Raw genomic sequence first — 63947 nt, 5'->3', positions numbered from 1 at the left:
CCCATCACTTCATGGCAAATAGATGGATAAACAATGGAAACAGTGACAGACTTTATTTTCTTGGGCTCCAAAATCACTGCAGATGGAGACTGAAGCCATGAAATTAAAAGACGCTTGCTTCTTGGAAGAAAAGCTATGACCAACCTAGAGAGCATATTAAAAAGGAGAGACCACTTTGCCAACAAACATCTGTATTGTCAAAGCTATGGTTTTTCCAGTAGTCATGTACAGACCATTATGAAGGCTGAGTGCCAAAGAATTGATGCTTTTGAACTGTGGTGTTGTAGAAGACTCTTCAGAGACCCTTGGACAGCAAGGAGATCAAACCAGTTAGTCCTAAAGGAAATAAGTCCTAAATATTCATTGGAAGTCTGATGCTAAAGCTGAAGCTCCAATACTTTGGCCACCTGATGTGAAAAGCTGACTCTTTGTAAAATACCCTGATGCTGGGAAAGATTGAAGGCAGGAGAAGGGGCCAACAGTGGACAAGATGGCTGGATGGCATCACCAACTCAATGGATATGAGTTTGAGCAATCTCTGAAAGATAGTGAAGGACGGGGAAGCCTGGTGTGCTACAGTCCATGGGGTGGAAAAGAGTCAGACACCACTGAGAGACTGAACAACAACAAATATACCATATCCTCTGGTGAACAGAGCTGTGTCAAGGGGATTATCTAGAGGTGGCTGTGTCCTCAAGAAGACTTTAGGCAGCCTGTCTGCTAATGGGTGGCACTGTGGTCCCACCTTGTTGGTTGTTTGGCCTTAGGTGTCCCAGCATGAGAACTTACTGGCTATTGAGTAGCTGTTGGGTGAGGCCAAGCCTTGGTAATGATTACCCAAGCAATATGTCTGCCTCCAGCAAGAGTTCAAGAAGATGAGCACTCCCTGATATTTCTTCCACAAACTTTTATGACCCCAGAGAGACACACAGCCATTCCCTGTCTGCCCAGAAGACCCTCCAAGACCAGCTGGTAGGGCTGCCCCAGGCTCCTATGGAGTCACTGCTTTAGTCCTGGGTCCTAGTGTGCATGAGACCTTGTATGCACCCTCTGAGAGTGGAGTCTCTGTTTCCCCTAGTCCTGTGGTGCTCCTGTAGTCAGGCACTTCTGGCCTGCAAAGCCAAACGCTCTGGGAGTTCCTCCTCCTGAGGCCGGACCACGAGACTGGGAAGCCTGACATGGGGCTGAGAACTCTCACTCCTGCAAGATGGAGCAGATATTTATATAATATAATATACATAACATACATAATATAATATATAATAATAATTATATCTGTGATCTAATTACTCCCCAGTTTCGGTGTCACTCTTCTGGGGGGGTGGTGTGGGATTTGATTGTATCATGAGTGCATCCCTCCTACTGTCTCATTTGGTTTCATCTTTATGTCTTTGGATTTCCCTGGTGGCTCAGACTATAAAGCATCTGCCTACAATGCAGGAGACCCAGGTTCGATCCCTGCATTGAGAAGATCCCCTGGAGAAGGAAATTGCAACCCACTCCAGTACTCTTGCCTGGAGAATCCCATGGATGGAGAAGCCTGATGGGCTACAGTCCATGGGGTCGCAAAGAGTCGGACACAACTGAGCAATTTCATTTTCATTTTTTATGTCTTCAGATGTAGAATATCTTTTTTGTAGATTCCATTCTTTTTTATTGACAGTGGTCCAGTAATTAATTGTGGTTCTTGTGAGAGGAGGTGAGCTCAAGGTCATTCTACTCCACCATCTTGTCTACACGCATACTGATATCTTCATGTTCTTTCTGTGAGCAAGTTATCATAGGTGCAAACTGAGGCATCCTCAGTTCAGTTCAGCCACTCAGTCATGTCTGACTCTTTGTGACCCCATGGACTGCAGCACACCAGGCTACTGTGTCCATCACCAACTCCCGGAGCCTGCTCAAAGTCATGCCTCTTCTTTATCTTGATATTTCTATTAGCCTTATTATTTTCCTGCATTGCTTACCTTTGTTGAATTCCTAAGTTCTCCCAATTCTCTGAGATAATATCAAATCTCTTAAATACCTACTTGGAGTTTTTTGTTTTCTTACTCTACTTGGACTTTTATAAGTTTACTGCATGATTCAGTAGTTCAGTTCAGTCGCTCAGTCTTGTCTGACTCTCTGTGACCCCATGGACTGCAGCACGCCAGGCTTCCCTGTCCATCACCAACTCTAGGAGCTTTCTCACACTCATGTCCATTGAGCCATCCAACCATCTCATCCTCTGTTGTCCCCTTTTCCTCCTGCCTTCAATATTCCCAGCCTTAGGGTCTTTTCCAAAGAGTCAGTTCTTCGCATAGGTGGCCAAAGTATTGGAGCTTCAGATGCTAATGTTGAAATATGGGCTGAGCTTTGTGGCCAATGGGAAACTGTTTATGATCAAAGATACTTAGGCAAGGCTATGGCAAATGTTGTGAGCTTTGTTGCCCTCTCTGACCTGACAACCATTTGCCAATCTGAAAACTCTGTCAATCATTGCTATACAACCATCTGTCTTTTTCATGGTTAGCTATTACTCTGTCACTGAACCAGGCTCATCTTGCCCCAACACACAGCAAACCAAAATGCCCAGCTGATCTCTCAGGGCTACACATATTCAGATGTCATGATGATTCTCCCATGGATGACTTCAGCCCTGACCACATTGCCAGAGTTCCAGCGTCAAAGGTTATTGTCCAATTTGCTGCTAAATACTTCCAGGCTCTTCTCCAGGGAGAAGGCTTGTGAAATGACTCATTGGTGGTGAGTCATTGATCTATGTTTCTCTAATGAGTGAATCTGATCTATTAAATGGCTTAAGAATGGAGGGCTTAGTCTCTTTCTCCTCTCCACCTGGACTGGAGGGAGACAATGACCTATGTCTCCCGAAAATTCAACTTTGCTTCAGGTGGGCAAGTCCAGAAATGCAGGGTAGGTCTCAGCAAACTAACTTTAGCTCAAACTAAGACAAATCTTCCAACTTAACCACTGTTGAAAATCAGAAAATAGCTGGGTTTCCATTCTCTTGACTCCTTTGTCTTATTTCCTATTGAGTGAGAAATCAGTCCAGGAAATAACATGCTACTTTGTAATCTATTGCTGTATAACAAATCATCTAGAATTTGATAGCTTGGAATAAAAACAATCATATTTTTGGCTTGTAAATTTACAATTTGGGAAGAGTTTGGCAGAATAGGCTCATCATGATCCCATGAAGCATCAGCAGCCCAACTGGTCTGGAGGATATGATTCCAACATGGCTATCAAGTTGCTGCGAGTGTCAGCTGGGAGTTCATCTGGGGCTGTTGGCCGAGGGCCACTCCCTGGGGCTGGTTGGGCTTCCTCACAGCATGATCAGTTTCAAAAGCAAGTATTCAAAGAGGCCCAGATGGAAGCTGCATGAATTCTTATCAACCAGCCTGAGAAGGCTCAGAATTTTACTCTACAGCATTTTATGATCAACCAAATCTGTAAGGCAAGCCCAGATTCAAGAGGAGAAATGCCATCTTTCAACAGAAGGCAAAGTAAAATAAGGTGCACCCACTGTTAATCTATCACAGATGCTATTGATTGAACTTCCTTTAGAAGTCTGATGCCCTGAAAGGTACAACTATACAAAAACAAACATATAAGAAAACAGAAATCATAGTCCAGCTTGCTAGTTTTTCTGAAAAGTTTAAGAAGAGACCAAAAAATATAAAAAGTCTGTTTCTAAATCCCAATAGTCTTCAGCTTTATGGATACTGACTAATTCATGAATAAATTCTGGAACCAAGAAGAATTAAATGTTCCAGGGTCTCATCAGACATCAATATAAAACTGATTTCTGTCCTAAACTCTTTATCACCTGATTTCCCACGTCTAAATTGTTCCTAAGCAGAACTGTAACCAGAATGATTTAAAAGTTGTGTCTCAAGTGCCTAGTACTTTTCCATTCATTTACTGTCCTTTCCAAAATCTATTAGGGGAAAGAAAAAATGACACCTTAAACTTGAGGATGCCAGTTCAATTACCTAAATTGAAGAGGCTGAACCAGGTCATCAAAAGATTCTCTGAACTCCTACTTTCTTATAAATTCAGCTAACTCCAGCATTATTATAAAAAAAATATCATCAGACATTAAACAGAATTAGAAAGAGTAGGTCATTCCCTCCCAATGTGGGATAGAGGGATGCTCTGAGTTAAAACTACTACTATTTGTCTATTTTGTTATTAAAAATATTCACTACCATTGGCCATAAAATTAGAGATGCATGTGTGAGGTTTATAAACGTTATAAGTAGTTGAAGATCCACTGGGTCTTCTTTTAATAGATTTGTGAGATTCAAGGTGAGTCATTATCTCAAATATATCTTTTGTTGTGGGAAAGAGGAAAGATGTGCATGCTTATTCTTTAAGTTCATTAAGTGCAGGAATACAAAACTTGGCCATGTGAAGTTTATATAGTCACTAGAGGAAGATTCTGTTCAATGTCAGCTTTTTAACTGTAGAAAGAAATATTTTTCCAAGGGGAAATCACAAGATCTGTTTGGGAGCTCTAAAGCCATCTGGGAGACATTGCACAAGTTCTTTACTACCTAAAAATGTTAGGATTCAAAGGTCTCAGTCTTTTTCCCACTTTTATTAGGGATGTACTTTTGACATAAAAGAAGTTTAACATTCATCAACCGCCAACAATACCAACTAAGAACCAAGAAAAATAAAAACGTTGTGACCCTTCACTGTTTATTTCATTTAAAAGCAGAATTAGCAATATATAGAGTAATGAAGGGGCTTCGCTGGTGGCTCAGACAATAAAGAATCTGCCTGCAATGCAGGAGATATGGGTTCAATCCCTGCCTCAGGAAGATCGCCTGGAGAAGGGAATGGCTACCCTCTGTAGTATTCTTACCTGGAAAATCCCATGAGCAGAGGAGCCTGGTGGTCTACAGTCCAGGGAGTAGCAAAGAGTTGCACAGGCCTGAGCAACTAAGCACACACACTATCGCTGTAAATAAGTTAAAAAAAAATTTACTTGGTCACACTTTTATCCTATATTCAGGAAATACAGGGAATAGAGCAACATGAATGTGCAACTGGCACACTGCAACAGGAGGATGGATTAGCAAAACCTCGACGGTGATAAATGAGTCTTGTTCCAAATCAGATAAAATGGGAGGAAAAGAAAAGGAAGAAGAGGAAGATTTACATTAAGAGAATTAACATGTATATTAAATAAAAATAATGGGCAAGATTAGGGCATAGAAATGAAATTTTGACTGGTTAAATGAAAGGAAATAGCTACTTTAAGTTTTAGGATAATAAATTCTCAGAATATTTTGGAAGGATAAAAGGCTTATGCTTGGGGCAGGACACATGAGGGGCCTTCTGGGGTGACTGACAAGGCATCCTGAATTGAACTGGATTGTGATTTCAAGAGTGTTTGCCCTATAGTACTGGACTAAGCTAGATATACGTTTGTGTGATCTTTGAATCTTTATCTCCTTTTACCGAAAAAAAAAAAAAAAAATCTAAAACAACAACAAAAAAGAATAGTTGAAGAATTATATGCTTGTATTTTTTTTTAATTACATCTACAAGTAGCTCATAGATTTTTCCAAAATTAGTAAGGAAACAATATATAGAATTGAATGATAACAAAAATACCTTACAAATTTTAAAAAGCAAATAATGTGGCAAGTTTAAAGGGAAATCTATAACTTTGGACAGTCATTCTAGAAAAGAGGAAAAGCAAACCATTCATAAGTTAAATTATAATATCAAAAGAAAAAAAAGGAAAAGCCTGCAGAATGGAGAAACAGTAATAAAATGAGAAATTTAACAAGAAAAATATACAGTATAGAAGAAAGTGAACTGGCAAGGCAGTCCAGATTAAAAAAGAATATAAAACTGAGCAATCATGCAGATTAACAGAGGCCCTAATTACACACCAGCAGATATTAAGAGATGATAAAATATTATAAACATCTTTATGTAAAAATCTCAAAAGCATATACAAAATGACAAATTCCTAGAAAACAATAATGTACTAAAATTGAGTCAAGAATAAATAAAATATTTGAATAGTCCTATACAGTTGAAGGAAACATAGTTAATAACTTTTAAAAAATTCTTTCCACAAAGGTAACACCAGGGCTAGAGATCTTTATAAGGGAGTTGTACAAAATATTCAGAGTTTTACATGACTTCTAGAAAAGAAAAAGAGTAACAATGCTTGAATTATTCCATAAAGTATATATAATCTTACATTAAAGCCAATAATACATTAGGAGAAATTAAAAATTTAGGTCAATCTCACTCATAAATGTCGATGTGAAAATACTAAAATATTAGCAAGCTAAATATATTGATGTAAGAAAAACATAAAACATTACAACAACATGATTTATCCCCAAAATGTAAGGTTCATACAATACTGGGAATGCTTTCAGGTGCTTTACCAGAGGAAACAATTGATGGGGAAACTCACGTAGCCTGCTAAATACACTTATTAAAAAATTACTAGATAAAAATTAAAAATCTATTCATTCTTAAAGAAAAAACTTCTTAAGGAGCCAGAAATTATTTCTACAAAATCAATATACATAGCGGTAAAATGTAATAAAGCATTGTCTGTTATTGTAAGACAAGGATATCCCGTATTACATCCTCTATTAATAGGTACTCTTGTAATAAAGATATTCAGTTCAGTTCAGTTCAGTCGCTCAGTCATGTCCAACTCTTAGCGACTCCATGAATCGCAGCACGCCAGGCCTCCCTGTCCATCACCAACTCCCGGAGTTCACTCAGACTCATGTCCATCGAGCCAGTGATGCCATCCAGCCACCTCATCCTCTGTCATCCCCTCCTCCTCCTGCCCACAATCCCTCCCAGCATCAGGGTCTTTTCCAATGAGTCAACTCTTTGCATGAGGTGGCCAAAGTACTGGAGTTTCAGCTTCAGCATCATTCCTTCCAAGGAAATCCCAGGGCTGATCTCCTTCAGAATGGACTGGTTGGATCTCCTTGCAGTCCAAGGGACTCTCAAGAGTCTTCTCCAACACCACAGTTCAAAAGCATCAATTCTTCAGTGCTCAGCTTTCTTCACAGTCCAACTCTCACATCCATACATGACCACAGGAAAAACCATAGCCTTGACTAGACAAACCTTTGTTGGCAAAGTAATGTCTCTGCTTTTGAATATGCTATCTAGGCTGGTCATAACTTTCCTTCCAAGGAGTAAGCGTCTTTTAATTTCATGGCTGCAGTCACCATCTGCAGTGATTTTGGAGCCCAAAAAAATAAAGTCTGACACTGTTTCCACTGCCCCATCTATTTCTCATGAAGTGATGGGACCGGATGCCATGACTTTGTTTTCTGAATGTTGAGCTTTAAGCCAACTTTTTCACTCTCCACTTTCACTTTCTCAAGAGGCTCTTTAGTTCTTCACTTTCTGCCATAAGGCTGGTGTCATCTGCATATCTGAGGTTATTGGTATTTCTCCCAGCAATCTTGATTCCAGCTTGTGCTTCTTCCAGCCCAGCATTTCTCATGATGTACTCTGCATAGAAATTAAATAAGCAGGGTGACAATATACAGCCTTGACGTACTCCTTTTCCTATTTGGAACCAGTCTGTTGTTCCATGTCCAGTTCTAACTGTTGCTTCCTGACCTGCATACAGATTTCTCAAGAGGAAGGTGAGGTGGTCTGGTATTCCCATGTCTTTCAGAATTGTCCACAGTTTATTGTGATCCACACAGTCAAAGGCTTTGGCATAGTCAATAAAGCAGAAATAGATGTTTTGCTGGAACTCTCTTGCTTTTTTGATGATCCAGCAGATGTTGGCATTTTGATCACTGGTTCCTCTGCCTTTTCTAAATCCAGCTTGAACATCAGGAATTTCACAGTTCATATCTTGTTGAAGCCTGGCTTGGAGAATTTTGAGCATTACTTTACTAGCATCTGTGATGAGTGCAACTGTGCAGTAGTCTGAGCATTCTTTGGCATTGCCTTTCTTTGGGATTGGAACGAAAACCAACCTTTTCCAGTCCTGTGGCCACTGCTGAGTTTTCCAAATTTGCTGGCATATGGAGTGCAGCACTTTCACAGCATCATCTTTCAGGATTTGAAATAGCTCAACTGGAATTCCATCACCTCCACTAGCTTTGTTCGTAGTGATGCTTTCTAAGGCCCACTTGACTTCACATTCCAGGATGCCTGGCTCTAGGTCAGTGATCACACCATCGTGATTATCTGGGTCGTGAAATCTTTTTTGTACAGTTCTTCTGTATATTCTTGCCATCTCTTCTTAATATCTTCTGCTTCTGTTAGGTCCATACCATTTCTGTCCTTTATTGAGCCCGTCTTTGCATGAAATGTTCCCTTGGTATCTCTAATTTTATTGAAGAGATCTCTTGTCTTTCCCATTCTGTTGTTTTCCTCTATTTATTTGTATTGATCGCTGAGGAAGGCTTTCTTATCTCTTCTTGCTATTCTTTGGAACTCTGCATTCAGATGCTTATATCTTTCCTTTTCTCCTTTGCTTTTTGTTTCTCTTCTTTTCACAGCTATTTGTAAGGCCTCCCCAGACAGCCATTTTGCTTTTTTGCATTTCTTTTCCATGGGGATGGTCTTGATCCCTGTCTCCTGTACAATGTCACAAACCTCCACCCATAGTTCATCAGGCACCCTATCTATCAGATCTAGGCCCTTAAATCTATTTCTCACTTCCACTGTATAATCATAAGGGATTTGATTTAGGTCATACCTGAATGGTCTAGTGGTTTTCCCTACTTTCTTCAATTTAAGTCTGAATTTGGTAATAAGGAGTTCATGATCTGAGCCACAGTCAGCTCCTGGTCTTGTTTTTGTTGACTGTATAGAGCTTCTCCATCTTTGGCTGCAAAGAATATAATCAGTCTGATTTCGGTGTTGACCATCTGGTGATGTCCATGTGTAGTCTTCTCTTGTGTTGTTGGAAGAGGGTGTTTGCTATGACCAGTGCATTTTCTTGGAAAAACTCTATTAGTCTTTGCCCTGCTTCATTCCCTATTCCTAGGTCAAATTTTCCTGTTACTCCAGGTGTTTCTTGACTTCCTACTTTTGCATTCCAGTCCCCTATAATGAAAAGGACATCTTTTTTGGGTGTTAGTTCTAAAAGGTCTTACAGGTCTTCATAGAACCGTTCAACTTCAGCTTCTTCAGCATTGCTGGTTGGGGCATAGACTTGGATTACTGTGATATTGAATGGTTTGCCTTGGAAACGAACAGAGATCATTCTGTCGTTTTTGAGATTGCATCCAAGTACTGCATTACAGACTCTTTTGTTGACCATGATGGCTACTCCATTTCTTCTGAGGGATTCCTGTCCACAGTAGTAGATATAATGGTCATCTGAGTTAAATTCACCCATTCCAGTCCATTTCAGTTCGCTGATTCCTAGAATGTCGACATTCACTCTTGCAATCTCTTGTTTGACCACTTCCATTTTGCCTTGATTCATGGACCTAACGTTCCAGGTTCCTATGCAATATTGCTCTTTACAGCATTGGACCTTGCTTCTATCACCAGTCACATCCACAGCTGGGTATTCTTTTTGCTTTGGCTCCATCCCTTCATTCTTTCTGGAGTTATTTCTCCACTGATCTCCAGTAGCATATTGGGCCCCTACTGATCTGGGGAGTTCCTCTTTCAGTATCCTATCATTTTGCCTTTTCATACTGTTCATGGGGTTCTCGAGGCAAGAAGACTGAAGTGGTTTGCCATTCCCTTCTCCAGTGGACCACATTCTGTCAGATCTCTCCACCATGACCCACTCGTCTTGGGTTGCCCCTCGGGCATGGCTTAGTTTCATTGAGTTAGACAAGGCTGTGGTCCTAATGTGATTAGATTGACTAGTTTTCTGTGAGTATGGTTTCAGTGTGTCTGCCCTCTGATGCCATCTTGCAACACCTACTGTCTTACTTGGGTTTCTCTTACCTTCAGCGTGGGGTATCTCTTCACGGCTGCTCCAGCAAAGTGCAGCCAATGCTCCTTACCTTGGACGAGGGGTATCTCCTCACCGCTCCCCTTCCTGACCTTCAATGTGGGAGAGCTCCTCTAGGCCCTCCTGTGCCCTCGCAGCCACAGCTCCTTGGACGTGGGGTTGGTCCTCCCGGCCACCGCCCCTGGCCTCGGGCGTGGGAAAATACAAATTAAAACCACAATAAAATGCAATTTTATACTCTCTAGATGGGCAAAAATTAAGCAGTCTAACCATACCAATGCTGTGAAGAATGTGAGTCCAGTTGGGGTGTTCTCACATACCTGGTGGGACTACAAACTGATACAACCATCATGAAAATCATTTGTCATTATGTAATATACTATACTATGGGGTCGCGCAGAGTTGGACATGACTGAAGTGACGCAGCAGCAGCAGCAACATACTTAAATATGCTAATTTTTGACTTCATGCTTCATTTTTTCTAATCTGAAAAATGGGTTTAATAACATCTACCTCATAAGATGATTTTAAAGATTTAAATGAGACAATGTAAATTGCAACAACTCTAACACATACAAGTGCTCAGCAAGTGTTAACTAAAGGTGCTGTTGTTAATATGACTGAACTGACATTCATCTGTTTAGTTGGTATAGTATAATCCAGATATCATGAGCGCTAGAGTGAAAAACACACCTTTTTGAAATATACGATTATACCTGGAAAAAAGGAGAAAAGTCACTGTACTGGACTGTAGATAAGTAGACACTACGCCAAAGCCTTTGTGCAAATCACATCAAATTGTGGAAAATTCTTAAAGAGACAGCCCACCAGGCTCCTCCAACCATGGGGTTCTCCAGGCAAGAATACTGGGGTGGGTTGCCATTTCCTTCTCCAGGGGATCTTCCCGACCCAGGGATGGAACTCAGGTCTCCCACATTGCAGGCAGACACTTTTTAACCTCTGAGCCACTAGGGAAGCCACTAACTTAAAAAGACAGGAATACCAGACCACCTGACCTGCCTCCTAAGAAATCTGTATGCAGGTCAAGAAGCAACAGTTAGAACTGGACATGGAACAACAGACTGGTTCCAAATGGGGAAAGGAGTACGTCAAGGCTGTATATTGTCACCCTGCTTATTTAACTTATATGCAGAGTACATCATGAGAAATACTGGGCTGGATTGAACACAAGCTGGAATCAAGACTGCAGGAAAATATCAATAACCTCAGATATGCAGATGACATCATGCTTTTGGCGGAGAGCAAAGAAAAACTAAAGAGCCTCTTGATGAAAGTGAGAGAGGAGAGTGAAACAGTTGGCTTAAAACTCAACATCCAAAAATTTAAGATCATGGCATCTGGTCCCATCACTTCATGGGAAACAGATGGGGAAACAGTGGCCGACTTTATTTTGGGGGGCTATAAAATCACTGCAAATGGTGACTACAGCCATGAAATTAAAAGATGCTTGCTCCTTGTAAGAAAAGTTATGACCAACCTAGGCAGCATATTAAAAGGCAGAGACATTACTTTGCCAACGAAGGTCCATCTAGTCAAAGCTATGATTTTTCCAGTGGTCATGTATGGATGTGAGAGTTGGACCACAAAGAAAGCTGAGAGCCAAAGAATTGATGCTTTTGAACTGTGGTGTTAGAGAAGACTCTTGAGAACCCCGTGGGCTGCAAGGAGATCCAACCAGTCTAGCCTAAAGGAAATCAGTAATGAACATTCATTGGAAGGACTGATGCTGAAGCTAAAACTCCAATACTTTGGCTACCTGATGTGAAGAACTGATTCATTTAAAAAGACCCTGATACTGGGAAAGATTTAAGGCAGGAGGAGAAGGGAATGGCAGAGGGTTAGATGGTTGGATGGCATCACTGACTCGATGGATATGAGTTTGAGTAAGCTCTTAGAATTGGTGATGGAGAGGGAGACCTGGGGTGCAGTGGTCCATGGGGTCGCAAAGAGTCAGGCAGGACTGGGCGACTGAATTGAACTGAAGTAGAACTTGCTCATAGGGAAATAGTGAAGCAGGAAGATGAGATAAGAATTTGTAGAATGGAGGAGAATCCAGTTAATGAAAAGTGAGTATAGTTAGGAAAGAGATATGTGTGAACAGGTGGGAGGAGTTCAATTTTTGAAAACTTCTTCTGAAAGGATTATATAAAATACAAGTAGCAAAGTAAGGCAACTTAATGAATTTGGTCTCAAGCAAAGAGGAAAAGAAAATAAGCAATAGAGAAGAAGGAAGGAAGGACAGGAAGGGAGAGGCAAGGAAGAAGGGAAAGAGGGTAGGGAAAGACAAAGGATTGGGGTGGGGGGAGGGGTGGAAGAAGGAAGAGAAACCCATCAAAGACCAAACTCAGTGAAAGCTGTGGCAAATTCAGTTCAGTTCAGTTGCTCAATCATGTCCAGCTCTTTGCAACCTTATGGACTAAAGCCCTCCAGGCTCCTCTGTCCATGGAAACTCTCCAGGCAAGAATGGAGTAGGTTGTCATGCCCTCCTCCAGGGGATCTTCCTGACCCAGGGATTTAATCTGCAACTCTTATGTCTCCTGCATTAGCAGGCAGCTTCTTTACCACTAGCACTACCTGCGAAGCCCTGGACTGCAGGACTATGCTTTGAAAGATCTGGCAGCCTCCCCTGTTTCCCTCTGAGGCACCATGAAGGAAGTCCAGGCTAGTCTTCTGAAAACACATGGTTGTAGAGGGGCCCTGAGGAGCCTGAAATGTGAGTGAAGAAGCTATCTTGGTTGTTCAGCCTTATCAGTCTGCACTTGATTCCTGCCCTAGCTGTCCTCTGACCGTGATCCCACGAGAGGCGATGAGCAAGAACTGTCCAGCTTAGTCTATTCAACCCACAGAACCATGAGAGATAATGTTATTGTCAAAACTACTAAATTTTAGGGTAGTTTGGTACACATCAATAGATAAACAGAACAAGGCATCTTGTAGGGAGAGAAAGAACATGGTATCAAGAGAAAATAAAGACTGAAGATGCAGACTAGCCTTGCCAAAATACAGCATCAAGGTCATCTGGAATTCTTAACTCTTGGATCTTCTTTCTACCCTTTGTAGGATTCTAAGCTGAGATGGTTTGCATAGATCTTCTTTAATTCCAGAATGCAGAGAGAGGACCCAACCTCCAACCAACTGTCCATAAGAGACTGCAACCACCAATAGTGAATCACATTTTCCTGGTCTCATCTGGAAGTGTTTCCCCCCTGCTCTTATATTTCCCTGTAAAAGTCTAGTGTGCTCCTGCAAATATATTCATTAAAGTCTCAGGATTCAATTTACATAATTGAGGCAGTCCAGCTAATTTTAGGAAAATTACAACTTTGCGAAAAATAACTGTTATACAGTAATTATGGCAAAGATGTTCAGCTTTGTGTCAGACACAATGAAAGTGAGTTTAAAAATTAAGAACAAGGGCCTCTAAGCTCTCAATGTCATTTTAAAAATGAGAGAGAGCTGTTAAGAAACAGCCTTGCATGTTAATCACAGAGCTCAGGAACATTCTGTGTTAAGATATATGATTTTTCAACCTTGTTAAAAGAAATATTGAAAGAGGGAAATTGATTTTTTTTTCCCCACAAAATTTGCCTGCCACACTCCCAGATAAGTTACTGTTATATGTGTCCATTAAATAAGTTTATTATATGAAAAGTCACACTCTAGGGAAAAAAGTTCAGTCAGCATTGACTTCAGCTAGGATTTATACAATCTCTTAATTCAAGGATTCAAGGTGAACAGAGTTGATTCTCATTAATGTGCAGTTGAACTAGTTATGGAATGAAGAGCATATGGAATAGTAACAAGCTATAACTACATTTGGGGAATGGGGCTGGTTGCCTCAGAGAGGGATTCTTGGAAATACTGTATTCAATAAGAGAGTAAATAAATGTATTGCTACTATATGTACGGAATGGTGAATTAACACACAATGTTTGGCAGAAGAAATCAGGGAGACAACAATGTAATTTTTAAAAGCAAAAGAAAACACTTATCCTAAAGGTTTTCCAACTTTCCCAAGAAGCCCTGGGTTCTGCTAAGACAGTCAGGACTGGAGGAAGAGGGAAAGGAAGTCTGAGTGGATGCAGCTAAGCAACTCTACATCTATCCATCTACGGAAACACAGCTCCGCCTTGATGTTTTTTTCTGTACTGAGGTGATTATAAAATTGCATTTGAGAAAATAGATCAGAGCCTAAATAGGGTTCTAGATGACTTCCCTCAGAAGATGACCCTTAAGTGATTCCTAAAAAGCACCAGCAAAGCAGTGGCAAAGTAAAAGGTTGGAGGTGAAAATTGCTATCTCAGGAAGGTACATTTGCAAGAATTCAACCTGATCTGATAAGCTTCCAAATGTAAAATCCTGAGTGAAGAGGAAATCCCTGATTCAAGTTTTCTGACCATTTTCTCCTTGAATATAACAAATATTCTGATTTGGGGGGGCGGGTAGGGTTGACACTCCCATGAAGTTTCTGGGGTTTATTCTGGCTCACTAGGCTCATACAGTATCTATTTGGTTAATTCACTCCAAGTTGAGTTTACTGCTAGCTAAAGCCAAATGTAATCTCAAATGACATACAATATCTTTTCACTTGACAACAACAAATTTTAGGTCAATGATGTGCTTCTTTAGAGCCGTAATTAGTTACAAAAGCCAAACTGCAATAGAAACTCTTTGAAAAATACATCTATACATGTCCAACTTTTTGAGTCTCTATTCTCATCTTTAAAACAGTACAATAGTATTTACAGAATCCTTGCAAAGATGAGATAAGGTATGCAAAATGTTCAACACAATGCTTAGATATACATGTTCAGTGGGATAGCATTTATCATCATCATTAATAATAATCACTATTATTACAAAAGAACAGAGGAACTGGAGAAAATTTAGCATTAAATGATGGTATTATTTACCCCTTTATAAGTACATCAAGGCTGTATATTGTCACCCTGCTTACTTAACTTCTATGCAGAGTACATCATGAGAAACGCTGGATTGGAAGAAGCACAAGCTGGAATCAAGATTGTGGGGAGAAATATCAACTGAACTGAACTGAACTGAACTGATAAGCATCTCTTGATGGGTAAAAATTAATACTATTCTTGATAAAAATTGTAAAATACTATTTTACAGAAATGTACATATATTAGTTTTTGTTTAATTATATTAGATTCATATTTTCCTTACTCTGACATTTTACTTAACCCATGACTGCCACTACCTCTCATTCCTAAGAGGGATACCTAAGAAGATGAAAAGTCTAAATCAGCAGTCTCATCAAAAAACAATAGAAAGACTATCTAGTCTAGAGATGGATCAGTTCAATTCAGTCACTCAGTCGTGTACAACTCTACGACCCCACAAACTGCGGCACGCCAGGCCTCCCTGTCCATCACCAACTCCCAGAGTCCACCCAAACCCATGTCCATTGAGTCAGTGATGCCATCCAGTGATCTTATCCTCTGTCATCCCCTTCTCCCCCTGCCTTCAATCTTTCCCAGCATCAGGGTCTTTTCAAATGAGTCAGCTCTTTGCATCAGGTAGCCAGAGTATTGGAGTTTCAGCTTCAACATCAGTCCTTCCATTAAACACTCAGGACTGATCTCCTTTAGAATGGACTGGTTGGATCTCCTTGCAGTCCTAGGGACTCTCAAGAGTCTTCTCCAACACCACAGTTCAAAAGCATCAGTTCTTCGGTGCTCAGCTTTCTTTCTAGTCCAAGTCTCACATCCATTCATGACCACTGGAAAAACCATTCCCTTGACTAGATGGACCTTTGTTGACAAAGTAATGTCTCTGCTTTTTAATATGCTAACTAGGTTGGTCATAACTTTCCTTCCAAGGAGTAAGCGTCTTTTAATTTCATGGCTGCAGTCACCATCTGCAGTGATTTTGGAGCCCAAAAAAATAAAGTCAGCCACTTTATCCACTGTTTCCCCATCTATTTGCTGGATTCCATGATCTTTGTTTTCTGAATATTGAGCCTTAAGTCAACTTTTTCACTCTCCTCTTTCACTTTCATCAAGAGGCTCTTTAGTTCTTCTTCACTTTCTGCCATAAGGGTAGTGTCATCTGCATATCTGAGGTTATTGATATTTCTCCCGGCAATCTTGATTCCAGCTTGTGCTTCCTCCAGCCCAGCGTTTCTCATGATGTACTCTGCACAGAAGTTAAATAAGCAGGGTGACAATATACAGCCTTGATGTTCTCCTTTCCCTATTTGGAACAAGTCTGTTGTTCCATGTCCAGTTCTAACTGTTGCTTCCTGACCTGCATACATATTTCTCAAGAGGAAGGTCAGGTGGTCTGGTATTCCCATCTCTTTTCTAGTTCTCCGCAGTTTGTTGTGATCCACACAGTCAAAGGCTTTGGCATAGTCAATAAAGCAGAAATAGATGTGTTTCTGGAACTCTCTTGCTTTTTCGATGATCCAGCAGATGTTGGCAATTTGATCTCTGGTTCCTCTGCCTTTTCTAAAACTAGCTTGAACATCTGGAAGTTCACAGTACATGTATTGCTGAAGCTTGGCTTGGAGAATTTTGAGCATCACTTTACTAGTGTGTGAGATGAGTGCAATTGTGCGGTAGTTTGAGCATTCTTTGGCATTGCCTTTCTTTGGGATCAGAATGAAACTGACACTTTCCAGTCCTGTGGCCACTGCTGAGTTTTCCAAATTTGCTGGCATATTGAGTGCAGCACTTTCACAGCATCATCTTTCAGGATTTGAAATAGCTCAACTGGAATTCCATCACCTCCACTAGCTTTGTTTGTAGTGATGCTTCCTAAGGCCCACTTGACTTCACATTCCAGGATGTCTGGCTCTAGGTGAGTGATCACACCATCCTGATTATCTGGGTCATGAAGATCTTTTTTGTACAGTTCTTCTGTGTATTCTTGCCGCCTCTTCTTAATATCTTCTGCTTCTGTTAGGTCCATACCATTTCTGTCCTTTATTGAGCCCATCTTTGCATGAAATGTTCCCTTGGTATCTCTAATTTTCTTGAAGAGATCTCTAGTCTTTCCCATTCTATTGTTTTCCTCTATTTCTTTGCATTGATGGCTGAGGAAGGCTTTCTTATCTCTCCTTGCTATTCTTTGGAACTCTGCATTCAGATGCTTATATCTTTCCTTTTCTCCTTTGCTTTTCACTTCCCTTCTTTCACAGCTACTTGTAAGGCCTCCTCAGACAGCCATTGTGCTTTTTTGCATTTCTTTTTCTTGGGGATGGCCTTGATTCCTGTCTCCTGTACAACGTCACGAACCTCCATCCATAGTTCATCAGGCACTCTATCAGATCTAGTCCCTTAAATCTATTTCTCACTTCCACTGTATAATCATAAGGGATTTGATTTAGCTCATACCTGAATAGTCTAGTGGTTTTCTGCACTTTCTTCAATTTCAGTCTGAATTTGGCAATAAGGAGTTCATGATCTGAGCCACAGTCAGCATCTAGTCTTGTTTTTGCTGACTGTATAGAGCTTCTTCATCTTTGGCTGCAAAGAATATAATCAAGCTGATTTCAGTGTTCACCATCTGGTGATGTCCATGTGTAGAGTCTTTTCTTGTGTTGTTGGAAGAAGGTGTTTGCTATGATCAAGGACACACACAAGATTGAATTGTGAGTAAAACTAAAGAAGTTATTCCTGGTCCTTGATGACCTGGGCAGAGCTTCCGATTTTGTTGTTTTTTTTTTTTTTCTTTTTGGCTACACCACGTGGCCTGTCGGATCTTAGTTTCCCAACTGAGCCCTCAGTAGTGAGTGCAGAGTCCTAACTGCTGGACCACCAGGGGATTCCTGAGATTTTGATGTCACTATATGGAGGCTGGTCAAGGAAAACATGGCAGATCCCAATAGAGATGGACCTTGTTGAACTTTCTGGGCAACATACTGGCTCATTGCCCACGTACAGGAGTGTCGATCCCAGAACAGATTTCAATCGCATCACTTTGTTGACTGAATTTGGGCATGTTATTTGATTTATACGAGCCTATATTTTGTCATGTATAATACAGCTATATAAATCAGGATTTGACTGTGGTGCTGGAGAAGACTCTTGAGAGTCCCTTGGACTGCAAGGAGATCCAACCAGTCCATTCTAAAGGAGATCAGCCCTCGGTGTCCTTTGGAAGGAATGATGCTAAAGCTGAAACTCCAGTACTTTGGCCACCTCATGTGAAGAGCTGACTCATTGGAAAAGACTCTGATGCTGGGAGGGATTGGGGGCAGGAGGAGAAGGGGATGACAGAGGATGAGATGCCTGGATGGCATCACCGACTCCATGGATGTGAGTTTGGGTGAAATTCGGGTGTTGGTGATCAACAGGGAGGCCTGGTGTGCTACAATTCATTGGGTCGCAAAGAGTCAGACACAACTGAGCAACTGAACTGAACTGAACTGAAAAAAAATAACATGTAAAAAGCAACCAGAACAAGGCTTGGGAAATAATAAATAGAAGTTATTATTGTGGTTATTTTACCTTGTCTTCCTTTTCTATAAAATTTCCTTTGCCCAGCCAACTCAGTTTCTCCAATTTTTTCTAGTATTTCTTCCTGTGCTGTGCTGTGCTCTACTTAGTCATTCAGTTGTGTCTAACACTTTGTAACTGTAGCCCGCCAGGCATCTTTGTCCATGGGGATTCTCCAGGCAAGAATACTGGAGTAGGCTGCCATGCCCTCCTCCAGGGGATCTTCCCAACCCAGATATTGATCCCAAGTCTCCCGAATTACAGGCAGATTCTTTACTGTCTGAGCCACCAGCTGCTGCTGCTGCTAAGTCACTTCAGTCATGTCCAACTCTGTGTGACCCCATAGTCGGCAACATCTAATTTGGGGATATAACTCAATGAACGCTGTCACAATGATGTTTAAAAGACTGATACCCTCTCTTGAAGATTTCCTTTTAATTCATGAACAATGTCCCAAGCCAAGGCATAAAGTCAGGGATGAAACTGCAGTTTCCACAATCTGATGGCAAATTTATTACTTTATTTTCCAATGGATGAGGGGAATTCCTCGGCTTCCCTCCCAGAAATCACATTTATCCGTGGATACCTTCTCCCACTAATTGATATGACCAAGTGCCCAGTGACAAGGTAAAAAAAAAAAAAAGTATCTCTGGCCAAATGCCTTTTTCTGAAATACTCTCAAAAAGCAGGAAGCCTGTAAGCCAGGCTAATACAGTTCATCCCACAGCAGATGGGACTCATACCTGAACCCTCTCCAGCCTCAATAATTCATTACTGCCCTAAAACAGCAATTCCCTCAGTCAGTGCTAAGCACCATAGCTATTTGCTCATTGCGAAACATCACCACTTCAAAGAAACGGCAGGCAATTTGCTTGGTGGCTCCATATGCTTGGTGGCTCAGATTATAAAGAATCTGCATGCAACGCAAGACACCCAGCTTTGATCTCTGGGTTGGGAAGACCCGCTGGAGAAGGGAATAGCTACCCACTCCATTATTCTTTCCTGGAGAAAGAATCTCATGGACAGAGGAGCCGAGTGGGCTACAGTGGGCTAGGGTTGCAAACGGCTGGGCATGACTGAGCGACTTTCACCTTTTCATGCTCATTGCTGAAGCTGAATTTCCAATACTTTGGCCATCTGATGCAAAGAGCTGACACATTGGAAAAGACCCTGATGCTGGAAAAGATTGAAGGCAAAAGGAGAAGGGGGTAGTGGAGGAGGAGATGGTTAGATAGCATCACTGACTCAATGGACATGAATTTGAGCAAACTCTAGGAGATAATGGATGACAGAGAAGCCTAGTGTGCTGCAGTCCATGGGGTCACAAAGAGTTGGACACAACTTATGGACTCAATGACAACAAAAGCAACATGGTTGACACCTCTGTCCAGTTTGTCTACAAACTGAGGTCTTGGCTGGTTTTATAATTCCGGCCATATTTATTTTCATCTTTTTTTAGCAAATCAATCTTATCTGCCTTTGATAATTCAAATATAACTGCTGCTATCGGGACACAGTCTTGTGATGAAGGGGCATGAATAACTCAATGAAACTATGAGCCATGCCATGTAGGGCCACCCAAGATGGATGGGTCATAGTGGAGAGTTCTGACAAAATGTGATCCACTGGAGAAGGGAATGGCAAACCACTCCTGTATACTTACCGTGAAAGCGTCATTAACTGTATTAAAAAAGCTGGCATGCTTCAGTCCATGGGATCACAAAGAGTCAGACACAACTGGGCAACTGAAAAACAAATTGGGACCAACGGGCTTCCTTGATGGCTCAGTAGTGAAGAATGCGCCTGCCAACATAAGAGACATGGGCTCAATCCCTGGGTCGGGAAGATCTCCGAGAGAAGGAAATGGCAACCCACTCCAGTATTCTTGCGAGAAATCCCATGGGCAGAGGAGCCTGGCGGGCTACAGTCCATGGGGTCACAGAGAGTCAGACATAACTTAGCGACTAAACAACAAACAGGGACAAAAACTGAAAGATTCCTTTTGTTCCCTCTCCTTGGTTTCAGCATGTAGCTGATGTACAGCTATTCTTTACACTGTAATGCAATGAATTATATGATGGTTCCTAAAAATACGTTAGTAGCAGATTATCAGCTCCTTTTTAAAAAAATTCTTATTATACATGCAACATGTTCTCACTCACTAATCCTTCTCAATTCATGGGGCACAAGTTAGTACAACATTGTAGCATAGGGTTTTAGGTCTTTATATATAGCTTACCTCTTGCTAATGCTTTTTGAATAGAACTAGAGCCAGGAGGTAAGGGGCAGAGAGAGGAGATAGGAGTTGCTAAGAACTATTTCTGGATAAAGTATGAACAGAACTAAAGTGCTGTAGTTGGATACAAATCCTCATGTTTACCCCTCAAGCATTAAGTTGTTTGGTGCCCCATCTATCCAAGGGTGATTAGTGTTAGGAGACTTATTTGGAGATAATTCAATTGCCAGCTTCAAATGCCTGGGTTATTGAAACTAGTATTGTACTAGCCCTGTTCCCCTTATTTTAAAAAATAAGCCTTCTCCTCCTCCTCAGGGTAGAAAAGTTCAAGAAGTACTGGAAAGAAGAAGAAGTAGCAATGACGTTATTCATGTTTTCTACCTTTAAAACTGAGTTTGTGGGCTGCACTGCTTAACAGCCTCCAAATGAATATTTGTTGCTGATCCCTTTTTTATGTACCTGATATACTGGCTACTTTAAATAACAGGCACATTCACATAATGATCCATCAGAAGCTAGTATACATGCACACTAATGTTATTAAAGTGTAATCATGAGAAAAGGAAAACATAGTCTACTGGGGCAACCCAAATGCTCTATTTTCTAGCAATCTCTTAACCAGACGTGACAAGCGATGCTCATGGCCCACAACCCAGAATCGCTACAAGATTTGACGACTTTTTAACATTTAAAAGGTACCCAGGATTTTATCAGGTTTAAAAAGAAAATAAAATCCTGATGGGCATTTCCTCAGCCTTTCTGTCATTGACCTCAACCTAGGACATCTTTGGCAGCAGAAGCATTCTTAATTCCCAGGGTACGAATGCATCCCAGATCCGCCCGTGTTATCCCAGGTCCCCACTGTTGCATCAGCAGCTTCTTCTCTGCTCATTCCTACATCTCAGACTACATAAGGATGCATGTTTCCCATGTCCTGTAACTGAAACTCTTTGCCCTTCTCCCTCCCATCTCTCTTCACTGCCGCACATCAGTGATTTCTCTCTACATTCAGGTGTCTGTGCCATTTCATGCCTCGGTGTCCCTGCCCGTGTGTCCTGCATCTCTAATGTCTTTCCCAGCAATGGCCACACATTTTCAAACTTCAGCTGAAGCACCCCTTCACCTTCCTACTACACACTCGCCCTCGGGCTTAGCAGACCCTGGCCCATCCCTCTTCTGCGTCACCACTGTGCTTGGGTGGTATCTTCATCTTGGCATCATGTAGCATATCAAAGGACTGTGACAGAAACTTCTGTCTCCCAATGTCTATTTCCCTCTTCTTTTCTCTATTTTTTTCCCCTGCACAAATATAACTTGTGGCACTCAAAAGAAGAGAAGGAAGTAGTACGTCGTGAAATAAATAAGTAAAGAGAAATATTGGAGAATACACTTTAATAAATCAAAGGTAAAAAGAACAGGTTCTGCATCTTTTTGGAACTAAAGAATGTAGATGTTTCTAGAAGGCTAAGAGAATAAGAGGGTGAAATGGGGAAATAGCTCAGAGATTAAGGCAATATTTTTTTCACACTTGCAATTAATTGTATTAATAAGTTCCATGATAGCTAACCTTCCTAATATTCCCAGATGTAACTTACTTCACTCTTGGGTACTCTTCTTTTAGTAAATATATTTCTTTAAAATATAAGTGGATACAACTTGTGCTGAATCTTTTCTTCAGAATTTTTGTTGTAGTATCCGAAGTGAGATTACCCTTTGCTATTTTTGCTAGTTTCTAGTTTAAGTACTAAGTTTCTTTCATAGAATATGTTGCTTGAAGTTTTCCTCACTTTTCTGTGCTCTGGAATGGTTTAAATGTTTGTCTTCAATAACAATGAATTTGTCTATGCATTTGTGTGAGCTTGTCACCTTTGAGGAGGTTTTTTAAATCTCTTCTTTCTTTTAGGGTTATTGATCTATTCAGAGTTTAGACCCTACCTTGAATCAAGTTTGAGAAATTTGATTACCCCAGAAATTCATCAAATGTACAAAGACTTGCAAATTTATCAACATATAGTAAGTATGTGTACACATAAATCAGTTGTAAAAAATTTTAATTTCCTGGCTATTTACATCTGTAGCCCATGATGAAGCTTAGAGGTGCTTTCTCATTATTTTATCTCCTTTCCATTCTGACCTCACGATAATCCTTTAGTCCAGGGCCCTTAGTTTTTTGCTTGTTTGTTTCAAGCCTTGTGGCTTGTGGAATCTTAGTTTCTTAATTCCTTGACCAGGGATCAGGCCAGTGCCCCTGCAGTGGAAGCACAGAGTCCTAACTACTGGAATGCCAGGAAAGGCTCCCAGAGCTTTTGTACTTGCTATTTCAGCTTCCCCTCTACCTAGAGAGTTCCTCCTTCACTTCCAAGTTCAGCTCAATAATCCCTTCCTCACATACATTTCATGAGCTCAATAATTAGTTAATTTCTTCCTGTTTGGCACATTAATATCATATATCAGTTAAAATATTATAATACTTTTAGTTGCAATTATTTGAGTACTTATGTCTTCACTACAGAGTCTATATTGTATATTGTTCCTTCCAGGTAACTTTTTTTTTTTTCTGGTTGGCTGCTTACATCAATATTCTTTATCATTATAGATTTAAATTTTTAGCAACATGCATTTAAAGGTCAATTTCTTTTCACAATTTTGGCTGAAAGATAGTGAGACATTTTATATTCACATGCACAGTTGTATTTTCTTCAAATTAAAAAGATGTTGATTATTATATCTTTAAGGATCTTTCTATTCATTTGTTCTTTTCTGTATATGTGGAACACCAGTTAGTTATTAAAGCATCTTTGTCTTCTATCTACCAAAGCTATTATATTGTCTTTCATTGATTTCCACATTGTAGAAGCACTTTTCAGTTTTACCAACTGAGTCAATAACCCGGTTTTCCACAGCATCACTTCTGCTGTTTGCTGCCTTGGGGTGAATTCTAACTCTGCCATTTTATTATTTTTACAATCCTTACTTATAGAATATATCTCCTTTTATCAGCTCACATTATTACCATTTATCTTTTTATAGATTGTTCTCTTCTTCAAGGTAACCATCTGTCTTAAGTTGCCAGGTTATAAAGATTTTTCTGGATGTTATATAATATACAGAGGTATGAAGCTTCTGAAACATAATTTTCTTATTTCTCAATGGCTATGCAACAGACCTGTCTTTGCAATAGCCTCATAATATTCTATAATATGGATGTGCCATATTGTAATCGCTCTTGTAAATTCTCTTACTAATACATTTCGGGTTATCTATAGGGCTAGTCTGGTGTTGGTTTGGTTTGGCTTTCCTGTCCCTTCAAATAACACTATAATAAAAATCTTTGTAGATTTATTCTTGTTATTTAGTCACTAATCTGACTCCTTTGCAACCCCATATGAACTGTATCCCACCAGGCTCCTCTGTCTGTGGGATTTCCCAGGCAGGAATACTGGAGTGAGTTGCCATATCCTTCTCTAGGGAATTTTCCTAACCCAGGGGTTGAACCTATGTCTCCTGCCTTTGCAGGAGAATTCTTGACCCCTGAGCTACCAGGGAAGCCCTAGTTGTATTCTTAACCTTACTGTTTTTCCTAGCAAAATGTCTCCCATAATGTGAAACACCACTAGCAATATATAATACTGTGTTGCATGATTCCATTGCCAGTCCTCTACTTTATATATACTTTTCATTTACCTATTTTTATCATTTAAAAGTATGTGTGTGTTTAGTCACTAAGTTGTGTCTGACTCTTTGCGACCCTGTGGACTGCAGCATGCCAGGCTTCCCTGTCCTTCACGATCTCCCGGAGTATGCTCAAATTCAAGTCCATTGAGTCTGTGATGCTATCTAACCATCTCATCCTCTGCTGCCCTCTTCTCCTTTTGCTTTCAATCTTTTCCAGCATCAGGGTCTCTTCCAATGAGTCAACTCTTCTCAATCAGGTGGCCAAAGTATTGGAGCTTCAGCATCAGTCCTTCCAGTGAATATTCAGTGTTGATTTTCTTTAAGATTGACTGCTTTGAAATCCTTGCAATCCAAGGGACTCTCAAGAGTCTTCTCCAGGAAGCAGTCTGTCAGAGCTATCTGAGGTGCTGCCTCCTAGACTGCAGGCCTCATTTTGCCCCAAATAAAATTTAACTCACCACTCTCGAGCTGTGCATCTATTTTAGTCAACAGTTATCATGACCAATGAAGCGACCCAGAGTGGACTTCCTTCTTTTGCCTGAAATCCACAAGGAACCAGAGCTTTGGTATCAGCAGAGGCCCCTTGTGCCCATCTGCCTCCTCAGGGAGGGCAGACAAATTTGGAACACTCTAAGTTTGTTTCTGAAGCTTATCTCAGTAATCTATGTTTGGATGAAGATCAGATGTCTCACAACCTGCAGCCAAGACTGGAGAAAGACATAATTTAAGGGACTGTCTCCAACCTGGATGGAAGGAACTTTTTATCAGACTATGAAAATGATGTTAGACAAAAAGCAAATTTGAGTAGTTTTCTTATTTGAGTTCAGAATGTAAAGCAGTGGAGAAAACTCACAATATTAACAATACATTTGGCCCAGGAACTGCTAACAACCTACAGCACAGTGGTGGTTCAAGAAGTTTTGCAAAGGAGACTAGAGCCTTGAAGATGAGAAGCGTAGTGGCTGGCCATAGGAAGGTGACAACAATAATTGAGAGCCATCATCAAAGCTGATCCTCTTCCAACTGCATGAGACTTGCCAAAGAACTCAACATCAACCATCTACGGTCGTTCGGCTCTTGAAGCTAATTGGAAAGGTGCAAAAGTTCAATAAATGCAACCAATGCCTCATGAGCTGACTGCAAATCCAAAAAAAAAAAAATCATTTTGATGTGTCTTCTCTTATTCTACACAACAACAATGAACCACTTCTCAATCAGATTGTAACGTGTGATGAAAGTGGATTTTATACAACAACCAGCAATGGTCGTCAGCTTAGTGGTTGGGAAGTAGTTTGAAGCTTCTTCTTTCTCCAAAGCCAAACTTGCACCAAAAAAGAGGTCATGGTCACTGGTTGATCTGCTGCTGGTCTGATCCACTATAACCTTCTGAATCCAGCAAAACCATTACATCTGAGAAGTACACTCAGCAAATTGTTGAGATGCACCAAACACTGCAAAGCTTGCAGCCAGCAGTGGTCAACAGAATGGGCTCAATTCTTCCCCATGACAATACCTGACCACACGTCATACAACCAATGCTTCAAAAGCTGAACAAATTGGGCTATGAAGTTTTGCCTCATCTGCTATATTCACTTGACCTCTAGACAACTGACTGCCACTTCAGGCATCTTAACAGCTTGCAAAATGATTCTACAACCAGCAGGATGCAGAAAATGCTTTCCAAGAGTTTGTCAAATCCCAAAGCATGGATTTTTATGGTACAGGAATAAACAAACTTATTTCTCATTGGCAAAAATGTGTTGATTGTAATGGTTCCTATCTTGATTAATAAAGGTGTGTTGAGCCTAGTTATAATTTAAAATTCATGGTCCAAAAACACAATTATTTTTGCACCAACCTGATATAAGGTTAGGTGGCTTAGAGTTCCCTTGTTTCCTGAGGTAGGACTGTATTGCTATGAACTTCTCTCTTGGAACTGGCTCTACTGTATCTTGTAGGGTTTGGATTGTTGTGGTTTCATTTTCAGTAGTCTCTAGTTTTTTGTTTGTTTGTTTTTCTTGTTTGATTTCTTCAGCGATCCATTGGATGTTTAGTAACATATTGTTTGTCCTCAAAGTTTTTGTGTTTTTTATAGTTTATTGTGGTTTATTCTAGCCTCATAGTGTTGTAAACAGAAAGGATGCTTGATATTTCAATTTTCATGAATTTGCTAAGGCTTGCCTTGTGGACCAGCATGTCATCAATCGTGGTGAGTCTCTCATGTGCACTTGAAGGATGTGCAGTCTGCTGCTTTTGGATGGAATGCTCTATAAATATCAGTGAAGTCCAAAAAGAAAAAAAAATATCCAGCACCACAGTTAGAAAGCATCAATTCTTCAGTCCTCAGACTTCTTTATGGCCCAACTCTCACATCCACACATGACTACTGGAAAAACCATAGCTTTGACTATATGGACCTTTGTTGACAAAGTGATGTCTTTGCTTTTTAATATGCTATCTAGGTTTTCCATAGTTTTCCTTCCAAGGAGCAAGTGTCTTTTAATCTCATCTTTCATCTTTGAATTTCTTTTCCATCTGATCCACCAAGGAAGCCCCAGTTTAAAAGTAGCTTCTCATTGTATGGTTCTGGTTTACAACATATCTAATCATCTTTTTATATGTTCACTTACCAGTTTTCATTTACTTTTCCATGAATTGTTTGTTCATATTATTTTCTTTACTTTTTTCTTAGATATTTGTAGGAATTACCCAGACATTAGAAATATTAACTCCTTGTCTCTTACTAATGTAAATATTGCAAATATTTTCTCCTGTATATAAACGGTCTCAATTCTTTACTATGTCATTTTCCAATACGAAATTTTTTTTTTAAACTTTACATAATTGTATTAGTTTTGCCAAATATCAAAATGAATCCACCACAGGTATACCTGTGTTCCCCATCCTGAATCCTCCTCCCTCCTCCCTCCCCATACCATCCCTCTGGGTCGTCCCAGTGCACCAGCCCCAAGCATCCAGTATCGTGCATCGAACCTGGACTGGCAACTCGTTTCATACATGATATTTTACATGTTTCAGTGCCATTCTCCCAAATCTTCCCACCCTCTCCCTCTCCCACAGAGTCCATAAGACTGTTCTATACATCAGTGTTTCTTTTGCTGTCTCGTACACAGGGTTATTGTTACCATCTTTCTAAATTCCATATATATGCGTTAGTATACTGTATTGGTGTTTTTCTTTCTGGCTTACTTCACTCTGTATAATAGGCTCCAGTTTCATCCACCTCATTAGAACTGATTCAAATGTATTCTTTTTAATGGCTGAGTAATACTCCATTGTGTATATGTACCAATACAAAAATTTTTATTATTAATGAATGTAGCCAAATCTGTCAATTCTTTTCTGTATAATTCTGAGTTTCCCAACTCAGTCAGAATATCTCTTGGATCCTAAATTATAAAAACATTTTCCTAAAGTGTTGTATGTTTTTATTGTTTTACTTTTTACACTTGGTTCTTTAATCAACTTGGATTGTATTTAAAATAAGCTATAAGGTAGAAATCCAAGATTGCTCTTCCAGATAAATAGCCAATTATGCCAATATCACTTATTATGTCAACTATCATTTTGGACTGATTTCAAAAGGTATTCTTGTTATATATAAAGGCCTCATCCCATTTAGAACTATTCCCAAATTCCCTTCTCTGTTCAAATGATCTGTTCTTTTCTTACCCAGACATTATACTATTTTTATTGTAGGAAATTATGCAAAAATTTAATATATTTTACACATTTATTCTTCATATGAATTTTTAAATGATGCCTTCCAGTTTGAAAAAAAAATGAGATTCTGAATGAAATTGCATCAACAATGTGTAATTTGACAATTATTTACAATTTTATGAAATTTTACTTTCTTATCTGGGAATGGTCCCCCCAAATTTATTTTTTTGTAGAGTCAAATACATTTTCTGAATATTGATTGCACCAAACATGTTGTTTTGTAACTTTCTTTTTTTCATTAAACAACATATTATAAATACTTCTCATATCAGTGAATATTTTTAAACAATTACACAGGCTTCAAGATATTAAAATATCAGGATACATTCTCACTGATATAAAAGACTTTGTTGAATCTTCAGGCTTTTTTATTATAACTAATGTATTTTTTATTATTATAGCTAACATTATACATTGAACTGCCCTGCAGATAAATTTCTGCTTACATCTATGATTTATATTCATAACATAACGCAATTCATGTTCAACATAGAAGCCATGAAAAGTACAGAAAATCTCAATGGAAGAAGAAAATCCCCAAACTATAATTAGGATCCCATCTGCTGAAGATAATTGTATAATGAGGATTTTTTGTATATCTTTTTAGTATCCTCTCTTCTTTCTCTCTCCATACATGCATGTGTAGTTATAAAAACCATATCGAATTGCATATACGATAGTTTCTCTTTTTTAGCCATTATATTTTGAATGTGCTCATCTGTTATCCATTTGGTTTTTGTCTGTTTAAATGTTCATGTCTCTTGTGCCCCTGAATTCTCTCAGCCCCAACTGTCCCTTGACACTTAATGCCCTGCTCAGTTTCAGCCGCTGCATAGGTACATGACTCTATGGGACCCAGCAGCCACATGTCTGGAGTCTCTGGCTCCTCCCACCATTGCCTAATTTGGATAAAGCAAGCAATGCATGGAGTCTGGCTTCCCTACTGGCTGAAGAGCCAAGGACACACTCATAAGTTTGGGAATGTTAACTCCCTGAGCAATGAACTTTGACCAGCAGTAAAAAACAGATTGGGATCAAGAGAGAAATTCTTGCTCAAGTCTAAAGGCAAGCCATGTGAAGTACTGTCACTTTGCATTTGTACCTTTTAAAAAAAAAAAAGATTTATTTTTTAATGTAGATAATTTTTATTTCTTTTTTTAATTTTATTTTTAAATTGGAAAATAATTGTTTTACAATGTTGTGTTGATTTTGCCATAAAACAACTCATATCAGTCATAATTATACATATAACCCTCCCTTTTGAGCCAACCATCTTTAAAGTCTTTATTGAATTTGTTACAATATTGCTTCTGTTTTTATGTTTTGCTTTTTTGGCTGCAAAGCATGTGGGATCTTAGCTCCCCAAACAGGCATCAATCCCATACCTCCTGCATCGCAAGAGGAGGTCTTAACCACTAGATTGCCAGGGAAGTCCTTGCATTTGCTTTTTTATCCTTTGCCTTGCTTCTTTTTGCCTCAGCCTTGCTGCCCTGGGGAGTACACCTTCTAATTAGGATTAGCACTTGAACCTGTTTTCATGATCTCTCTTCTATGGACCCCAGGCAAAGCACTGGGATAATATTGTATCATAAGGATATTATGACTTAGTAATTAACCTTCCATTGATAAGCTTTCAGGTCTTTCTAAATATTGTATATTATAAGTGATGCTGTTTTCAAATACTTACACAAGTATGTTTACACATAACTCTGATTATTTTCTAAAGATAAAGTCAAAATTGTAGGGTTTTGGAAAATTGTATAAACATTTTTCAGGGTAAGTAAACTTAAAAAGTCATATTTAAGTTCATTAATTCTAGACTGTCTATGAGTCAACAAAGAAATTAGCTGTGAATTGCTGAATACACAATTTGAAATGGGAATCTTTTTCAGTTGAATATGTTAAAATTTAGAAACTACACGGCCAGTTCCAAGATCAGCCGGTAGTTCCTGCCTCATTAAAAAGGCAGGAGACAAGCTGTAATGTCTAAGAGTCTCCAGTATGTTTGGTGGGCTTTCTTCATTTTCCAGATAGCTCATATCCTTTTTGAACAGGTATCTTCTTTCAGAAATATTGTTTTCTTTAAGCATGTAGTTTTTGCTTATGTATTTGTTTCATTTACACTCCAGAAACTTTTTGGAGTACATTCAGAAAGAAACAACAACAGCAAGTAGGTTTTGCTTCTTTTCCGTATACTCTGAAGAATCCTTGATGCCACCCTACCTAATTCAAGGGAATATCTCTGTGACTTGTAGCTCATTATTTCTCTGTAACTCCATTCTGAGAGGGCACAGAGTGATTAAGGGTCCAAGAATTTACATGTGCTTCCTGAACTGCCATGACGGGCTGAATCAATAATACACAGGTGCTGTACTGATACGCATTTGGTGCCATTCTGATACCTATCTTCTTAGAGCATCATTTACTAATAGTATCATTATGCCAGGAAGCTATATGAAGTATGAGAAGTTTAAGTGAATATCTTCATATTTGAAAACAAGAAACTGCTGTTCTAACTCAGCCCTGTGTTCCGTGCTTGCAAGATGTCACATCTCACCTGTCACCAGCATCTTGCATGTTGTGGCAGTGGGGGAGAAATATTTAAAACTTGTTTGATCTAAATATTTTTCTCCAAAACTAAAAAGCAAATGTCCCAAAACACTCTACTACTACATATCCATCCTGTGTACCCCAAGCACCACTTAGTGGTTATAAGTTGAGCTCCAATGTCAAAAATCTTTGTGTTCAAATTCTGTTCCATCACTATGTGGCTTTGGCAAATTGCCTAGCATTGCTATTTTTTCATCATTTCTTCCATAAAATTGGGATAATAGCCATATCTGTTTCATTGAATTAGTATGAGAATTGAATGTGTTAATATATGTGACTCAGAAGAACATTTGGCACACCGTAGGCATAGAGTAAAATAGAAACTACAGTAAAAATAAAAATAAATTATTATGTAATAATTTCATGCCCAATATTATATTGACTACCTGGATAATGCTTAACTTAAATTATGTAACCTTACACCTCCTCCCATATTTGAAAAGACTTTCAAGGAAAAATATAAGAGAAGAAAAACATTCATACTATTTCAATACCTAACATGTTCCAGGGCTTCCCCAGTGGCTCAGTGGTAAAGAATCTGCCTAACTATGCAGGAAACCCAGGTTTGATCCCTGGGTCAAGAAGATCTTCCAGAGAAGGAAATGGCAACCCACCCCAATAATCTTGCCTGGGAAATCCCATGGACAGAGGAGACTGGGGGGTTACAGTCCATCGGTCACAAGAGTCGAACACGACTGAGCAGCTAAACAACAACAACATGTTCCAAACACCCTATTATTACACAGAGCACTTCCTAAGTCTATTAATATCAAATACGCCACATGGTATCACATTATTATATATTTATAAAAATGCACCCATATTCTATGTTATCTCATTTCATGGCATTTAAAAGATTGACAGTTTTATAACTGTGTCCTTAAAATCATTCTCAATTTCAATTAGTTTTTCAATGTATAATTTAAAGGAAAGAATATTTTATATCTCAGTCATCTTACAGCTCCATCTTGGACAGAGGAGCCTGGTGGGTTACAGTCCATAGGGTTGCAAGAGTTGGACAAAACTGAGCAACTAAACCAACACAGTCATCTTAAACGGCCCTTATATTCTGTAGGTTGTAGACTCTCTACCTGTAATATCTAATAGATACTTTGTCTCTCTTTTTCATATCTCATCTTTATTATCAAAATTAACATGTCTGTTCTGCTGATGAGGAAACTGAGGCTTAAAGAGCTTAGGAATCTTCACTAATATCACTGTGGAAAAGCATTAAACTGAGAGCTGGCCAAGATCAGAAGCACTTTCTCCATCTCATGTGGCCTTCAGCATTCCCATCTTTCTCAGCTCTCTGTTTTGGTCCCTAGAAGTAAACGCAAAGGCCTCAGAGCTCCTCCTCCCCAGGAATGTGGCACTGAACAGAAAACTTCAGCTCTAAATCTCTTCAGCAGAAAGCCCAGATTTCTGGAGTTTCATTTATTCCCTTGTCAGGCTGCCTGTCAAGGATTAAAACTCCATAACTTCATGTGTCTGAAGCCCCAAACTCTCAACATTTCATTCTATCTTTAAACACTCTTTTGTTTCTGTTCTTATCAGTCAGATGTGTGTCTTACATCCTGTCTTTTAAGTTTTAAATCCTTTTTCCTTCTTGATTTCTTTTCTAGCTTTTGGTCAGCCTGGCAATGAGAAATAGCCACACCTCTGAGCTGTTTGAAACAAATTCTGAAATCTGAGTCTATGGATTGGAAATTGCACAGATAAAAGTCAGGTGTTATCAGTATCAAAATACATCCTGGTTAAATGTTTCACACCTGCATTTTGGTCATCTGGCAACTTTTTCTAATGTACTAAAACTATGTCTCTTAGCCCTGTAAAACATTTAACCTGGGAAAAAATATTTATTTTATATGCACATAGAGGCTATGTTAATACATACATTCATAGATGCAACCTCAGCCTAGCCATCAAAGATGCTGGATTGGTATAGGTATAAAATAACAACTAATACTTATAAAGGAATTTACAATGCCAAGAGTTTCCCTGGTGAGTCAGATAGTAAAGAATCTGCCTGTAACTCAGGAGACCCAGGTTCGATACCGAGGTTGGGAAGATCCCCTGGAGAAGGGAATGACTACCCACTCCCGTATTCTTGCCTAAAGAATCCCATGGACAGAGGAGCCTGGTGGGCTATAGTCCATGGGGTCACAAAGAGTCGAACACAAACTCAGTGACCAACACTTACAATGCCAAGCCGAATTCAAAATACTTTGAATGACTAAAGCATTTAGTCCTCACAACAAAACTAGGAAGTCTAATCCCCATGTTAGAGGGGAAATTGAAGTCTAGAGGGATCTAGGAAATTGCCTAAAGTCACAAAACTAGTAGGTGATAAAGGAGAAATGTGAACCCAGTAAGTCCAGCAGCAACACTCACACCTAACCACTAGGCCTAGTACCTTCCCACCCAGAAGGGGATTTTAAGGGAAGAAAGATCCATGTGAAAGAGGTGTTCATATAATGATAGAGGGGAAAACAGAAGAAAGCATTTCTTCTGCTGCCATTTAAGTCTCTAGACTCATTTCTGAGCCTATAGCAAAAACTGAAGGCAGATCCTCTTGAGGAATTCTGTGTGACTTCAGAGATAAATTATTCTTTTTGAAGGCAAAAGAAGAAATGGAAGAGAAGATATTTCTCCAGTTAGAGGCAGAAAATAAACAATGACATTTGATGGCATATGTATACAGCACCAGCACAGAGAGTCCTTTTGAGAGATACTGGTATTTTCATAAATATACCATGTGCAAGGGCAATCGTGGTCATGATCAAGTGACTTCCAGAGAGAGTGTATCAAATTTGGGTATCAGAGCAAGAGAATAAGTAAGTATCTTATGTCATCTGGAGACTAGAGTTGCCAGACTGATGTGAGCACCATGTAAACCACGACTTGAGTAGGAAGTGCCCTGTGAGCAGTTGTGGACTTGAGTCAGTGAATTTCAGACTATTATTCCTATATAATTCATATATATATATATATATATATATATACACAAAGGCTGGGGAAAACTCAAAATACTAGTAAATAAATTTGCTTATATCACACAGGTAGGGATAATTTTATCAGGGCAAAAATATCAATTTATAATTATGAGTACATTATATTAAAAAATAGCCAAAATCAAGATTTAGAAATAAGGATAATAGGTCGTTCTCATATGTTTCCATTTTTCTCATTGTTGTTTTGCCTCTTAAGAAGCATTTTGTCATTGACCAGGTATGACTAGCATTTTGTCATTGACTTTGGTATATTAGAAGATACCAAAGGCTTAAGAAAATTATGAGTATAAAAACACTGAAGGACAAAGGATAGACCAATTCATAGAATGCCAGGATAACCCACTATATCAACTGAGAACCACTACTTTGGAGCATCAAAATTTGGGGAGGGAAGAAACTTTTGTTAGTCTTCTTGTTCAGATCTGAGAATGATTTCTATACCAACTTCTCCAATTTGCACAAGTTATACATGAAAGAACAGTTAAGAAATGGTTGGAAAATTGTGACCCATGGTACAAATGCTAAACATTAAGTTATAGTATGACAGAAAAACCAGAAAGGAAAGAAAAAGAACAGCCATGCATCCCATTAATTGAGTACATTTGAGAGGCATGGGTAGGAGAAACAAGGCCAGTAACTAGAGTTCAAATTTTCCTGACATATAACTTAATTGACTTGTAGTCTTATAGACAGACCCCAAAACAAAATGAATCTAAGTTAGTTTCACCATAAGAAATCATAGTAGGCCCATCAGTGAAATCAAAGGAAGATCAAAAGAATCAGTAACTATAGCATGATAATTTATCCTTTGTTTTGTAAAATCCTTAGTAATTTAATCCAAGTGATCATTGTGTCTCAAGATATCTTTTGCATCTTGCAGGATATTTTATCTGGGAGTCCCAGTGATAAAAGCAAAAAGCTCTTCCCTCAACCCTCCCACCATAACCATATTCCAACAACAGCAGTCCAATGTTGTCATATGACATACCAGATTTTCTTGGAAAGAATATTGATGGAAGCATTGGACTTGAACAGATATTTCTCCAAGGAAGATATACAAATGGCCAATATGATAGAAAAGATACTGAACATAACTTACCATATGGGAAGTACAAATCAAAATGACAAGATACCTGTTTACACTATACAGATGGCTGTTATTAAAAAAGAGAGAGAGATGCTGGTGAAGATGTGGAGAAATTGGGATCCTTGTACACGGTTGGTGAGAATGCAATATTGTGTAACTGGTGTGGAAAACAGTATAAAGATTCCTCAAAATTTATAATAGAACGAACATGATCCAGCAATGTGATGGGGAAGTAAAAACTTCTGGGTTTAAGATTGGCTCAAGGATGTATTGTGCAACATGGGGAATATAGTCAATATTTTGTTATAATTATAAATGTAGTGTAACTTTTAAAACATAAAAATATTTTAATAACCATTAAAAAATTAAATCAGTATTTAAAAATGCTGTATCCTTATGGCTTTACAGAGCAATTCTATTATTCATAAAACATATAACACAGATATTTTCTTTTATTTCTTTAACATTTATTGCTCAGCAAGTTCAAGGTACTCTTCTGAGTGCTTCTCATATCACATTTTCATATAGCCTTTATTAAATTTTCATAACAATCCTGTAAGACAGATATTGTAATTATCCACAATTTATAGGTGAGACTACTTAGAGGCTGAGAAATTTAGGAATTTTCTAAAGGTCATACAGTTGTTAAGTGACATAGATGGACAAAAAAACAGATAATTTAACTCTAAAGACTGAGCTCTTTACCATCACACCACTGTTTCCTTGCTAAGAAAATCATCAAATTGTATATTAAGACATACACCAAAAACGTTCAGTAAAGAATTTTTATACTAGTAAAACATTGGATACAAGTTAAATTGGCAATCACAGGAGAACATTTAAACAAATTACAAATCATATGATAAATTACTATTAAACTATTTTAAATCTCTTTTAAGAGTGCTCACAAAAAAAGCCCCACACATTATATTAAGGAAAATAATCAAGACATAATTTTAAAAATTTTAGCTATATAAATTCATATATCCATGTATATAAATATTTCATAATTAGGAAAGAACATTTGTCAAAATACTAAAAGAATTATCTTTGAATGCCAGAAATATGAACTTCAAAGATTTTCTTACTTCTTGTTTGCTAAATTTTTCAATATATTACCTACACATTATTAAACTAATAGTAGCTTGTGGAAATATTCTTAATGCCTTGTGTTAGATAAGAACTTCATATTCTTTTTACTAATTTAAAACCACCAACTTAGTATTTATTCTACTGGAAATATAAGGTTGTTTTATTAACGATAGTCTAGAACTAAGAAGTTATTTATTTTGTTCATTCTAGTTTAAACAATAAATAGACTCAAGATAACATAAAAATAAATTAACTGTATATTTTTAAAATTACATTCCTTCCTAAGCAACCCCAATTCCAAAGAATAGAAAATCGAATGCATGTAATGTTAAGTTAGCAGACAGTACTCCTCATTAAAGCATCTCTAAGTTTTGTCAATAAAATAAATTAAATACATGAGATGCTGATTGAACCAATATGAATAGATAACTTTTAAACAGTATCATTCTAAATGGTAGATATAAATTAGAGACATAGACAATCACCATTAGAACACCACAATGATAACTGCTGCACACAAAATTTTTGAATGGATGAGAAACTTTAAAGATAAAAAGGATATTTCCGTGGCTTAAATGTACCTCTCCCTAAATACTTATTTATTATCAGTGGTTTAACATATGTCCACAATTTGATAATCTTCCTTCCATAATGTAGAGCTTAATTTCCCATTCCCTGAGTGTGAAATCACTTAGTGTGCTTAGTGATTCCTTGAAATGAATGGAGTATGGGAAGGGAAAAAATGGTAACTTTAAAATAGAGAAACCTGGTATACACTTTAACCAAGTGACTTCATGAGCCATGTTGATATCATGTATCCTCTGATGTCATGGGTTGAAAAAGGTACATGGTCCCTGTGATATTGTTGCCAGATCCCATAACCCCAGTGTAATCATGAAGAAAACATCAGACAAAACCACATTGAGGGTGAGAGAGTCAATTCCTAGGCAGGTTGACAAGAAGCCCGGGGTCCCAGAGGAGAGAAAGGTCTGCAGCTTTCAAGGAGGAGGAAAGGACAAATGTCATTTTTTTTTTTCTCTACATTCTTTAGTCTAAGGCACATAAAACATTTTTTTTTCTTTAAGCCCAGAACTGAGGATTACACAGCAACTCAGTTTAAACTCTACATTAAGGATTATATAACAACAGTGTATCCTGCTTGAGGACAGTTTCTCCTTCAAAATCTTCTGACCAATTGTGTCATCTTAAAATGTATATTGTGGGAGTGGGTCTGGTAAGATCTTTACAACCTTGAGACATTCTTTTGATTTATTGTAATAACCAATTTAAAAAGTATATAATTCCCTTGCTGAGACTAGCAAGGGGGGCACTCTCCATCCCCCCTTCTGATGTCTGTGTCAGAAGCTTCCTCTGTCCATTTTCATACTTGGATAAAACACTGCTACACAAAAGTTCTTGAGTGATCAAGACTGGTCCGTGATCCCGAAGCTAAATCTTCTTTTTCGGAGATCATGAATCTGACACCATTCACTCACTGTAACCTGTCAAGGGTATGTTCTACAAAATACCTGACCAGTATTCTTCAATAGAGTCAAGCTCATGAAAAACAAGGAAGGACCGAGGAAGCATCATAGACAGTAGGAAACCAAAGAGACAGATGAACTAAATATCCTAGTAAGGATCTTGGATTAGAAATAGCACGTCTGTAAGAAAACTGATGACATCAGAATAAAATCTGTAGCTTAGTTGATGGATTATTCCAATGTTCATTTCTCAGTTTTGATGAATGTACCATGGTTATGTACATGTTTAACATCAGAGCAAGCTGGTAAAGGGTATATGGGAACTACCTGTACTACCTTTGAAATTCAGAGCAAAACTTGAGAGGCTCAATGAAATGGGGGCTAGATTTCCTTGAAGAACTGGGTATCATCTCATGTTTACTGTTTCATGCTGACCACAGTAAGTGGATCAGTGAGTGAATCAGTCAACATTATTTTTAAGGAGTATTGTATCACACCTTGTCCCATCTGATTTTGTGGCCAGCTTGACTGATTGATGCCTTCTACTGGGAAGTGGCAGAACTGCTTCCTCTGTGGCTTCATCCTTTAAACTGTCAGAAGTCAGTGCCAAAGATCCCTCCTTTCTCTCAGCTCTGATCTAAGCATTTACCTAATCCTCCTTTAGAAGTCTTTTCCTTCCCTCTTTGTGTCCTCTATTTCCAAATAGACGTTTGGAGTCCACCTCTTCACCCCCACTTTGACATTTTTTGAAGATCTTCCTTGCATTGTTCTGTCCCATCTGGTCTCCTCTCTCTGTTAATTTCTCTTGATAAAACTTGACATGGGACAGTCTGTACAAAACAAAAATCTATTTGTTCCCCTACATTTACCAGCCTCCCTGACAGTTAAGCTGTGGCAATATGATTAGTTCTGGTCCATGAACTATAAGGAGAAGGGACATGTGTTACTTCTGGGCTAAGCCAGTTAAAAGTCCATGTGTTTCTCTCACTGTCAGCTCTCTCTTCCCATCTTGTTCTCCTGATCTTGTTTTACCTCTAACTCTAGCTCCAGTGCTCTGCCCCAGCCCCAGAAATCTTAGGGCCAAGTACTCCAGATTGTATACCTACCACATGGATAAGGACCACAAAAACCATATACAACTTTGAAAGGAAAAAAAATCTATATTTTGTTAAGGTGATGACATTTTTGTATTTTTCTGTTACATTAAGAACTATTAATTACACTGTCTAGAATAATCTTTTTCCCCCTCCCTACCCCCCCAGAAAAACTGTGACAAAGTTTTTTGTTCCTGTAAATCTACCCTACCCCATTTTTCTCAAAAGGAACTACCTTCCCCCATTAACTTTGTGGAATCCTTCCTATTGACCCTAAACTATCCTCTTTAATTTCCTGTATCTTTAGTATTTACCACCATCATAATTGATAAGCTGAGAAGAGAGTCCCTCTTACCATCGTGCTGCTGCTGCTCCTAAGTCGCTTCAGTCGTGTCCGACTCTGTGCAACCCCATAGATGGCAGCCCACCAGGCTCCGCCGTCCCTGGGATTCTCCAGGCAAGAACACTGGAGTGGGTTGCCATTTCCTTCTCCAATACATGAAAGTGAGAAGTGAAAGTGAAGTCGCTCAGTCGTGCCTGACTCTTAGCGACCCCATGGACTGCAGCCCACCAGGCTCCTCCATCCATGGGATTTTCCAGGCAAGAGTACTGGAGTGGGGCTCTTACCATCCTAATCTGGGCCAAATTCTCTACAAAATAAGAAAACAATAGACTAAAGCTACATGTGAATGCCTTACCAGGAGGATCAATCTAAGAGCAGCAAGTGTGAGGAAAATGGCAAGGGAGGCAGAAACATAGGAAATCAATGGCCAATGACGAGGAGGCACATGGCTAAGCTGGTTTCACCAGGAAACCCCAGCCAGCTTCTCTGCCATGTGGGGCATCTCTGGAGAGTCTGGGTGGAATCACTGCACATGGAAACAGCCTGAAGGGGGGCGCAGGGCACAGACTCTGTCTGCCAGCTTGTTCCTGTCAAAGCTTGCCCCACATTGTCAGGTTGTTTAAACAGATGGCTCTAGGCCGGTTCTCATGCCCCAACATCTGGGGTTCTATCTGAGACCAGAAGTGGTGGAAGGCACTGCTCTCTGCTGGGGCTCAGTCAATTTGCTCAAGGTGTCAAAGTTGACGTGATCCCTGCCATGGCAGAGGTTGTGCCGGGGCCTGGTTCTCACCTCTAAGATATCCAGTGCTGCTAGAAGACGAGGAAACTACAGCCGTGATGGCCAGGGCCCTCTATTTGACAAATAGCCAAGACCCAGGCAAGAGACGGGGCTGAGCAAATACAGAGAGGAAAATAAACTGGGACCAGCCATAATTGCTTGCTCCCAAATGATGTGCCATCTACTTTCTCAAATAATTAGTCTCTACACCTGTGCTCAGTTGTGTCAGACTCTGGAACCCCACGGACTACACCTGAGGGTTACTAAATCCTCAGCGACAGAGGGCTTCACTATATATGAAAAGCCAAGTACCAAATGACAGGAAGGTCAAGTTGAAAAATTATAACTGAGCAGTGCAAAAAAGTATCACAATGCAACTAAAGTCCTTTAGTAAAACATATGTATTCCAGATGTTCATTCATCCTCTCCTTGAAATTAAACACAAGAGCCACAAAGCCAGCTGGAATAGCTTTTTACAAAATATAGCTGTGCTTTCCCTGAGCCATTCCTTTTGAATATCTTTTTTGGTTATTTTCCATATCCAAGTCTGGAGCGAGCCAATGAGATAACGTTTGTGTAGGGTATGCGAACCGCTGCAAGGTCCGCAGTCCTAGTGAGTTTAGGAGCCTAAGAGGCATGTGGTGTGACTTAAGCTGTGAAAAGCACCTCAGTGACATGACAGACAGCAGAAGCTGTTAACGATTTGGATTTGGCGGCATTTCCACTTCAGCTATGGGACCTCTGACAACACAAGGTGTCCATGTTCTTGGGACATATTCTGATGCCACAGAGGGAAAAAGGTGCTAATTGGTCCATGCTGAGCTAGGGCAGCAGAAGCAGATGCTTAGGTCCGTGAAGGCTTCTCTGCCTTGGGAATGCTGATTAAAAAATCAGTTTTCTACATGAAACTAGAATACGGTCACGCATGCGTGCATGTGTGTTATTACGTCAATCGTGTCTGACTCTTTGTGACCCTATGGACTGTAGCCTGCCAGGCTCCCCTGTCCATGGGACTCTCCAGGCAAGAATACTGGAGTGGGTTGTCTTGCCCTCCTCCAGGGGATCTTCCTGACCCAGGGATGGAACCTGCGTCTCTTACGTTTCCTGCATTGGGAGGTGGGTTCTTTACCACTAGCACCAACTGGGAAGCCCAGAATGTGGTCACCATTTACGATTTCAGCGTAAGTTTGATAGTCAAGGGAAAAAAGTATTTGTAACCTGTATGTCCTTGAACAAGTTATTCAGTGTCACTGGGGCTCAGTTTTCTTACTTGTAAAATAGGTGTAATAGTAATTCTTGCCTCACAAGATTATTATTAAGACACGTGAGTTATTATTTATAAAATGCTTGTATATAGTAAGTGCACACAATCTTTTAGACTGTGGAGGCAGTTAAAAGACCAGTGATTGCCAGAAGTCAGGGAAGAGGATGTACGGGCAGAGCTCAGAGGGGTTTAGAGCAGCAGAACTATTCGGTATGATATTACAATGGTAGATACATACTATAGAACATTTGTCCAAGCCCATAGCATGTACAATCAAATACTCTGGCCACTGTGAAGAGCCAACTCATTGTAAAAGACCCTAATGCTGGGAAAGATTGAAGGCAAAAGGAGAAGGGGGCAGCAGAGGATGATATGGTTAGATAGCATCACCGACTCAATGGACATGAGTTTGAGCAAACTCCAAAAGATGGTGGAGGACAGAGGAACGTGGCGTGATGTAGTCCATGGGGTTGCAAAGAGTCAGACATGATTTAGTGACTGAACAACAACAAGCGAATCCTAATGTAAACTACAGACTTTGGGTAATAAGGACAGGTCAGTGTAGGTTCATGGATTGCAACAAATGTCCCGCTGCTCTGAGGAATGTCAAAAATGGGGGAAGTTATTAATGTCTGGGGGTATAGAGGGTGTATGGGAACTGTCTGTAATTTCTGCTCAGTTTTGCTGTGAACCTAAAACTACTCCTAAAAATAGTTTATTAATTAAAATAAAAACAGGCAACAAAGGTAAAACATATGTAGCTCAAGACTATTAGGGATATGGTAGGCAATAAATAGCATCTGCTCATATTTTATTTATCAATAATATTATTTCTAAAAAGTCTCAAAATTACTAAGAATTTTTAGAGCTGAAGATGCCACTTCACAGTGATATAACCAAAGTCCACAACTAAACTGCTTCAAACAGCTACTAGACTTCTGTTGGCTTTTAAGTCACTTGGGCCTGCCTCCTCAGCACCACTCAGGGTGATCAATCCTTTAGGCTACAAATTAAATTGCCTCTTCTGTTTAAAATGTGCATATGGCAAAAAAGTGAAACAGAGTGAACTGGAAAGTATAAAAACAAAAGTTCACCCTGTACATCCTTCGTCCAATTCTCCAGAGTCATACAATAACACTTTCTTCTGACCTCTATTAAAAAAGAGGAAAAGGAAATAGAAACATGATAAAAACAGTATGTATTTTGTATATTTATTTTACTTACAGGTGGGACTACTAAATACAGTATTTTCACCTTTTTCTAGCTTAATAATATACCTTGACACTTTTCCAAATTGGCACATAGACTTCTTCACAAGACTACAAACTGTTTCTCTCACTGATTTGTAACTAAATTCACCAGCTATCAATATTCTCTTGAAGTATTTTCTTTGAATGCTTGACAGAGGAAGGAAGAACTCCTTAGAGTGCAATATTCCTTGTCATTATGACTATTCTTTCAAAGTTATAAGAATGATTACAGTTAGAAATTAGATTTCCCAAATACATAGGGTTCTCAGCAAAGATAGTGTTCACATATATTTTGAATTAATAGACATGAAAAATCTATATGCTAAGGGAAATAAATCAAAGACAAATGACGTGTGAATCACTTAAATGTGGAACCTAAAAATTACAACAAAGTAGTGAATATAACAAAAAGGAAGCAAACTCACAATGCAGAGAACAAACCGGGTTCCAGTGGGAGCAGAGGGGTAATAAAGAGGCAGGAGATGAAGAGGTACAAATTGTAAGGTCTAAAATAAGCTATCAGTACATTTTGTACAACACGGAGAATATAGCCAATATTTTATAATTATAAATGGAGTGGTTGTTGTTGTTCAGTGACCAGGTGGTGTCCAACTTTTTGTGACCCCATGGACAGCAGCATGCACAGCAGCATGCCAGTCTACCCTGTCATTTACCCTCTCCTGGAGTTTGCCCAAGTTCATGTCCATTGAGTTGGTGATGCCATCCAACCATCTCTTCCTATGTCGCCCTCTTCTCCTTCTGCCTTCAATCTTTCCTTCTGCATCAGGGTCTTTTCCAGTGAGTCAGCTGTTCACATGAGGTGGCCAAAGTATTGGAGCTTCAGCATCAGATCTTCCAAAGAGTATTCAGAGTGGATTTTCTTAAAGATTGGTCTGATCTCCTTGCTTCCCATGGGACTCTTAAGAGTCTTTATAAATGGAGTATAAAAGTTTTGAAACACTATATTATACATCTGTAACATATAGTATTATATGTACATGCAGCCTGCCAGACTCCTCCATCAGTGCGATTTTTCCAAGCAAGAATACTGGAGGGGGTTGCCATTTTCTTCTCCAGGGGATCTTTCCAACCCAGAGGTCAAACCTGTGTCTCCCACATTGCAGGCAGAATCTTTACTATCTGAGCCACCAGGCAATCCCTGGTAACATATAGCATTATATGTACACACTGCTACATTTAAAATGAATTACTAACAAAGACTTACTGTATAACACAGGGAAGTCTGCTCAATATTATGTGGCAGTCTGGATGGGAGTGGAGTTTTGGGAAGAATGGACATATGTATACCTATGGCTGAGTCCCTTTGCTGCCCATTGTTAATCAGCTATCCTGCAGTATAAAATTTTTAAAAATTAACAAAATTGTGAATCACTATATTATATGCCTGTAACATATAGTTGTATAGCAACTATACTTCAATTTAAAAATGAAAATCTAAAAAACAAATTACTTAGAATTTTTAAATATTTATTTTAAAATAAGTATTGGGCACTGCAAAGACAAAAATTTTGGAAGCCGTCACACCCATATATACCCACTATTGCCTTGTTAGTATAAAAGTGGTGTTGAACGAGTGAATCCTAATGTTGTAGATCAGGCACCAAACTGTAACTGACATGCAAAAGCCACTGGCAGAATTAATAATCATGACAAAAAAACATGAACAACTGATTTTAATGACCAGATAAGGAACTTATTTCCAGTCACCCACTGAGAGAAACTAATCTTCCTTCACATCCTAATCTACTGACACGCACAGTCTGGGCTGTAATAAGCTCTTAATAATAAATAATCTCGCTATGAATAAAATTCTGCTGAGTAGAAAATGGAGGATTATAGAACATTTCAGAAAGAATTCGTTTTCCTTTTCCCCTCACTTCCTCACCCTTTAGTTAATTTTCTATAAATACTATTTGATTGTTGCTGCCACCTTAAGGCTTAAGAGGATGTGCACACAAGTGTGAAAGAGTATTCAATACTGTCCCAAATAAAATGCACGTGGGGGGGTGGGGCATTAGAGTACAAACACGAAAGCACACAGGACTGAAGGATATTTATATTAATAATCCTTACAGAAACCCATCTGTTAATGATGGATTCATCCATTCTGGAGCTATAGGATAAACTGATAAATATAGACCTTGCACTCATAATTTACAGAAATGAACCTGTGCACTTACATACACATACACACCGCACGTTTTAGGTTCAGTAATTAATATTCTATTAATAATAATTGAGTATTCCATGCCACAGTGCAGAGAATAGAAATATGGTTTTTTCTTGTATTGTTAAGGGTATCTCAGGTAGATTAAGCAATTTGATCAGAAACTTAAAAGTCTTAGAAATCACAGTCGTGGGCCATTATGCTGCTCTTGAGTCAGCTGACCAGCTATTGAAGAAGGAAAGAAAAGAAGAGAAGAAAGAGAGGAGGGGAAAAAGAGAAAAGGACTGACATAAAGTAATTCATTCATTTGTTCACTCATTAATATCACTGAACACCTACAAAGTGTTCAGGCACTGTGCCAGCAACCAGAGACACAAGGTGACCATCTCTGCCACTGAGAAGCTCAAAGTCTCATGGGAATGACAGCCAAGAAATGAGCGAATCTTTCCCAGCCAGACTCAGAGGAAGCCACTGCATCTCTCTTGTTCCTACTGCAGTAGGGACAGTGCCCATGATGGTGTGAATATAGAAAAAACTCAGGCTGGGACTTTGCAAAGACTGGGGTTTAAAATGTTCTCTCCATCCTTACTGGCTTATCTTGGCTATGTCTTTTAGCTTGTCTGAGCTGTAGCTTCAGCTTCTTTAAAACGGGAATAAAAACCTTCTTAGGTGGATGAATAACTATAAGGAAGCACATAGAAGCTTCTAGGACAAAGCTGTTTGGTTTTGCTGCCCTCACTTGTCTGTGTCCCCAGTGGCCTGCCCCTTGTCAGTAGCTGTAGCTTTACAAGCCGCATCGTGGACCTCACCACAATTGGAGAAAGAATCCTGGATCTCAGAGCTAGGTCCCAGCACCAAACCTCCCCAAGGAGAGCATCCAGATCAATCCATGAGGCTTGCACTCCTACTTCAGTCTCTCCTAGAAGCACAATCCTGGTTGATCATCCACTGTCACCAGACTCTCCTCCCCTTTACTGCTCTGTATTTTCTCTAACTAGGCTCAACCTCCCACTCTTTTCCTCTCTCTCACTTCCACCATGCCCTGGGGGATAGTCCACCGGTTATCAACAAAGATCCTTACACTCACTAGTTCTCTGTTTGCTCCCTTCACCTTCTTGTTGGACTGAGCTGTCCCCAGGAACACTGCTTTCCAAGCATCCTTCTTGGTTTTTCTTTAATCCTCCTGTTCCTGAGGGTTAGAAGAGAGACAGTGTGTCTTCCTGGTCCCTATTGCTGCTTCCAGATCATTACACCTGGTGCTCTTTCCCTCCTGTAAGATCCCCTGCTCCTCTTAGGCATCCTGTCTGCTTATCTGACCCCCTTCTACCTCAGTCCTGCCTCAGTGATCTGATGACATCCTTCTGCCACTGATGTCATCTCCCTACTTACACTTGCCTTCTCCACAACCACTTCCATGACTTCAACACCGGGCTTTTGATTTCTTCCCTTCCTTGTCTACAGCCAGCCTTTCTTCTGCTCTTGCAGCTACCCCATCCCACTGTCATCTCCAGAAACTGCATCACCCCTCACATCTAGCTGTTTCTTCGCCACTATTCATTGTTGCCTTTTAATATGCCTCCTTTTAAATTTAACTTATCTGAGTGGGTTTCTGTTTCTTGATATTTTAAAAATCCCACTAATGCCTCAACTGAAAATTTTAAAATTAGAGGTAGCTTCATTTAATCTGTGCTAAAAACCTCTTATTTTGAGATAATGTAGATACTGCCTTTGTCCTTTGAAAACAAATGCTTCTCTGTTTCTGCTGAGAGGGCTTCCCTGATAGCTCAGGGAAGAATCCACCTGCAGTGCAAGAGACCCTGGTTCAATTCCTGGGTCAGGAAGATCCTCTGGAGAAGGGATATGCTACCCATTCCAGTATTCTTGGGCTTCCCTTGTGGCTCAGCTGGTAAAGAATCTGCCTGCAATGCAGGAGACCCCGGTTCTATCCCTGGGTTGGGAAGATCCCCTGGAGAAGGGAAAGGTTACCCATTCCAGTATTCTGGCCTGGAGAATTCCATGGACTGTATAGTCCATGGGGTTGCAAAGAGTCGGACATGACTGGGCAACTTTCACTTTCACTTTTCTGCTGAGAGCCACTAGGACCCAGAGTCCATGGCCAAGTTTGCAACATATCCCAAGATCTATGAATTTCAAAAATGCAATGGACTGAATGTTTGTGTTGCCTGAAATGTATATGCTGAAATCCTAACATTCAATGCTATGATATTTAGAAGTAAGGCCTTTGGGAGGTAACTGGGTAATAGGGGTGGAGCCCTTATGAATGGGGTTAGTGCCCTTTAAGAAGAGACCAGAGAGTTGGCCGGCTCTCTTTCCACCATATGAGGATAGAGGTGGAAATGAGGAGTCAGCAGTCTGTAGGCCCAAAGAGAGCCCTCCCCAGAACCCAACCATGCTGACACATGATCTCAGACTTCCAACCACCAGAACTCTGAGAAATACATTTCTGTAGCTTATAAGCCATCCAGTCTATGGTACTTTGTTGCATCAGCCTTAACAGACAAAGGCAGGGAGGGATCAGTGGTGGCAAAGGAGACCAGCTTCTGCTCCAATTTCCCCAGCTGCTGGACATAGTCTTCCAGACCACTCCTAGCAGAATCAAAGGGTTGGATTTACTCCAGAAAGTGCCATAGAGCAAGTTCCATGTGAGAAAGAAATGCAGACATTTTATATTAGCAAGAATGAATTGTGAAACTAAAAAAGAACTTCTAAAATATCAATAAATACACATTTTTTAAATTTAACCAACATGCTGTAAGAAAGATGTGATCTTTTTCTAACTTTGGAAAACATTATAAAATTATTGTCATATAAAGAAATGATTAAAAATATGCAGCTAAAATATATGCAAAAATACTTATTACAGAGATATACCTAGGCAGATGCATATTATTAATAGTAATAAGATTGCATATTTTTGAATTTCATGGTACTGATGGCATTTGTCAGCTTTTTAAAATTTTTTAAATGTATAAGTAAAGATTTCTCATTTTAAATAAACATTCACTCTTACACCTCATTTTATATTCATAATTTGGTATTAGTTTTCTTAATTATGATTTCCAAAGCTGCTCAGCTTGCAGACTCCATAACACTTGAGTCCACTGACATCCGAATGTTACATATTTGGAAACTGAGGCTCAGAGAAGTTACAGAAGCAGCCTCAGGCAGGAGAGCTGAATGAGGAGCCATGATTCAAACTGAGGATGTCTGGACTACTGTGTGTTACGTGTTCTTTTGATCTGCCACAAAATTTGACTCCAACTATAATTACTGATATACATTTGAAATGAGTTGAAGACTTTTACATGCATTTCCCTGAGCAGAATCTCAGCTCCCTGGCAGTAGGGACTATACTGTATCCTCTTTATACCCCCAGCATTTATTTCAATAACATGCAGTAAATTACTTGTTAAAAGTTTGATCAAAGGATGAATGCCTAGGTGAATAAATGAACTTTTTTATCCATGCTTTTCAGGTGTCACACTGATGCAGGGGAATGCCAGACAGTAACTGGCCATCTGAAGAAAGAAACACATGGGTCTTTGCACCTATGACTCCCAGTCCTTAGTTCAGGGCCCCCAAGGAGTCAGGACACTACTGCAGAAGCTTCATATGTGCCACACCATTTGTAAATAAATTAGTGCCTTATTTTCAGCAAAATTTGCCCCTTCTGTGAAAGTGAGCAAATTTTTCTGAAAATATAGAATTCCTTATATATGGACCAATCTGGGAACTACTAATTCTCACTAAAACCCAGCACTCTTTCCTGTCACTCGAAACAGGAGTGTCACAGTGCGATTCAATAGTTTCAAAGTCCAGGGAGAGAAGACTGACACAAAAGGTCAAGGATGAAACACAATGTCAAGAAAAGTAGACAGTCTGAGACTGAGAGTGGAAGCTGGTTCCTCAGAGAAAAGAGAAAATTGATCTCAAAATGGGAGGAAGCTTAGGCACAGCAGAAACCAGTGGACAGACAGACAGAAGGTACAGAATATAAGGCGATATCTAGAAACAGGTTTTAAAGGGGTTGAAAGTGCTATCAAATATTATATACCATGCCTGACCCTTCCAAGTCCTATTTCTTAGCAGCCTTTGCTGTGTCCAGAACTACTTGTCATGTGAACAGGGAGCCAATAATACCACTTCCTTTCCAAGTATAGTTGATATCTTGATTCCAGGGTCTCCATATCTGGGAAGTCAATCAACCGTGGATGGATCCTGGGTAAGGAATTCATGGATATGCAGGCTCTACTGTTCTCCACCCCTTTATATAAGGGACTTGAGTATCCTCATATTTTGGAATCTGTGGGAGCTCCTGGAACCAATTCCCCAAGGATGACAAGGGATGACTGCAGTCACAGCTCCCCAGGACCCTTCTTTCATATGCAGGGAAGGGCACTTGAAACCAGGCTTCCCTGGTGGTTCAGATGACAAAGAATCTGCCCACAATGCAGGAAACCTGGATTTGATCGCTAGGTCAGGAAGATCCCCTGGAGAAGGAAACAGCAATCCACTCCAGTCTTCTTGCCTGGAGAATTCTATGGACAAAGGAGCCAGCTGGGCTACTGTGCATGGGCTGACAAAGAATCGGACTGGACTGAGCAGCTAACACACATTTGATACCAGATGCTTGAATCAGCCAAACACAGGGCAGGAAGACCAAGTTCGGCAGCACAGCAAGAAGGAACCAGAGGAGATGAAACCAGGTTTCTGGTACCCAGTGCCCAGTCTGACTATCTTCCAGCATTAGTGAGCATCGAAATCAATCAGTGCGGAAAACTGTCAGTCCAACATGACATTCAGCTTTATTCCCTAATGCTTCTTTGTGTGTGTGCTTATGTGGAAAAAAATAGATAGAAATATGGTTAACTTGTGGTTCTTTTTGATTTGGAGTTGGAGGGATTTTCCAAGTAATGAAAAAGCCTGGCCACCTGGGGCAAAGATATTCACTCAGTGAGCAGGAAAAAAATATTGCTCAGAGAAAAATGAATTGAGAGCTCCCTGAGAAAGTACCTACTACTGAAGACAATTTCTTTCCTGGAATTACACAAAGCTCAGAGGATAAAGCCCCAGAGGAGCTGTGGGCCTGGAAGCCCTAGAAGATTTAGACATGGCCATTTTAGAACTATGTGAGCAGAATCCCCAAGCCTGGCAGGTCTCCTCCTATATCCTGGCCCAGGCTGGGTGTTATGGGTTGAATTGTAACCTTCCTCCTCCCAGAAAATATGTATGTTGGAGTCCTAACCCCCTCTGCCTAAGAACATGACCATACTCGGAAAGAAGATCATTGCAGATGTAATTAGTTAACATGACGTCATACTGGATCCCAGGAGTCCCTAAGCCAGCACGTGTGTGTGTGTGTGTGTGTGTGTGTTTGTCACTCAGTCACGTCCAACTTTTTGTGATCCTATAGAATGTAGCCACCCAGGCTCTTCAGTCCTTGGGGATTCTCCAGGCAGGAATACCGGAGTGGGTAGTAGCCATTCCCTTCTCCAGTGGATCTTCCCGACCAAGGGATCGAACTCGGGTCTCTTGAATTGCCAGAAGATTCTTTACTCTCTGAGCCATCAGGGAAGTTCTTATAAGAAGAAGGCAATGTGAAGACACAGAGACACACAGGGTGAACATCATGTAAGACTGAAGTTACACAGCTGCAAGCCAAGGAACACCAAAGACTGCCAGCAAACCACCAGAAACCAGAGGGAGGAAAGGAAGGATTTTTTCTTATATGGCCATGCCTACACCTTCATTTTGACTTTCAGCTTCCTGAATTGTGAGACAGTAATTTCTGTTGTTTTAAGTCACTTGGTTTGTGGTACTTCTTTGCTCTGACAGCCCTAGGATAATAATATACTTGAATAAGATGTTGTTTAGTCATTAAATAGTGTCTAGCTCTGTGACCCGGAGAAGGCAATGGCACCCCACTCTAGTACTTTTGCCTAGAAAATCCCATGGATGGAGGATGGTAGGCTGCAGTCCATGGGGTCGCTAAGAGTCAGACACGACTGAGCGACTTCACTTTCCCTTTTCACTTTAATGCATTGGAGAAGGAAATGGCAACCCACTCCAGTGTTCTTGCCTGGAGAATCCCAGGGACAGGGGAGCCTGGAGGGCTGCCGTCTCTGGGGTCACACAGAGTTGGACACGACTGAAGTGACTTAGCAGCAGCAGCAGCAGCTCTGCGACCACAAATACTGTAGCCATCCAGGCTCCTCTGCCCGTGAGATTTCCCAGGCAAGAATACTGCAGTGGGTTGCCATTTCCTTCTCCAGGGGATCTTTGCAACCCAGGGATTGAACCCATGTCTCCTGCATTGGCAGGCGGATTCTTTACTGCTGAGCTACCTGGGAAGCCCTGGGGTAAGATGAAGTGATCCTAAATGTCCTGGTCCAGATGAAAGGTATAGGAGGAGAGTATCCCACTGGAGCAATACACTATGCTCACCCTAGACTGGGAGGAAGTCAGAAACTATCATATATACCTGTGTCTGTGAGCATGTATGTTTGTGGGTATGTGGATATGTATGTACATATATAATATGTGTGTGTATCATTTTAAGAAGGAAGGTCAAAACCCATCATAATGAGTCCAAAGTATTTTCAAACAATCAAAGTTCTCTACATAAGCATATATAACTATTTAAAACCATAAAAGATGATGCTGTTAAAGTGCTGCACTCAATGTACGAGCAAGTTTGGAAAACTCATCAGTGGCCACAGGACTGGAAAAGGTCAGTTTTCATTCCAATCCTAAAGAAAGATAATGCCAAAGAATGCTCTAACTACCATACAATTATGCTCATTTCAAATGCTAGCAAGGTAATGCTCAAAATCCTTCAAGCTAGATTTCAACAGTATGTGTACCAAGAACTTCCAGATATAAAAGTTGGATTTAGAAAAGGCAGAAGAACCAGAGATCAAATTGCCAACATCTGTGGGATCATAGAAAAAGTAAGAGAATTCCAGAAAAATATCTACTTCTGCTTCATTGACTACACAAGAATGTGGCTGTGTGGATCACAAAACACTGTGGAAAAATCTTAAAGAGATGGGAATACCAGACCACCTCACCTGTCTCCTGAGAAACCTGTATGCAAGACAAGAAGCAACAGTTAGAACCAGACATGGAACAATAGACAAGTTCCAAATTGGGAAAGGAGTACGTCAAGGCTGTATATTGTCATCCTGCTTATTTAAGTTATATGCAGAGTACATCATGTGAAATGCTGGGCTGAATGAATCACAAGCTGGAATCAAGATTGCCAGAAGAAATATCAACAACCTCAGATATGCAGATGCTACCACTTTAATGGCAGAAAGTGAAGAGGAACTAAACAGCCTCTTGATGAAGGTGAAAGAGGAGAGTGAAAAAGCATTCAAAAAACTAAGATCATGGCATCCGGTCCCATCACTTCATGGCAAATAGATGGAGAAAAAGTGGAAAAAGTGGCAGATTTTATTTTCTCGGGCTGCAAAATTACCTCAGACAGTGACTACAGCCACAAAACTAAAAGCCACTTGCTCCTTGGAAGAAAAGCAATGACCAACCTAGACAGCATATTAAAAAGCAGAGACAGTAGTTCGCTGACAAAGATCCATCTTGTCAAAGCTATGGTTTTTCCAGTAGTCATATATGGATGTGAGAGCTGGACCATAAAGAGGGTTGAGTGCCAAAGAATTGATGCTTTTGAATTGTGGTGCTGGAGAAGACTCTTGAGAGTCCCTTGGACAGCAAGAAGATCAAACCAATCAATCCTAAAGGAAATCGACTGTGAATATTCATTGGAAGAACTGATGCTGAAGCTGAAGCTTCAATACTTTGGTCATCTGATGAGAAGAGCTGACTCATTGGAAAAGATCCTAATGCTGGGAAGATTAAAGTCAGGAGAAGAAGGGGACAGCAGAGGATGAGATGGTTGAATAGCATCATTGACACAATGGACATGAGTTTGAACAAACTTCGGGAGATGGTGAAGGACAGGGAAGCCTGGCAAGCTTCAGTTCATGGGGTTGCAAATAGTGGGACATGACTTAGTGGCTCAACAATAACAACAACATAACCATATGGTAATCACCAGTTTCAAAGAATCCAAAGCGAAATAAAAGGGAACAGTGAAATGTTCCCAAGGACAATTTCATTTCAAGGCAATTTATCATCTTAAGACCATGAACCTGAACCAGCATTGTTAAATAGTATATCATCAGCAAGATAAGATATCAGTAAATGAAGAATACCAGTAACTATGTGCTTTAGGTTTGCAAGATCCAGGTTCAAATCCTCACTAAATCAATGATTGTTTTGTAAGCTTCAGATCAGATCAGATCAGTCGCTCAGTCGTGTCCGACTCTCTGCGACCCCATGAATCACAGCACGCCAGGCCTCCCTGTCCATCACCAACTCCCGGAGTTCACTGAGACTCATGTCCATCGAGTCAGTGATGCCATCCAGCCATCTCATCCTCTGTCGTCCCCTTCTCCTCTTGCCCTCAATCCCTCCTAGCATCAGAGTCTTTTCCAATGAGTCAACTCTTCCATGAGGTGGCCAAAGTACTGGACTTTCAGCTTTAGCATCATTCCTTCCAAAGAAATCCCAGGGCTGATCTCCTTTAGAATGGACTGGTTGGATCTCCTTGCAGTCCAAGGGACTCTCAAGAGCTTAGGCAAGTTATAAACCCCCTATATCAGTTACCTGTAGCCAACATGCTAATGTGTAAACAACTGCCATTTATTCTTGCTCATGTCTATACCAGTTACTTAGGTACTAGGTGATCTGGACCTGGTGGGTCCAGTCTCAGCATCAGCTGCAAGTGGGAATCACATTGTCTCCATGTAACTCTCATGTTCTGTACACCAGCAGCCAGTAGGAGCCTGCTCTTATAGTAATGGCAGAAGTATACATACGCCAGACATTCCTCGGCCTTGGCTCACAACAGGCATGTAATCACTTTCGCTAATATTCTTGGGCCACAGCAAATCAAATGGCCAAGACCATCATCAATGGGTCAGGGAAATGTATGCTGTCTCTAATTGGAAAGTGGAGACTAAATATTTGCTGCATAATTTAAATTATTGCACTCCCTGAATATGATTCCATACCTGAAAACTGGAGATAATAATGGTACCTAATTTAGACAGTTGTTGAATTGTTTTGATTTTAACCATTGAAAGATTTCACATAGCAATCCAGACTGTCTCTTTAAAGTTAAAAAATAAAAATCCAGCATTCTGAGTCCTTAGTTCCAGCCAGCAATAATTGGCTGGAGGTTAAGTGGGTTTTTGCCCAAATTTGGAAGAATTTGGCAGATTCCCCATCTAACTTACCAATTCGTACATTTGAGTTGTCTACTTAGCACCTGTAAGCCTATGTTTGTGGTCCCTGCTGTTTACTAATCTGGAAATGTATGCACTGTGGCTCTCTTGCATGTTTCCCTAAAGAACCTCCTAAATAAAGTTAGCTCTGTGAGGCCAGAACAAACGACAGAAATGAAATTCAACAGCTAATTCTCCATGGATGTCTTCTTCCCACCGGGCTCCTAACTTAATGGAGGGGGAGGATATTTTGTAACATGGATAAAAGAGGGTCTTTGGATCCCATAAACCTTCTGTGTCCAATTGTCAAAATTACATCAAAAAATGTTAATGCATTGCTTCTAGGTAATGCACAGCTAATTACTGTTGTTGTTGCTTAGTCACTAAGTTGTATCTGACTCTTTGCAATCCCACAGAAAGTAGCCCTCCAGCTTCCTCTGTCCATGGGATTTCCCAGGCAAGAATACTGGAGTGGGTTGCTTTTCCTTCTCCAGGGAACATTCCCAACGCAGGGATCAAACTTGCATCTCCTGCATTGTCAGGCAGATTCTTTACCACTGAGCCACCTGGAAAGCTTTCTCCTCCAAAACATGATTTCTGATACTATGACCTGAAAGGTCAATACAATCTGAAAGTCAAACTCTAGTCACAAAATTTAACTCCAGGTGAGAAAAAATAAACAAACAAAGGGATTTTCAGGATTCCAGCCCTGCTGAATCTCCTAGGATGATACACTGAAAATCTGCCTTTTATTTTTCCTGGTGATTGTGATGCGCAGGTAAACTTAAAAACTACAGATCAAGGTCACCCAGGGAAATTTATGATGCAGGAAAGGGCTCAGAGGAAAAATCAAAGGGTCTCAGGCTCTCTGCAAGTATCACAGATACATACTGCTTGGTCTGCTTTTACAGTGGAGGTCACCTTATCAAATGTTTTATCTTGAAAAGAGTAGGCAAACAGCATGTTTTCTCATTTGCACAGGACTCTGGGTCAAATGTACTCCTTTGTGATAACCTAGGTGCGATTTCTTAAAGAGTAAATGAAAGCCAAGTAATTAATTTTCAAACTGTTTTTCTCTGCTAGGTGCATTATCCAAAGGCAGGTATGTTCTGAGATCTTCTGTCACCCAAAGAGCGGTGAATTACCCATGATAAGATCATAGGCCTGGCAATGTATGCTCCCTGTGTATTCATCACAGCATTCTGCCTGGATACTCATCATTTGACAGTAACGAGTCCATGAAACCATGATTGCCTGGGTGTTTGAAGGGCCTGAGATTTGCATTTCTTACTGGGAAGTCAGCATTCGAATTTTATTTTCATAATCTAGTGCCTATGACCAAGTTATATGGCAAAGACTTCAACACTGAAAATGGGCTTCCCTGGTGGCTCAGAGGTTAAAGCGTCTGCCTCCAATGTGGGAAACCCACGTTCGATCCCTGGGTCAGGAAGATCCCCTGGAGAAGGAAATGGTAACCCACTCCAATATTCTTGCCTGGAGAATCCCATGGACAGAGAAGCCTGGTAGGCTACAGTCCACGGGGTCTCAAAGAGTCGGACACGACTGAGCGACTTCACCTTCACCTTCAACTCTGAAAAGTCAATATTACTTCATAAAAGTAATATCAAACGTTATTTTAATAACACAGATCCTCAGTCCCTTATCTGCAATTCTAAAACTTTTGCAGAAAAGTTTTAAAAAATCAAACTTTATTTTTCATAACTCATTTGGCAGTAAAACCTAACCTACAGAACTTCTTTTTGTGGCAAAACCTGACCTGAACTATTTACAGTCTGTGTACATCCTGCTTAATATAAATATTCACATACTTCATTATATAATTATTAATGTGTTTGATTCTGGGGTGTTTCTCCAAATCCCACTGGAGGGTGGCACAGGCAGTATCTGTTCTGTATTATCTTTGCAACAATGGAAAATTTCCAAGTCCCTAAATGCATCTTTCTCCAAAGGTTTCAGATAAGATTGAGAACCTAGGTTATTAAAATAACTTTTACTTACTTTATCGGCCATCTAGTCAAGGCTATGGTTTTTCCTGTGGTCAAGTATGGATGTGAGAGTTGGACTGTGAAGAAGGATGAGCGCTGAAGAATTGGTGCTTTTGAACGGTGGTGTTGGAGAAGACTCTTGAGAGTCCCTTGGACTGCAAGGAGATCCAACCAGTCCATTCTGAAGGAGATCAGCCCTGGGATTTCATTGGAAGGAATGATGCTGAAGCTGAAACTCCAGTACTTTGGCCACCTCATGCGAAGAGTTGACTCATTGGAAAAGACTGATGCTGGGAGGGATTGGGGCCAGGAGGAGAAGGGGACCACACAGGATGAGATGGCTGGATGGCATCACTGACTCGATGGACGTGAGTCTCAGTGAACTCCGGGAGTTGGTGATGGACAGGGAGGCCTGGCGTGCTGCAATTCATGGGGTTGCAGAGAGTCAGACACGACTGAGTGACTGAACCGAACTGAACTGAACTTACTTTTATAAAGTAATCTTACCTTTTCATAATTGAAGTCCACCATGTCGATTTGTGCTCATATATTCATGAAATATATCTGCCACTTGCACTTTGGTGATGAAGAGGTAAACAAGTTCATTTTCAAAGTCATAAACCTTAATTGAGTTCCTGCCATGTGTAATGAACTTTGACCCTTAAACTGCATTATTATAAATGAGAAAACTGAGTCTTGGTGAGGTTTGTGACTTGCTCAAGGTCATGCACCTGATAAGGGACAGAGGCTAGATCTCAAAGCTAGGTCACTTAATGGTAATTTTTGAGATTATCAAGGCAAAGGGCTCATAACTGGATAATCTTCACAGTACCCAGAAATGCTAGACACAATGGAGTGTGGATTTCCATGTTCTGCATCCATTTTCTATCTAGTCATGTAACTATATCTTAACATATTCTATGTAGTCATCCTCCATCTAAATATTACCATTTCATTTCCAACCCTCTTATCTCCATAGTCCTGGTCAAATATTGTGCAAGAGAATAATAACACAATGAACTTGATGAAAGCCAAAGAACTTCACTGATTGTGCACCTTGCCATCAGCCAGTCTTGCCTTCTCATTTTAGTAGAAGGAGATTTAAAACTCAAGTAACATAGCTAGAACATGGAAGTAACCTAGATGTCCATCGATAGATGAATGGATAAAGAAGTTGTGGTACATATACACAATTGAATATTACTCAGCCATAAAAAGGAATGCATTTGAGTCAGTTCTGATGAGGTGGATGAACCTAAAACCTATTATACAGAGTGAAGTGAGTCAGAAAGAGAGAGATAAATATCATATTCTAATGCACATATACAGAATCTAGAAAAATGGTACGGAAGAATTTATTTACAGGGCAGCAATGGAGAAACAGACATAGAGAACAGACTTATGGACATGGGGAGAGGGGAGGAGACGGTGAGATATATGGAGAGAGTAACATGGAAACTTACATTACCATATGTAAAATAGATAGACAACAGGTTGCTGTATGGCTCAGGAAACTCAAGCCTGGGCTCTGTATCAATCTAGAGGGGTGGGATGGGCTGGGAGATGAGAGGGAGGTTCAAAAGGGAGAGGATATATGTATACCCTCATGTTGAGGTTTGACAGAAAACAACAAAATTCTGTAAAGCAATTATTCTTCAACAATAAAATAAAAAATAAACAAAATTCAGATAAACCTACAAATGACTTGGAGGTGGCAATCAAACCAGATCATAGCCTCTTGAGCCTCAAAACCCTTTCTCCAAACCCACTGCTCCCAATTCAAATTCACCCATTGCTAAAAAGAAAAACTTCCATGTCAACTAATTTTGTGATAGGATCTTTTGGAGGGTACTAAGGAGTTAACTCAGAGAAGGCAATGGCACCCCACTCCAGTACTCTTGCCTGGAAAATCCCATGGACAGAGGAGCCTGGTGGGCTGCAGTCCATGGGGTCGCTAAGGGTCAGACAGGACTGAGCGACCTCACTTTCACTTTTCACTTTCACACATTGGAGAAGGAAATGGCAACCCACTCCAGTGTTCTTGCCTGGAGAATCCCAGGGATGGGGGAGCCTGGTGGGCTGTTATCTATGGGGTCACACAGAGTTGGACACGACTGAAGCGACTTAGCAGCAGCAGCAGCAAAGAGTTAACAGTATCCCCAAAATCACATGTTAAAGCCTTAAATATTCAAATGTAATGGCATTTGGAAATTTGGGCCTTCGAGAGATTAAATTTAGAGAGGTCATGAGGGTGGGGCCCTTATGATGATATTAGTGTCCTTGTGAGACAACAAGCGCTCACTACCTCTCTCTCTCTCTTTCTCTCTCTCTATCTACCATGTAAGAATACATGAGAAGGTGCCCATCTCCAAGCCAAGAAGAGAGCTCTCACCAGGACCTGCCCATGCTGTCACCCTAATCTCAGGCTTCCAGCCTTCACAACAGTGAGAAAATAAACTTCTATTGTTTAAGCCACCTACTCTGTGGTATTTTGTTATGGCAGCCCAAGCAGGCTAGATGTTTGGCATGTCAAAACATGTAAAAAAGTTGGTCTCATTAGAACCTCTTAAAGTGAAAGAAAGTGAAGTCGCTCAGTCGTGTCCGACTGTTTGCGACCCCATGGACTGTAGCCTACCAGGCTCCTCCGTCCATAGATACCCACAAACATTAAGAAGTATTGCAGGGGCACATGGTTCTCTAAAATGAAAACAATTATTGAAATGGCAATAGCCATGGAGTGACTCCAATATCCCATGTAAGTCACATTATCTCTAATCTGCACTAGAACCATATGCTTCACTCTTGTAACGCGGTGACTCTAGATGCTTAAAAAGGCTGCCCAGCAGCGAGAAACAAGCCACTGGGAGTGGAGATTAAACCCAGGCGTTTGATTTAAAAACTCACACTCCCTACTCCTACACCAAGTGTGCCTTTCTATACAAGAACAAACACACACAGTAGGCTTTAACAGAAATCAGAGGCAGCCTTTACTGCAAGCACAAGAAAATCTTGCTTCACTAGCATGATAAAGGACTCCACTCAGCCTGAAACCTCTCCATTACTCATGCCTGAAATTCCACTATCATTAACTCACTTGACACATGGAATATGTCAGTTCTTAACGTCTCTTTTAACTTGCAAAACCTCACCTTGAAATAATAGATGAAGCTCCAAACACTTTGGGTCCCCTGTGTTTATCTGTTCTGTTCAACTAACAAATATTAAACGCCTATTATATACAAGTGACTGTGCTCAACTTGCCAAAACTGAAAAATGCGTGAGAGTTTCTTCTACAATACCCCCCAATGTCGAGGCGTCAGCCAGTGAGTGGAAGGAACCAGTATTTATAATGTTTAAACCTATATACAAACCATGTTTAAGTAAATTACACTTAAAAAAGCTGTACTGACAAGTGGTTATAAGAATACCCCCATGAATTAGGACCCCAAACACATATGAGCATGAAACATGTTTACTCTCATTATTTGAATGATTGTTACATGCAAGATCTACTTTTGAAAAAAATTAAAAGAGTGAAAAACTAGTTAAAAAAACTAGTTAACTGAATCTGAATATGAATTTAATCTGAACGTCTCTAAATTGATATTACCAATTTCAACACAAAATCTTTCTGATTTACCTTGTCTGGTACTTGCGAAGAAGACAGAACTTCGTATTTCCCCTTGTACATTTATTCACTTAATTCTGTATTCTGAAGACCTTTCTGGGCAGCTTGTAAGTGTCAGGACCTATATTAGGCAGGTAGTAATATTCAAGGTTAAATCAAATAAATAACAGATTTACAAACAGGTGCTAGGAAGGTAGAGGTCAATAGAAGGCAGGAAGCTGATCTAGTTAGAATGAAATCAGGCCATTTTCCCTGCCTACCTGTGATGGACCCCGGATCCTGCAGGAATCTCCGTGACCCCTGCCCCACCCCAACACACACACACATATCAACATACAACTACAGAGAGACATAGCCAGAATATTAGCAGAACACACAAAGCACAGAACTCCAGCTCTCATACCATCATCTAAGGGGAAAACCCACTTAGAAATGTGGTAAGTCAAGGTGACAAAGAAAGAGGGGTCTTAGGTGGACCGTGACGACAATGTTCCTTCTGAGAGTTGCAGGAGGTGGACGCCGTTGCAGGCTGACACAGCAGAGAAGGTTTCCACAATGAATCAGATCCTCCATAACAGGAGCAGGACTGCTGAGGTTTAGTTTTCATTTTCCTCGATGCTAGTCTTTCTAATGCTCAGTACAAGTCAAGTGCCAATCTAGTACTGTCCTCAAGGAAAAATATTCCCTCAGTTTGACTGTCCATGCCAGAAAGAAGGCAGAGAAAGAAAGCTGTTTGTTGTTAACAGTCTAAATTTCTTCTCACTTCCTCCATGGCCAAGTCAAAAGCGAGTAAGATCGTAGAATTTCCAAATGCTGGGCACAGCTGGTGAAGGCACGCCGTGTTTTCTGGACAAGCAGTTCACTACCCGGCAATTAATTTCTAAATCCGTCATTTAATTATTAGCCCAAAAGGACACTGAAAATGAACACCATTGCTCCATTTACATATTTAATCGGATTAGACTGCTGACTTTCAGATCCTTGCAATTAACTGCTCTCTGTGTCCCTTTTTCAATACTTAAATGATTAATCCCTTATATTTGGGTGCCTGTGTTCACTCCCTGATATTTTATGTTGGAAAATTAATTGTTCTATTTCAGCATCATTATATGCACAGGCTAATGCAAACAACTTACCTCGTGCTGTCCTAAATAATAATGACTTTATGAAGCTGTATAAGATTCTAGGTAATGAGATATGTTCATAACTATAAACCCATTTTTCTCTTAAATATAGTCAATTAGGTGAAATCAAATGAACCTGTTCACAGTTATATCAGTTCAACAAAGATGATATTCTTCCAACTGAACCTAATATTTTCTCATTTGTTGGCTAATTAAAACCAGCATTCCCCACAACCCTCAGATGAGGTTCTGTATTTCACAGTCCTGCCTAAAAAGAGGTACAGGTTTAAACTTGGACAAGCTAAATTTAGATGCACAACAACATTGGTAACACAACACAACAGGCCTGATGTAATCTCATTGTTAGGTAACCCCTGCTGTTAACAAAAATCTCCATAATTTCCCTAAACCTTTCTGAAATGATCCCAAACCAATTCACCTTGAAAGATATCACATACGGGCCCCTATAATCAATTTTGCTGACCAGGTTATTCTCATTAATTTGTACCCAGCCTAGAAGCATGGGATTTTGAGCACACATTTCATGAGATATATATGACCTTGAACTTGGGGGAATTTTCATGATTCTCCAAAGAACCAAAGATCAAATTCCTTGATCTGGAGACAAGTACTACTTCAGCAGAGAACAAGCCACATATAAGTTTCCAAATTTAGTCATTCCACACAACAAGTGTGTGTTGAGGGTCTGCTTTTCATCAGAACCTGGAATTTTTCTTCTTCTCCTTCTGAAGCTACAAAAAGCTCAGTCATGCCCGACTCTTTGTGACCCCATGGACAGCAGCCTGCACCAAGCTCCTCTGTCCATGGGATTTTCTAGGCAAGAGTACTGGAGTGGGTTGCCGTTTCCTTCTCCAGGGACTCTTCCCGACCCAGGGATCGAACCCAGGTCTCCCGCATTGTAGACAGGCGCTTCACCATCTGAGCCACCAGGGAAGTCTAAAAAAAAGCTCAACCCTATACTAATTAAGCAGAAGAAATTATCTGGATTTTTCTCAAAATCTCTAGTGCCAAGTTTCTGCTGTCCTCAGCAGCTGGAACAAATTAGAGCTGGAACACAGGCTTTGAAGGTTTTGAAAGTTCAAAGGAAAAAAAAAAGCTTTTTTAAAGAAAATGATCTTTACTTTTCTGATTTTAAAGTTATTTGTGCTTCTATATTTTTCAGACAATACAAAAAGGCAAAAGTAAGAAATAAAAATTTCCCAACATCCCACCTAGAGATTATCACTGATACATGTTCTATATATTTTTCTAAGTAAATATATCCATATAACAATACATATATATACAGAACTATAAACACACAGAAAAGACACAAACATATAAATTGCCCTGCAACCTGATTATTTTCACTAAATAGAAAATATATGGCTTTCCCAGTTAATAAATAAGGATTTAAATTTGCCTAATCACTTTCAATGGTTACATTGTTTTCTGCTTTATAGAGGTGTTTTACTAAATTTACCAAACCCTCTCACTGGACAGTTAAGTGGTTTTCTTTCTTTATTTTCCATTTATTCATTTATTTGCTCAACACCTATATATATATATAGAACACCTGCAATGAGCCTGGATAGTTTCAGAAACAAGAGCTACAGTCATGAGCGAGAGAAATGAAATTTCTGTCCCTGACAACCTTATAGTCTGGGGGGGTGGGGGAGAAAATTAAGAAATGTGGAGTTAGGGGATAGAGAAGGATAGGAGATGACTATGATAATTAGGAGATATACACATATTTTTACAATTAAATTTACTTATTTTTAATTGAAGGATAATTGTTTTATGGTATTATACACACATATTTTATATATACTTCTTTGTACATTTGTCTAGTAATGCAAATTTGATGCATTTATTTTTTAATCAAATTATGATTGATAATCTGGACAAGATGGTCCTGATATTTATAAAATGCCTTCCAGGTGGATTCTCTTTGACCATGCCCTAGAAACCAATCTGGATTGTGTAAAAATCAGGGAAAATGAATTTCCCTGACCTCCTGGCTCCTTGCTGCCCAAATAGAATGTCAGTTTTTGAACCACCAGTCAAAGGCATCTCCATTCATTCTAGAGGAGTTTTTATCATTCTCATTTTCAGGGGCATTTTTCTCTTCAAAATAAAAGATTCCATAAGCAGCAAAACATTGCATCTTACTGAACATACACTCCTATTAACGAGCTGGGGCGGGGGTGGTGTTGTGGTTAATATCTGAGAGCCACCCACCTAGTGACCTTGTGAAATATTTGTTTTTCTTTTCTTCCCAGTGGAGCATGGTGGAGGGCTGCCTCTATTTTTCATCAGCCCAGACAGGTTTCAGAAAAACCAAGCAGCTCAGGATTTTGTGTGTTGTCAGAGTCTACAGTGAATTCAAAGATGAGTAGTGATGCTGAAGATCAGCAGGGACGTGAAGAAGAAAAATCTTCTCTGTTAGCTTGGATCTAACAGTTTTATAACAAACTGCTTGCTGCTTCCAAGGGGCCATCAACCAGCAGAAAAGGCAGAGAGACCTCTAAACAGCACCTGAAAACCTCAGGAGCTGCAATAGGACGAAACAACAGCTAATATTTATTGAGGTTCATCTCTGTGCTTGGCACTGTGCGGTAACTCACAATATCACTTGGAGATAGGCCTTCTTATTACCCTCTCTTTAGAGATAAGGAAGGGAAAGCACAAAAAAAGTTAAGCAGTTTACTCATTTAGCAGAGCCAGCCATCAGTCCAGGCAATCTGACTATTCAGGATCTGGGCTCCTTAATACTACAACACAGGTTCCCATGTGCACACGCACACACAGACACACATATGCACACCCACCACACATACATACCACATGTCATCCACGTTTGTACTAGGCACAGACCGCACCCAACACATATATATCTCACCCCGCATTCACATACCACACTACATCCATCCCACTCACCATGCACACATACCCCGCAAATCTCACACACCACACACTTAATCACATGTCACAATACACACACTCCGAATACACATGCACATACTCCACACACTCCATGCATCATGTGCAACTACAGTGTGAACACACTAGACGACACACACATACATCCCCCCCACATATATATGTATCACACAAGCATACCACATATCACATATATACACACATCATGCGCATGCCCCACCTTATGTATACATGCATACCACGCACACATACTTCTCACAACATCTCACACATGCACCTTCCACACATACGTATACATTCTCTGTCTTTCCCCAAACTGAGCCCATAACTGCATAGCAAACACCAAAAGTGTTTGTAATTCTCTTACAGCTTGAGAGAATTTCAAGAGATTCTGAGGTCTATTTCTTCCCCTATGTGGTGGAGAAAGTAACATAGATGCTTCATAAGGTTGCTTTGGGAAGTGTCTGGGATGTCTGGCCAAAGGCTTGGTGACATGTCAAGGGTGCTCTACCAAGATGGTATGTGCTGATGTAGAGCTCAAATAAGCGTTGTGTTCAGAAGGCTACATTGCAGCCACACCCCTCCACTCAGGTGACCAACAGCTCACAGCGTGTCCATAGAGCCACTTC

At 40.0% G+C, this 63947-nt stretch overlaps 1 long non-coding RNA gene across 1 annotated transcript; it reads right to left on the bottom strand.

Annotated features, from left to right (window-relative positions):
- Positions 1-35186: 35186 nt before the first annotated feature.
- On the bottom strand, positions 35187-60619 carry LOC129628358 (uncharacterized). Its single transcript, XR_008702791.1, has 3 exons — positions 60388-60619; positions 59264-59372; positions 35187-35348 (listed from the first exon to the last, which is right to left on the bottom strand). It is a non-coding gene; the product is annotated as an uncharacterized LOC129628358 (long non-coding RNA).
- Positions 60620-63947: the final 3328 nt, after the last annotated feature.

Source organism: Bubalus kerabau, chromosome 15 (assembly GCF_029407905.1).
Source record: "Bubalus kerabau isolate K-KA32 ecotype Philippines breed swamp buffalo chromosome 15, PCC_UOA_SB_1v2, whole genome shotgun sequence".
Taxonomy (NCBI): domain Eukaryota; kingdom Metazoa; phylum Chordata; class Mammalia; order Artiodactyla; family Bovidae; genus Bubalus; species Bubalus kerabau.
This window is presented reverse-complemented; position numbering and strand designations above follow the sequence as displayed.